Source organism: Triticum urartu, chromosome 3 (assembly GCF_003073215.2).
Source record: "Triticum urartu cultivar G1812 chromosome 3, Tu2.1, whole genome shotgun sequence".
In the NCBI taxonomy this organism is placed as follows: Eukaryota; Viridiplantae; Streptophyta; class Magnoliopsida; order Poales; family Poaceae; genus Triticum; species Triticum urartu.
In genome coordinates, this window is record NC_053024.1 from 690561276 (window position 1) to 690633364 (window position 72089).

Genomic DNA, 72089 nt, shown 5'->3' on the forward strand with positions numbered 1-72089 from the left:
TCCACGGGCGATTTGTATCGGGTGGCGTCTGCCGTCGCTGTCCTCCCTCCCGTCTGCTGGCGTGGTCACCACCGAGCTTCTTCACCAGCGTCTTGGGCATCATCCGGGGGAGGCGTCGCTCCATCTGCTGGCTTCGCAGCTGCCCTTTACCTTCGCCAAGTCTGCGCCTCACCACTGTCATGGCTGCCGAGTGGGCAAACACACTCGTTTATCTTTTTCTTCTTCTGTCAGTAGCACATATTTCCCTTTCCAGCTCTTGCATTTGGAAGTATGGACGTCGCCAGTTGCTAGTGTTTCTGGCTATCAATTCTACTTGATTATACTCGATGATTATACACGTTATGTCTGGACATTCCCACTAAAAAACAAGTCTGATGTTCCCCCAATTCTGCGTGATTTCTTGGCTTATGCTCGTACGCAGTTTCAGCTCCCCATTTTCTCTCTTCAGACTAACAATGGGAGGGAATTCGACAGTGTTTCAGTTCGCTCACTCCTCTCTGCGCACGGCTGTGTCCTCCGCCTCTCTTGCCCCTACACGAGCCAGCAGAACGGCAAGGCAGAGCGCGTGCTACGTACCCTGAATGACAGTATGCGCGCGCTCCTCTTCCACGCATCGATGCCGCCGCAGTTCTGGGCTGAAGCCCTGAACACCGCCACCTACCTACAGAACATGCGCCCATGTCATGCTACTGCCCCTCGCTCTCCTCATGAGCTCCTCCTAGGTGTCGCGCCTGACTACAGTCTGCTGCGTGTCTTTGGTTGCTTATGTTATCCTAACACTGCTGCCACCGCGCGCCACAAGCTTGCTGCTCGCTCCGTAGCCTGTGTATTTCTTGGGTATCCTTCAGATGACCGTGGCTATCGCTGCTTCAATCCTCAATCCCGCCGCGTCCTCACCTCGCGCCATGTCGTGTTCCACGAAGACGTCTTCCCCTTTGCTCATCGCACCACTCCCCCGCCTGAGCCGCCCCTGCCCTTGCCTGCTACTGCGCCTCTAATTCTGCAGGTGCCCGCGTCGAGCTCTGTTGCCGCGCCTCCCTCTGTTTTACAGCAGGGATCGTAGGCTGCCGTGCCCTCTTCATCGAACGGCTCCCGTTCCGTCGCGCCCTCCTCGGGTTCGAACGGGACCGTCGGATCTGGCGCGGACGACTCCCGCGCCCGCTCGCACAGCGGCTGTTCAAGCTCCACCGCCCCTTCCTCATCGGACGGCTATGGCTCCTCGGCGCCCACTCCTTCACCCGCTGCCCCGACCGCTCCGGCAGGGCCTGCTCCGCCGCGTCGGATGATCACGCGTGCACAGACGGGGATCGTCCATCCCAATCCACGCTACTACGACGCCGCCACTGCCTCCACTACTATTGTGCTCTCTTCGCTTCCCAGCTCTGTTCGCGTCGCCGTGCGCGACCCGAACTGGCTGGCCGCCATGCGTGAAGAGTACGGCACTCTCGTCCACAACCGCACCTTGGATCTGGTGCCTCGTCCTCCCGGCGCTAACTTGATCACTGGTAAATGGGTGTTCAAGCATAAGCTGCGTGCTGACGGGACGCTCGACCGCTATAAGGCCAGGTGGGTGGTGCGCGGTTTCCGTCAGCGTGCCGGCGTCGACTACGGCGAGACCTCGCCGGTCGTCAAGCCTGCAACCATCCGCACCGTCCTCACCATTGCTGCATCGTGCCGCTGGCCTGTCAACCAGCTCGACGTGAAGAATGCCTTTCTGCACGGCACGCTCGCGGAGGAGGTGTATTGCCATCAGCCCGCCGGCTTCGTCGACGGCGATCGTCCCAACCACGTCTGCCGCCTGGCCAAATCTCTCTATGGCTTGAAACAGGCCCCACGCGCCTGGTTCCTGCGCTTCGCCGGCTTCCTCAAGACGATCGGCTTCACCAGCACGCGCTCCGACTCGTCTCTGTTCGTCTACACGCACGGCGACGACATGGCCTTCCTCCTCCTGTGTGTCGACGATATCGTTCTCACCGCCTCCACGGCGGGGCTCCTCGCGCGCGTCATCGCCCGTCTCACCAGCGAGTTCGCCATGAAGGATCTCGGCCCACTCCATTTCTTCCTCGGCATCCGTGTCCAGCGCACCGCTGCCGGCTTCTTCCTCTGTCAGCGCCAGTACGCTGAGGACGTGCTCGATCGTGCTGGCATGGACACCTGCAAGCCGTCTCCGACGCCCATCGACACCAAGGGAAAGCTACCACATGCTGATGGGACGCGGGTCGACGATCACTCCGACTACCGCAGCATCGCCGGTGCGCTGCAGCACCTCACCATCACCTGCCCCGAGCTGGCCTACGCGGTGCAATAGATCTGCCTTCATATGCATGATCCTCGCGGCTGTCGCCAGAACCTGATCAAGCGCGTGCTCCGATATGTGCGTGGCACTCCGTCGCTCGGGCTGCACCTGCGTGCCTCGGCGCGCCTGGACTTGCGCGCTTTCACTGACGCCGACTGGGCCGGCTGCCCCGACACCCGTCGATCGACCTCCGGCTTCTGCGTCTACCTCGGGGACGCCCTCGTCTCCTGGTCGTCCAAACGCCAGTCCATCGTCTCGCGCTCCAGCCCCGAGGCGGAGTACCGTGGCGTCGCCAACGCCGTTGCCGAATGCGTCTGGCTACGCCAACTCCTCGGTGAACTCTGCGCTCCGGTGACCACGGTGACTCTGGTCTTCTGCGACAACGTTTCCTCAGTCTACCTCTCGGCGAATCCAGTGCATCACCGACGCACCAAGCATGTGGAGCTGGACATCCACTTCGTCCGCGAGCGCGTCGCGCTCGGCGAGTTCCGTGTCCTTCACATCCCCAGGAAGCAGCAGCTGGCTGATGTCATGACCAAAGGCCTGCCCAAGGACGTTTTCCTCCAGTTCAGGTCCAGTCTTTGCGTCGACACGGCCGACGACACAACTGCGGGGGGTGTTAGACCACATGTGTGTGTGTATGTAGTATGCCTGTGTATGTGTATGCGTAGAGTACATGTGATCGTGTGCGTGAGTTAGTGGCGCACGATGACCAGTAGTGGCGCACGATCTCTCCCTGGAGGTCTCTGTAAACTGTATATATGCCCCAGCCGATGAGCTAATCAAAGTGCGTTGAAACTCATAGCTAAACCCCCTCTTATCACTGTTGAATCAGACTGGACAGCAGTTGCTCCTGAGACAACCAGAGCTGGACAAACCTTGTGGCAGGTTCTCTATTCAGCGCTTGATGCATCGCACTACATATTATTATCGGGCTTAAAATTAGTAGAGAACCATGCAGCCGGCGCATGCAGTGATGTATGCGTGTGAATGTGCAGTAGTAGTATTCTTGCCCAAGACTACTAATGGAGAAGCGCTTGATCACATGGCCTCGTCTTCAGGTTCATGAGCTGTTAGTGGTGACTGGTAGTCTGGTACTAGCTAGGGTAGCAAAAACGGACGTGTTCTTCTCCTGCTTAGCAGATACTGAATTCTTGCAGACCATGTGCAAGCGCCGATGCCCTCTCATGGTAGTGTGCACTCATTCCCGGTACCTCACAATCCTAAGTACGCCTACAGACACCCTTTTCTTTTTGACGCAAGTAGCTATACCCATTCAAGTGTGACTAGTGGCGGAATCATCGAGGAACGTGTGTCTGCTCTGTTCTCCGAGCATACATATAGCCCGCTATGTTCTCCTGGCCATAAAGTCAGTGAAGGTAATGTAGGATGGCATAGCGTATTGTGCTTGTTTGGTTGGTCGTTCTGAATGGATCACGCGAAACTGCATTTATTTATACGAAGCAAGAATCAAGAGGCGCAAAATCTATGACCTTCGAGCATTTCAAATCTCATCGTTCTGGAGGCACATACCTTATAATCGTGGACATGTCTGCATTAAGGATCCGCGGTGTAGATATTACTCCCTCTCTTACGGTTTAAAGGGCTCAACTACAAAATATCCTCCCAGGACAGATGATGAGTGGCAGAATGAATTTTGTAGTTTGCAAAAGTAACCAAATTAAACCAACACATTAGTTTGCAGCATGCATGCGTGACCACTAAATAAACAGAAATAGTCACATGCATTGTTGAGTTTTTTTTATTCCTTGCATGCAGAGTTTTTATGTGCCTTATATAATCTAAACAAGTGATATCAAGATATAAAAATGCTACTAACAAACCAGAAAAACAAAAAAAAGATATGCCCTTTAAACCGAAAGAGAGGGATTTTTTTTGGAAATGGAGGCGTACCCCCGGCCTCTGCATCATAATGATGCATACAACCATCTTATTAAAAAAGTCTCGAAATGGCACAAAGTCATAAAAGTATTACAGCTCGCAAGCGGAGCGAAGCAAAGAAATGGAAAGTACATGCTCAAAATTACAACCGGTAAGGCAATGTAAAGGATAAGCTCCCTAGACTCCTATCATATTATGTGACCGCCATCTGAACCGATTGAATATAACATGTGCTACCATCTCTCACTGGTTGCACCCAGTAACCAATGGCTCCCTGGAGTCTATAGGAGTGAGTAAGGACCACGTACGAATCCATGTGGTACCTTTGAAGATGACCTGTAAGAAAGATAAAGTGTTTCGTCTGTCAAAAATGATATCATTTCTACAATTCCATATAGCTCAAAGAAGCGCACATATTCCAATCCGAATACGAGCCGCAGTAATATGCTCAATGTAACGCCCCGAGACCGATGTGCCAGGTGTCGTGCAGTTATTCACTGTTGTTGCCTTGTCATTGCTTGCGTGTCATACATTGCATATCATGTCATCATGTGCATTTCATTTGCATATGTGTTCATCTCATGCATCCGAGCATTTTCCCCGTTGTCCGTTTTGTATCCGGCGCTCCGTTCTCCTCCGGTGGTCATTTCTATCTTCTTCTTGTGTTTGGGTATTAAACATTTTCGGATTGGACCGAGACTTGCCAAGCGGCCTTGGTTTACTACCGTTAGACCTCCTGTCAAGTTTCGTACCATTTGGACTTCGTTTGATACTCCAACGGTTAACCGAGGGACCGAAAAGGCCTCGTGTGTGTTGCAGCCCAACACCCTTCCAAAGTTGCCCAAAACCCACCTAAACCTCCTCCATCATCTCGGTCGTTCGATCATGATCGCGTGGCCGAAAACCACACCTCATTTGGACTCTCCTAGCTCCCTCTACCTATAAATATGTGCATCTCCCCCGAAATCCCGGGTCTCTCTTTTCACCAAACCCTAAAAATTTCCCTCTCGCCCGCCGGACATGTCCGTCCCGGGGCCGGACAGGATCCCACCGCCGCGCCCAGCCACTCCCAGGCCGCCACCTGGCCTCAGCCGCCGCCTCCACCGCGCGGCCCGCGGGACCCGGATCGGGCCCGCGCGAGCCCGCGCCGCCGCCGCCGTTCGCCCGCAGCGCCCGACGTTCGCCCGCCTCTGCCTCCTCGCTGCGCCTCCGCGCCGGCTCACCGCCTCCAGCTGTTGGGTTTCGTAGTAATTTCAAAAAATTTCCTATGCACACGCAGGATCATGGTGATGCATAGCAACGAGAGGGGAGAGTGTTGTCTACGTACCCACGCAGACCGACTGCGGAAGCGTTGACGCAACGTAGAGGAAGTAGTCGTACGTCTTCCCGATCCGACCGATCCAAGCACCGTTACTCCGGCACCTCCGAGTTCTTAGCACACGTACAGCTCGATGACGATCCCCGGGCTCCGATCCAGCAAAGCTTCGGGGAGGAGTTCCGTCAGCACGACGGCGTGGTGACGATCTTGATGTTCTAATGTCGCAGGGCTTCGTCTAAGCACCGCTACAATATGACCGAGGTGGAATATGGTGGCAGGGGGCACCGCACACGGCTAAGGAACGATCACGTGGATCAACTTGTGTGTTCTAGGGTGCCCCCCTGCCCCCGTATATAAAGGATCCAAGGGGGGGTGCGGCCGGCCCTATGGAGGCGCGCAGGAGGAGTCCTACTCCTACCGGGAGTAGGACTCCCCTCCCGTTCCTTGTCCAACTATGAGAGGTGGAGGGAGAATAGGAAAGGGGGGGCGCCGCCCCTCCCTCCTTGTCCAATTCGGACTAGGGGGAGAGGGGGCGCGCGGCCTGCCCTGGCAGCCCCTTCCTCTTCTCCACATTAGGCCCATGAGGCCCATTAACCCCCCGGGGGGTTCTGGTAACCCCCCGGTGCTCCGGTTTTATCCGATACTACTCCGGAACCCTTCCGGTGTCCGAATATAGTCATCCAATATATCAATCTTTATGTCTCGACCATTTCGAGACTCCTCGTCATGTCCGTGATCACATCCGAGACTCCGAACTAACTTCGGTACATCAAAATGCATAAACTCATTATAATTGTCATCGTAACGTTAAGCGTGCGGACCCTACGGTTCGAGAACAATGCAGACATGACTGAGACAAATCTCCGGTCAATAACCAATAGCGGGACCTGGATGCCCATATTGGCTCCTACATATTCTACAAAGATCTTTATCGGTCAGACCGCATAACAACATACGTTGTTCCCTTTGTCATCGGTATGTTACTTGCCCGAGATTCGATCGTCGATATCCAATACCTAGTTCAATCTCGTTACCGGCAAGTCTCTTTACTTGTTCCGTAATACATCATCTCGCAACTAACTCATTGGTTGCAATTCTTGCAAGGCTTATGTGATGTGCGTTACCGAGAGGGCCCAGAGATACCTCTCCGACAATCGGAGTGACAAATCCTAATCTCGAAATACGCCAACCCAACATCTACCTTTGGAGACACCTGTAGAGCACCTTTATAATCACCCATTTACGTTGTGACGTTTGGTAGCACACAAAGTGTTCCTCCGGCAAATGGGAGTTGCATAATCTCATAGTCATAGGAACATGTATAAGTTATGAAGAAAGCAATAGCAACATACTAAACGATCGGGTGCTAAGCTAATGGAATGGGTCATGTCAATCAGATCATTCACCTAATGATGTGCTCTCATTAATCAAATAACAACTCTTTGTTCATGGTTAGGAAACATAACCATCTTTGATTAACGAGCTAGTCAAGTAGAGGCATACTAGTGACACTCTGTTTGTTTATGTATTCACACATGTATTATGTTTCCGGTTAATACAATTCTAGCATGAATAATAAACATTTATGATGATATAAGGAAATAAATGATAACTTTATTATTGCCTCTAGGGCATATTTCCTTCAGCTCTCCCACTTGCACTAGAGTCAATAATCTAGATTACACAGTAATGATTCTTACACCCATGGAGTCTTGGTGCTGATCATGTTTTGCTCGTGAGAGAGGCTTAGTCAACGGGTCTGCAACATTCAGATCCGTATGTATCTTGCAAATCTCTATGTCTCCCACCTGGACTAGATCCCGGATGGAATTGAAGCGTCTCTTGATGTGCTTTGGTTCTCTTGTGAAATCTGGATTCCTTTGCCAAGGCAATTGCACCAGTATTGTCACAAAAGATTTTCATTGGACCCGATGCACTAGGTATGACACCTAGATCGGATATGAACTCCTTCATCCAGACTCCTTCGTTTGCTGCTTCCGAAGCAGCTATGTACTCCGCTTCACATGTAGATCCCGCTACGACGCTTTGTTTAGAACTGCACCAACTGACAACTCCACCGTTTAATGTAAACACGTATCCGGTTTGCGATTTAGAATCGTCCGGATCAGTGTCAAAGCTTGCATCAACGTAACCGTTTACGATGAGCTCTTTGTCACCTCCATATACGAGAAACATATCCTTAGTCCTTTTCAGGTATTTCAGGATGTTCTTGACCGCTGTTCAGTGATCCACTCCTGGATTACTTCGGTACCTCCCTGCTAGACTTATAGCAAGGCACACGTCAGGTCTGGTACACAGCATTGCATACATGATAGAGCCTATGGCTGAAGCATAGGGAACATCTTTCATTTTCTCTCTATCTTCTGCAGTGGTCGGGCATTGAGTCTGACTCAACTTCACACCTTGTAACACAGGCAAGAACCCTTTCTTTGCTTGATCCATTTTGAACTTCTTCAAAATCTTGTCTAAGGTATGTGCTTTGTGAAAGTCCAATTAAGCGTCTTGATCTATCTCTATAGATCTTTATGCCTAATATGTAAGCAGCTTCACCGAGGTCTTTCATTGAAAAACTCTTATTCAAGTATCCCTTTATGCTATCCAGAAATTCTATATCATTTCCAATCAGTAATATGTCATCCACAAACAATATCAGAAATGCTACAGAGCTCCCACTCACTTTCTTGTAAATACAGGCTTCTTCGAAAGTCTGTATAAAACCAAATGCTTTGATCACACTATCAAAGCGTTTATTCCAACTCCGAGAGGCTTGCACCAGTCCATAAATGGATCGCTGGAGCTTGCACACTTTGTTAGCTCCCTTTGGATCGACAAAACCTTCCGGTTGCATCATATACAACTCTTCTTCCAGAAATCCATTCAGGAATGCAGTTTTGATATCCATCTGCCAAATTTCATAATCATAAAATGCAGCAATTGCTAACATGATTCGGACAGACTTAAGCATCGCTACGGGTGAGAAGGTCTCATCGTAGTCAACCCCTTGAACTTGTCGAAAACCTTTTGCGACAAGTCGAGCTTTGTAGACAGTAACATTACCATCAGCGTCAGTCTTCTTCTTGAAGATCCATTTATTCTCAATTGCTTGCCGATCATCGGGCAAGTCAACCAAAGTCCATACTTTGTTCTCATACATGGATCCCATCTCAGATTTCATGGCTTCAAGCCATTTTGCGGAATCTGGGCTCACCATCGCTTCTTCATAGTTCGTAGGTTCATCATGATCTAGCAGCATGATTTCCAGAACAGGATTACCGTACCACTCTGGCGCGGATCTCGCTCTGGTTGATCTACGAGGGTCAGTAGTATCTTGTCCTGAAGTTTCATGATCATCATCATTAGTTTCCTCACTAATTGGTGTAGATGTCGCAGAAACAGGTTTCTGTGATGTACTACTTTCCAATAAGGGAGCAGGTACAGTTACCTCGTCAAGTTCTACTTTCCTCCCACTCACTTCTTTTGAGAGAAACTCCTTCTCTAGAAAGGATCCATTCTTAGCAACGAATGTCTTGCCTTCGGATCTTTGATAGAAGGTGTACCCAACAGTCTCCTTTGGGTATCCTATGAAGACACATTTCTCCGATTTGGGTTCGAGCTTATCAGGTTGAAGCTTTTTCACATAAGCATCGCAACCCCAAACATTAAGAAACGACAACTTTGGTTTCTTGCCAAACCATAGTTCATAAGGCGTCGTCTCAACGGATTTTGATGGTGCCCTATTTAACGTGAATGCGGCCGTCTCTAGAGCGTATCCCCAAAACGATAGCGGTAAATCAGTAAGAGACATCATAGATCGTACCATATCTAGTAAAGTACGATTACGACGTTCGGACACACCATTACGCTGTGGTGTTCCGGGTGGCGTGAGTTGCGAAACTATTCCGCATTGTTTCAAATGTACACCAAACTCGTAACTCAAATATTCTCCTCCACGATCAGATCGTAGAAACTTTATTTTCTTGTTATGATGATTTTCAACTTCACTCTGAAATTCTTTGAACTTTTCAAATGTTTCAGACTTGTGTTTCATTAAGTAGATATACCCATATCTGCTTAAGTCATCTGTGAAGGTGAGAAAATAACGATATCCGCCACGAGCCTCAATATTCATCGGACCACATACATCTGTATGTATGATTTCCAACAAATCTGTTGCTCTCTCCATAGTACCGGAGAACGGTGTTTTAGTCATCTTGCCTATGAGGCACGGTTCGCAAGTACCAAGTGATTCATAATCAAGTGGTTCCAAAAGTCCATCAGTATGGAGTTTCTTCATGCGCTTTACACCGATATGACCTAAACGGCAATGCCACAAATAAGTTGCACTATCATTATCAACTCTGCATCTTTTGGCTTCAACATTATGAATATGTGTGTTACTACTATCGAGATTCATCAAAAAATAGACCACTCTTCAAAGGTGCATGACCATAAAAGATATTACTCATATAAATAGAACAACCATTATTCTCTGATTTAAATGAATAACCGTCTCGCATCAAACAAGATCCAGATATAATGTTCATGCTCAACGCTGGCACCAAATAACAATTATTTAGGTCTAATACTAATCCCGAAGGTAGATGTAGAGGTAGCGTGCCGACCGCGATCACATCGACTTTGGAACCATTTCCCACGCGCATCATCACCTCGTCCTTTGCCAGTGTTCGCTTAATCCGTAGTCCATGTTTCGATTTGCAAATATTAGCAACAGAACCAGTATCAAATACCCAGGTGCTACTACGAGCTCTAGTAAGGTACACATCAATAACATGTATATCATATATACCTTTGTTCACCTTTCCATCCTTCTTATCCGCCAAATACTTGGGGCAGTTTCGCTTCCAGTGACCAGTCTGCTTGCAGTAGAAGCACTCAGTTTCAGGCTTAGGTCCAGACTTGGGTTTCTTCTCCTGAGCAGCAACTTGCTTGCCGTTCTTCTTGAAGTTCCCCTTCTTCTTCCCTTTGCCCTTTTTCTTGAAACTAGTGGTCTTGTTGACCATCAACACTTGATGCTCTTTCTTGATTTCTACCTCCGCCGCTTTCAGCATTGCGAAGAGCTCAGGAATAGTCTTATTCATCCCTTGCATATTATAGTTCATCACGAAGCTCCTGTAGCTTGGTGGCAGTGATTGGAGAATTCTGTCAATGACGCAATCATCTGGAAGATTAACTCCCAATTGAATCAAGTGATTATTATACCCAGACATTTTGAGTATATGCTCACTGATAGAACTATTCTCCTCCATCTTGCAGCTATAGAACTTATTGGAGACTTCATATCTCTCAATCCGGGCATTTGCTTGAAATATTAACTTCAACTCCTGGAACATCTCATATGCTCCATGACGTTCAAAACGTCGTTGAAGTCCCGATTCTAAGCCGTAAAGCATGGCACACTGAACTATCGAGTAGTCATTAGCTTTGCTCTGCCAGACGTTCATAACATCTGGTGTTGCTCCAACAGCAGGCCTGGCACCCAGCGGTGCTTCCAAGACGTAATTCTGCTGTGCAGCAATGAGGATAATCCTCAAGTTACGGACCCAGTCCGTGTAATTGCTACCATCATCTTTCAACTTTGCTTTCTCAAGGAACGCATTAAAATTCAATGGAACAACAGCACGAGCCATCTATCTACAATCAAACATAAACAAGCAAGATACTATCAGGTACTAAGTTCATGATAAATTTAAGTTCAATTAATCAAATTTAAAGAACTCCCACTTAGATAGACATCCCTCTAATCCTCTAAGTGATCACGTGATCCAAATCAACTAAACCATAACCGATCATCATGTGAGATGGAGTAGTTTTCAATGGTGAACATCGTTATGTTGATCATATCTACTATATGATTCACGCTCGACCTTTCGGTCTCCGTGTTTCGAGGCCATATCTGCATATGCTAGGCTCGTCAAGTTTAACCTGAGTATTCTACGTGTGCAAAAACTGGCTTGCACCCGTTGTAGATGGACGTAGAGCTTATCACACCCGATCATCACGTGGTGTCTGGGCACGACGAACTTTGGCAACGGTGCATACTCAGGGAGAACACTTCTTGATAATTTAGTGAGAGATCATCTTATAATGCTACCGTCAATCAAAGCAAGATAAGATGCATAAAAAGATAAACATCACATGCAATCAATATAAGTGATATGATATGGCCATCATCATCTTGTGCTTGTGATCTCCATCTCCGAAGCATCGTCATGATCACCATCGTCACCTGCGTGACACCTTGATCTCCATCGTAGCATCGTTGTCGTCTCGCCAATCTTATGCTTCCACGACTATCGCTACTGCTTAGTGATAAAGTAAAGCATTACATTGCGATTGCATTGCATACAATAAAGCGACAACCATATGGCTCCTGCCAGTTGCCGATAACTCGGTTACAAAACATGATCATCTCATACAATAAAATTCAGCATCATGTCTTGACCATATCACATCACAACATGCCCTGCAAAAACAAGTTAGACGTCCTCTACTTTGTTGTTGCAAGTTTTACGTGGCTGCTACGGGCTTAAGCAAGAACCAATCTCACCTACGCATCAAAACCACAACGATAGTTTGTCAATTTGACTCCGTTTTAACCTTTGCAAGGACCAGGCGTAGCCACACTCGGTTCAACTAAAGTTAGAGAGACTGTCGCCCGCAAGCCACCTATGTGCAAAGCACGTCGGGAGAACCGGTCTCGCGTAAGCGTACGCGTAATGTCGGTCCGGGTCGTCTCGTCCAACAATACCGCCGAACCAAAGTATGACATGCTGGTAGGCAGTATGACTTATATCCCCCACAACTCACTTGTGTTCTACTCGTGCATATAACATCAACATATAAAACCTAGGCTCTCATACCACTGTTGGGTTTCGTAGTAATTTCAAAAAATTTCCTACGCACACGCAAGATCATGGTGATGCATAGCAACGAGAGGGGAGAGTGTTGTCTACGTACCCACGCAGACCGACTGCGGAAGCGTTGACGCAACGTAGAGGAAGTAGTCGTACGTCTTCCCGATCCGACCGATCCAAGCACCGTTACTCCGGCACCTCCGAGTTCTTAGCACACGTACAGCTCGATGATGATCCCCGGGCTCCGATCCAGCAAAGCTTCGGGGAGGAGTTCCGTCAGCACGACGGCGTGGTGACGATCTTGATGTTCTACCGTCGCAGGGCTTCGCCTAAGCACCGCTACAATATGACCGAGGTGGAATATGGTGGCAGGGGGCACCGCACACGGCTAAGGAACAATCACGGATCAACTTGTGTGTCTAGGGTGCCCCCTGCCCCCGTATATAAAGGATCCAAGGGGGCGCGCCCCAGGAGGTGCAGGAGTCCTACTCACCGGGAGTAGGACTCCCCTCTCTTGCCTTGTTGGAACAGAGGAGGAAAGGAAAGGGGGGCGCCGCCCCCCCTCCTTGTCCTAATTCGGACTAGGGAGGGGCGCGGCCTGCCCTGGCGCACCTCTCCTCTTCTCCACTAAGGCCCATAGGCCCATATACCCCCGGGGGTTCCGGTAACCTCCCGGTACTCCGGTAAAATCCCGATTTCACCCGGAACACTTCCGATATCCAAACATAGGCTTCCAATATATCAATCTTTATGTCTCGACCATTTCGAGACTCCTCGTCATGTCCGTGATCACATCCGGGACTCCGAACAACCTTCGGTACATCAAAATGCATAAACTCATAATAAACTGTCATCGTAACCTTAAGCGTGCGGACCCTACGGGTTCGAGAACAATGTAGACATGACCGAGACACTCTCCGGTCAATAACCAATAGCGGGACCTGGATGCCCATATTGGCTCCTACATATTCTACGAAGATCTTTATCGGTCAGACCGCATAACAACATACGTTGTTCCCTTTGTCATCGGTATGTTACTTGCCCGAGATTCGATCGTCGATATCCAATACCTAGTTCAATCTCGTTACCGGCAAGTCTCTTTACTTGTTCCGTAATACATCATCTCGCAACTAACTCATTGGTTGCAATTCTTGCAAGGCTTATGTGATGTGCGTTACCGAGAGGGCCCAGAGATACCTCTCCGACAATCGGAGTGACAAATCCTAATCTCGAAATACGCCAACCCAACATCTACCTTTGGAGACACCTGTAGAGCACCTTTATAATCACCCATTTACGTTGTGACGTTTGGTAGCACACAAAGTGTTCCTCCGGCAAATGGGAGTTGCATAATCTCATAGTCATAGGAACATGTATAAGTTATGAAGAAAGCAATAGCAACATACTAAACGATCGGGTGCTAAGCTAATGGAATGGGTCATGTCAATCAGATCATTCACCTAATGATGTGATCACATTAATCAAATAACAACTCTTTGTTCATGGTTAGGAAACATAACCATCTTTGATTAACGAGCTAGTCAAGTAGAGGCATACTAGTGACACTCTGTTTGTTTATGTATTCACACATGTATTATGTTTCCGGTTAATACAATTCTAGCATGAATAATAAACATTTATGATGATATAAGGAAATAAATGATAACTTTATTATTGCCTCTAGGGCATATTTCCTTCAGCAGCGCCGCCCCGTCGCCTTGAACTCCGGCGCCGCCACCGCCCGTCGCGCCGCCGGCGCTCGCGGTCACCTCGCCGCCCGACGCCACCACGCCCCCACGCCGCCATGTCTCGCCGTCCCCGAACCCCGGCGAGCTTCCCCGGCCACCACGACGTCCGGCCGCCGTCGCCATGAACTCCGGCGAGCTTCGGAGTGCGCGCTGCTACAGTACTCCGGCCAGATCCGCCGCCGCTTTAAGAACCGTGCAAACCCTAGATCTGTTCCGGAGGTATAATTTCTTCTAAGTCCTGGAATTCCCAGATCCATGTGCCCTTGTTCATCGCATCGTAACTTTGCATCCGTAGATCAGATTCATGCATATAGCATATCAAAATGTTCATCTCAGAGAGTACATCATTTCATTCCATTGCATCATTTTCATTTGAGTTCATCTTGATGCCCTAAATGCTTTTAGAAGAGGGCTACTTGAGTTAATTGTCAGATCTGCTACTCCATTTAGCCTTTTGTCATTTTTGCCATGATTATTGTGTGCATGATATGCCCTGATGCTCTACATATGTTTTGTTAAGGGTTTTGTCATCTTTCCAGAGGTGCAACCCATGTATTTTTGTGATGTGTGTGGTGAATAGCACGAGCTTGCGAAGTGGTGCACTTGGTAATTCTGTTTTCAGGGACGTAGCATTTCCACAAAGTCCTTGAGCTGTTTATCTCATGTTGCCATATGTTCATGTTGTTTCCTAGTGATCCGTGCCTCTTTTGAGGATGATTAGTAAGGATGTTGTATTAATCTTGTAGTGCTCTATCCATCCATGCCTTTGGTTGCAATTATGGAGCACCCTAGATTGAGTCAATCGAGCTCTACTTTTGCTACTTTGTGAATCTGGGCAGATTGTCAACTTGTTTGCAATTTTGCCGATGATGTTGTAGTTGATCCGTGCATGCTATGCTATTATTCTTGCCATGTCTAGCTTGCATTTTGCGTGTTCTAGATAGATGTATGCTTACCTTGTCATGACTTGCCCTGTGGTGAGTGCATCGAGCTCGTAAACATGCCTACTTGAGTTATGTTTCAGCATGTTCCAGTTTTCACTAAGTCTGAAAACTGATTATGTTTTTGCTATGTTCACATGCTTGTTAGTATATTTTCTAATCCCTTTTGGCTCAAGGTCACTAAGGGACTTTTGTTAAGTTATTTGAGTTGCTCCATGCCATGTTTTACTTTGCCATGTTAAGGTCCTGTAGCATGTAGTTTTGTTGCTCCGAAGAGTGCTATCTGATCTAAAATTCCAGACAAGTGTTAATTTCAATAAGTCTGAGATCTGTTTACCATATGCGTTTTTGCCATGCTTGTTTGAACCTGTTAATGGATGAATTGGCCGTAGCTCAGTGCTAGACTTTTGTTAAGCATCTTGAATGCATCCCTGCCATATATTTTCTTGTCATGTTTGAGTGTTGTAGCATGTTCATCTCATTGCATTTAGATGGCTACTTGCTGTAAATCGCAGACCGGTGCCATATTTGTATCGCTTGCCATTTCCAAACCGTAACTCCGATTCCGACGATCTTTATATCGTTTTCAAGCGATTTCATCTCATCTTTCCAGTGGCACACTTGGTTTTCCAAGTTGAGGCCAGGTTCATGCATTCCTTGTCAAATCATGCATATGCATCGCATACCGCATCCCGCATATCATACCATGTTCATGTGTTGGTTGGTTACTATGTTGTGTGCTTCTTTTCCGGTGTTTGCTTCTTCGGGTTGGTTCCGATAATGTCGCGTTGTGAGGACCCGTTTGTCTACGTTCGTTTGTCTTCTTCATGGACTCGTTCTTCTTCCTTGCGGGATTTCAGGCAAGATGATCATACCCTCGAAATCACTTCTATCTTTGCTTGCTTAGTTGCTCGCTCTTTTGCTATGCCTATGTTGCGATACCTACCATTTGCTTATCATGCATCCTATATCGTTGAACCAAGCCTCTAACCCACCTTGTCCTAGCAAACCGTTGTTTGGCTATGTTACCGCTTTGCTCAGTCCCTCTTATAGCGTTGTTAGTTGCAGGTGAAGATTGAAATTTGTTCCTTGTTGGAACATGGAGATGTTATTCCTTGTTGGAACATGTTTACTTGTTGGGATATCACTATATATCTTATTTAATTAATGCATCTATATACTTGGTAAAGGGTGGAAGGCTCGGCCTTATGCCTGGTGTTTTGTTCCACTCTTGCTGCCCTAGTTTCCGTCATATCGGTGTTATGTTCCCGGATTTTGCGTTCCTTACGCGGTTGGGCTATTATGGGAACCCCTTGACAGTTCGCCTTAAGTAAAGCTCTTCCAGCAATGCCCAACATTGGTTTTACCATTCGCCACCTAGCCTTTTCTTTCCCTTGGGTCGGCCAGCCCAAGGGTCATCATTATTCACCCCCCCCCCCCCGGGCCTGTGCTCCTCTGAGTGTTGGTCCACTTTGTCAACCGCCGGTGGCCACCAGGGGCAACTCTGGGCTGGCCTACCGGAAGTTTAGACAATCTGGTGTGCCCTGAGAAAGAGATATGTGCAGCTCCTATCGGGATTTGTCGGCACATTCGGGCGGTGTTGCTGGTTTAGTTTTACCCTGTCGAAATGTCTTGTTGTACCGGGATACCGAGTCTGATCGGAATGTCTCGGGAGGAGGTCTATTCCTTCGTTGACCGTGAGAGCTTGTGATGGGCTAAGTTGGGACACCCCTGTAGGGATTTGAACTTTCGAAAGCCGTGCCCGCGGTTATGGGCAGATGGGAATTTGTTAACATCCGGTTGTAGAAAACCTGAAGTCGACCTTAATTAAAATGAATCAACCGCGTGTGTAACCGTGATGGTCTCTTTTCGGCGGAGTCCGGGAAGTGAACACGGTGTTGGAGTTATGCTTGACGTAGGTTGTTCTAGGATCACTTCTTGATCATTAGTTGTTCGACCGTGCTTTTGCCTTCTCTTCTCGCTCTCATTTGCGTATGTTAGCCACCATAGATGCTAGTCGCTTGCTGCAGCTCCACCTCATACTTTTTACCTTACCCATAAGCTTAAATAGTCTTGATCGCGAGGGTGCGAGATTGCTGAGTCCCCGTGACTCACAGATACTTCCAAAACCAGCTTGCAGGTGCCGATGAGTCCGTGCAGATGACGCAACCAAGCTCAAGGAGGAGCTCGATGAAGATCTTGTCCTTTATGTTGTTCCGCTTCCAGTTGATCAGTAGTGGTGCCCAGTTGGGGTCGATCGTGGACCTTTGTCGCTAGTTGGGGTTCTTCTTTTATTTTGGTTCCGTAGTCAGACCTTGATTGTATTTGGATGATGTAATGCTTTATTCATGTAATTGTGTGAAGTGGCGATTGTAAGCCAACTATGTATCTTTTCCCTTATGTATTACATGGGTTGTGTGAAGATTACCTCACTTGCGACATTGCTTTCAATGCGGTTATGCCTCTAAGTCGTGCTTCGACACGTGGGAGATATAGCCGCATCGAGGGCGTTACACTCAACCTCAGCTAACCAAGTTCCAAAAAACGATTCAACGTTAACTGGGGGATTAATGTTAAAGGTTATATGGATCGTTCTCCAAAGCAATTTGGCTAGTGGGCACTCAAGGAATAGATGTTGTATTGTTTCATCATGATCACAAAAACAACAACGTGAACTACCTACCCATCGCCTCTTTATTAAGTTATCCTTTGTGGGGATTACTTGCTTGTGAACGAACCACATAAATATTTTAATACGTAAGGGCACCTTAACCTTCCAAATATGTGACGATCTTGAGATTGGGCCAGAACTAATCAGATCCATGTAGAAAGATTTCACCGTAAATATCCTATTTCTAGCTAACTTTCAGTGCTTCGAATCCGGTTGGTCGGATAATTGAACGTCTATCAATCTCCGAACCAAGTGCATCCAGATAGAAAGAGAGGGATTATAGCCTATCTAGACCACATGGCTCTTATTTTAATAATATGATATGATATAACATAACATAATATAATAGACATAAATCACACACCGGTGGAACTTCTCATGCATACCACTCATCAAAGGTACTCATTGATAAAGGACAGTCCACAGCGCCAAGACAACAAGCGTCAACACGATCGTGATCTAGAATCTATTCACACATGTCGCCCCATGATGATTACTCATCTTGACATAGACCAACGAGTCGATCAGAGAGTGACCACGCTAGGACGTCCATTAATGTTGCCCATAGGAGCTGGTAGCCTGGTACCGCATGTCGGCACTCACCTATAGGTCACGCTAGGTGTCGACTAGTGTATATGGATATTCACGACTCACGAACACAATGCACACGAGGAATACCAGCCCCATGGTGCCAAAGAACTTCTGGCAACATCAAGAGAAGGTCAAGGGTAGCGTCCCCGACCAGTGTTATCCGCAATGGGGTAGGACCTGGAGACAATGTTGTCGGAATCGATGCCTTGTCTTGCCACACTAGTGTGCCGATTCCCAATACCTCACAATCACAACACTACACATGTTCTTTTTGAGTGAAGTATGTGGCTACCTTTGTGAGATTAGTGCCAGGATCACTAAGAAACATGTCTGCTCTGACATATATAGCCCGCGATGATTTGTTGGCCATGAAATCAGGGAAGTTAAAGGAGGTCAGCATGGTGGCATGTGCTTGTTCGCTTGGTCATTATAAGGATCATGCGAGTCTCTGCAATTGAAGTGTGACTAGTGGTGGAATCACTGAGAAACGTGTCTCTATTCTCCGAGCATACATATAGTCTGCGATGTTCTGCTAACCATATGTTGTATGGCGCGGAGTGTTGGCCGACTAAAAGGCAAGTTCTACAGGACGGCGGTTCGACCCGCAATGTTGTATGGCGCGGAGTGTTGGCCGACTAAAAGGCGACATGTTCAATAGTTAGGTGCGGTGGAGATGCGTATGTTGAGATGGATGTGTGGCCACACGAGGAAGGATCGAGTCCGGAATGATGATATACGAGATAGAGTTGGGGTAGCACCAATTGAGGAGAAGCTTGTCCAACATCGTCTGAGACGGTTTGGGCATATTCAGCACAGGCCTCCAGAAGCTCCAGTGCATAGCGGACGGCTAAAGCGTGCGGAGAATGTCAAGAGAGGATGGGGTAGACCGAATTTGACATGGGAGAAGTATGTTAACAGAGACCTGAAGGATTGAAGTATCACCAAAGAGTTAGCTATGGACAGAGGTGCGTGGAAGCTTGGATCCATGTGCCAAAGCCATGAGTTGGTTGCGAGATGTTATGAGTTTCACCTCTAGCCTACCCCAATTTGTTTGGGACTAAAGACTTTGTTGTTGTTGTTGTTGTTGTTGTTGTTGTTAGTAGCGATGTCAAGGGCACCATGTTATTTGTGTTTTTAATTCCTAACGTTTGCTGACAGACTATAATCTGTGAGTACTTCTATCCACTGTCGCCTACTTGAATCCAGATAGACATAATCAGTGAATTTTCCCCGCACACACGGATGTCACTACGATTATCCACAGTAATCTGATAAAGAAGAATGTAAAACACCCACTCCCACGAATGATTAGGTAAACAAATTACTCCGCTTGGGTCCTCGTTCTAAATAGAAAGTCCAAATGTCGTCTCCCCAGAAAGCAGGGGGAAACAAAATCAAAAGCATGATAGGGACCATGCTACTTCCGTCACCCATGAGGCAATGACACGCAAAGATGCAGACACCGCGCGTTTGTGTTATCTCCAGCGAAACAGGTTGGACTAAAAACACGGAACAAATCTATCTCGGCGCCGGATTCCACGACCGCTTCCCCCTTCTCCCCTACCCCTCACCACCTCAAACCCGAAATATCCCCCAATTCCGACGCGACCGCGAAATCCTAGTCCCCCGGCAACCTTCGCTGGACCCGGAGACCCGGAGAGCCGCTCTGGCATCCCCGGAAGTATCAAACTGGGTATTTGACTGCCCCCTCATGGACGTCCTTGCTACCGCCGACTTCGCCGCAGCACCCGCAGGAGGCTTCTACTGGACCCCGCCGATGCATCCGCAGATGCACACTCTTGCGCAGGCCGTCTCCGCCATCCCGGCTCCCAATCCCTGGTATGTAATTGCAGGTTGGACTAAAAATCAAAGGGCTGGTCTCCAGTTTATACATTCCGTGTCCTGATTTGTTGCTCGTGTCTCTATGTTATCACCTATAGCATAAACCGGTGCGGCTAATAGCATAATTGTTACGTGTGATTGTAGATTAGTAAAACACTACAGACTATGTGGAATTTGCATCATGGACCAGAGATTGCATGTTATAGAACTACTTACATGAGCGAGCATCTTTGCTTGTGTATTAGGACTTAGGAGTGGTTTTGCTTGTCTCATTGGTGTTGGGTTAGAGGAGATGGTTTTGCACATGAATTTAGACGGGTCTTGTGGAAGGTGCATGGCGGGACGGAGTGTTCAGTATGTGCAAGGCTCGTTTGGTTCGGGTGCATATACTACATATGCAGTGCATAGAATGCATACACAGTTTCACTCTTATTCGAGGAAAGTACATTTTCCTCCAAAAATCCTCCTCGATTGGTGCATATCCTCCTAAACTCTAAAACCAGATTATTTACACCCTGAACTTTGCAAAACTGGTATATAAATGTCACCCTGAGCAGTTTTGGGGAGAATTGAAGGTAGTTTTGATCTGATTTTTTTTTCACTTCGTCAGAAAGTTCGCGGGCATTTTTGAATCTCTTGTCACTAGAATTTGCCTAGGGATGGAACAAGATCGAACCTTCTCATAGTTCCCGATGCGCTGGATGGAGGGATCGCCGTAGACGAGCACCCGCTCGGCCTGCTAGATGGCCTTGTGTAGGTCCCTCTAGTGTCCCCAGTTCAGCTGCCTAAGCAGACCTGCGCACAATGACAACAATGATTACAGACAATCAGAATACTGGTCGCAACGGGAGTACTGGTCGCGTACCATATTCGTCGATCGGTGCATCATGGTCGTAGCTTGTCGCGATGAACAGGCCATCGGCGGTCCGGTCCATGGTACTGAAAGACAGATTAAATGTTAGGTGTCATTACAATTTAAAACCGAAACATTGAGTGACAACATGTGGTAGCCAGCATCAGTTGCTCACCATGTAGTAGTTGACGAAGGACCCGCACTTCTGAATGAACCTTACCACCATGAACGCCATGTCCTCCACCAGCCCGGTGCGGCACCGCGCCACCAAATGCCGTGAACTTTACATCAATCGACATATTTGATTGTGTCAGCAATGTCGTGACATGCTTGCTTTGCAGATTGCAATTCAAGTGTTGTTTGTTGAGAAATTTCCACTCTTCGTGCAAACTTACCATCCAGGCCAGGCCTCGGTCCACATGGTAGGCTTGCTGTTGGAGTTGGGGACGAAGTAGTTGCAGTAGAAGCCATTGCAGGTATTTTTTTGCAGCCATCACGAATCTATTCATCATTACAAAGGGAACAACTAACAAATCTGTCAATTTTAATAGAAGAAAAGGAACGAATTAGCACAGAGAGTATATATTTTGTGGTGACAGTACCAGGCTCCAAAGTTGGCAGCTTGATTCGGTGATGTGATGTCCTAACAGAAGCATGTGCCCAGTGCAACAAAGCGGAGTGGTTAAATTAGCTGGCACCGCAATTTGCTCTTTGCCATTGCGCCATGGGCCATGGCATTGACAGAAATTGTGAGACGAGAACGAGAACGAGAGGGTGTTGTCATGCTTGCACACCACCACGGCATGCTGGCGTCAGTGATGACGACCATCTTGGTGGCCCAGTTGGCGTACGGCTTGGCGCCGCCGCCCATCGCCTACTCCATGTAGGCGTCTCCACCTGGGCGAGGAGCCGAGGATGATGGGGCCACCCTGCCACTCGAACATCTTCCATGGCTGCTGCGGCAGCAAAACCAATCAATCACACACGGCGGCGGCGCAACATGTTAATAAAATAATAGCGCCCATCAACCGCACACATGCTACGATCTGGCAACCCCTCGCCGGTGACGTAATCGAAACGGGAAAACCAGAGCAGAGTAGAGCAAGCGAAGAGCATCCTTGACGTAATCGCCACCTCCTTCTTCTCCCCGTCGCCCTTGGCCGCCTCCGCCGCCTTGGCCGCCGCCTAAGCAGGTAGATAGCTAGCCCCTATTCCTCTTGGTTTAATCTACATTCAGCTCTAATGGATTTGGCTGTCATTCATTCAAAAAATTCTAAGCACACACATCATGAAGCGAAGGCAAAAGGGGAAAATCAGACCTGCAATACAAGACGCATACACAGCCATACAACGATGCAGCATAACAACGTACAAGCGACGAGCAAGGGATTAGCATGGAATGAACTAATTCACAGAAATCGAACCCAATTACATCTTGCTGCAAATACATATGGATTGATAAGAACTTGATGGAAACAGGTGAGCGTACCTTCAGTTTTGAGTGCTCAAAACACAACTGTCACAAAGTTTCTGAATGCAGACAGAAATTAGGGATCGGCGGCCAGCCTGCCCTTCCCTTCGACCCACGCCGCAGCGGAGCTCGACCCATCGGCGCCTTCTCCGGCGTAGTCGTGGGAGGGGGTGGAGGAACTGCTGCTGCCCGCGGAGCTCGGAGGAGAAGGAATCGCGGCGAGCTCGTTGCCCTTCCGGGGGTCCACCACCGTGTCGGGGCTCAACCCATCGGTGCCGCCTCCGGCCTGCTCGAGGTGGAGGGGCGTCGCGTGGGGAGGTGGCGGCGCGAGGAGAATAATCGAAGGAGAGGAGAGAAGGCGGCGGCGTCGTCAAGCGAGAAGGGGTTCGTGCGGAGGGGACCTGGCTAGGGGCCAGTTCTTTTCGGCGATTCTCCCAGAATCGCCCCCCTCCCCAGCTTCTTCCAGAATCGTCACTCCATATTTTTTTTACAATCCTAGCTAGTTGGTCTAATTAGCTAGGATTATAAAAAAAATATAGTGGCGATTCTGGGAGGGAGAGGGGCGATTCTGGTAGAATCGCCCAAAAGAACTGGCCCTAGGTCTTGCCTGGCTGCTTTTGATCTCCTATTCCCGTCTTGGGTTTATTTATTTTTATGAGCAGTTTTAACATGGTCCCTTTTACCCCCTCTTTTCACATGAGAGGTAAGAGTATAAAATAGATCTTAGCCGTTGATCTCATCAATGAATGACTTGATTGACTCTTACCTTCTTACCTCACATGTAAAAAAAGAAGGTAAGAGGGACCATGTTAAAATTTGCCTTTTTTTATTGCTAGCACAGTAAACAGACACGTGTACCGCGCGGTTACTCGCCCATGATGCGCATGTTAATGTTTTGGATGTGTTTGATCGACTATGAGCCTGATGATTTCTTCTTTTTGTGTTGATGTATAAAATGTTATGATCGAAGTGACTGTTATGTGGTTTCATGAAATGTATGCTTGTTTCGACACCCTTTCAGGATGATGTTTCTACTGCTTTTGTCGATGCTAAAATTACCAAGCCATTTTGCTGTGCTTTTGAAGTATTTTTCATGTCTCTATTTTCTTGGGCTGAGTACTTGCTTTATTCTGTTCATTTAGTGATCTTCTCAGTGCTTGGTATTTATCTTTGTGCCTCATATCACTATGAAAGAATTCCTTATTTAACATTATCTTAAAATTAAATTCCCTATTTAACACTGCCAAAATATTTCTTCCCTATCTATCATTGACTCTAAATTTTATTCCCAATATAACACTTCCGTCAATTTTTTGAGCTAACGGTGTTAAATGGCGCTTGAAATGACAATACTACCCTTGGCACTAGTATATCACCAAAATCTCTTTTCCCCGGTGCCTCTGCTAGTTTTATAGAACGCTAAAAGAAATTATCGAAGGGCTGCACACATACGTGCAAAAGCTCGCTGCTTCATTAATCAGTGCACGCACGTCTAGCAGTACGTGACGCACGTACATGTGAAAGGCTAGCTTGCTGGATCGATCAACTCCGCTCTCTCGGCGGAACGAACGCAAACACGACATGCTGTCACTGGCTCCGGCAGGTGCGGCACAGTCTGCTAACTCCAACTTGCATACAAATTACAGAACACTTCTTGTCGCCATGCCCACGTACCACTAGAGCCTGGCCTATCAGCCTATCAGGTAAGCTTAGGTAAATTAGTTTTAGCACAACCTTTTGGCCACACCGACTCGTGTTATCCCAACTTTAAATATGACACAGAAATATAGGGGCAGATTGGCTAGATGTTTGAGGGCAAAATTGTCATTTCATACATAATTTAACACCGTTAGCTCAAATATTGTACATAAGTGTTATATTGGGAACAAAATTTAGAGTTGATGTCATAGAGGGAAGAAATATTTTTTCGGTGTTAAATAGGGCATCCAATTTTAAGACAGTGTTAAATAAGGAATTCTCTCTATCACTATTTCTTGAACCGAAGAATTTATTTTACCTTTGGATCCAGTGGTCTTCTGAATAGTCAATTATTAGTATGTTTCTTGTTTGTACCCCTTGTTGTGGCTGACATTGAGAAGATGCAGATTTTCCTCTGCTGAAGAGGTATAAAGAATGAGATTTTAGGTTAGGTTCCAATGTCATATTCTGGCCATTTGCCCAAGAGCTAATAATTCAGAGAAACGATGGAGATGGTTAGGTAGGCCTTATGGAAACTAAGCTAACCACTATAGCGAGATTTGGAATTGGTTGTAGTAGTAGTATTCTAGAAAAGACTGGTACCGCAACCTGGAAATCAGTGAACATCTTATTACATTTTTCTGTTGCACGGTTTGCAATTATTATCTCTTATTATTTCAATTCAGCTGTTAACCACTTTGGATGAAGGCTTTATGCAATGTTTGTAGCACAAGTGGTCTTAATAACTTCAGCTGTGCTTTGCGTACCAAACGTTTTGCTTGAGCCAACCGTAAATGTCCCCTAAAATTTTATGCCATCTGGAACAGTCCTGATGTGGAGGGCATGTGCGGGTCGCTGCAGGGCACGCACAGAGGCGTCTGCCCGCCTTCGATGAGGTCACCTTGCTGCACGGACGGAAACCTATGCTAGCTATCTCAATTATTCGGTTATTTTCTTTCCGATCTGATTGCCTAATCCAGAATAATATATCGAGCTTAATTATATGTGTACTTGTCAAGCTTTTTCTGTCTGCAACCTACTCTTTGAACACGTCTAAGTTGAATGTGAAAGTTGCCTGTCAGACTTGTCCTGCGCCAGTGCGCCTGATTAAGAGCAATGTTGTTCGCCAGTACCTGTTTGTCTGATTAGATGTGCATTCCTACTTTACCTCTTGTTTACAACTTTAATATATATCTTCAGGTAATAAAAATACGCTCAACCTTTTAGAAGCTTGTGTTTGTGAACAAAACTGTACGCTGGATGCAGGTGATTCTGCACCTTCGTTTTGCAATTTGTTCTTTGTTTGGATTTCGGTGTTACTGCAGAAAAATCAGCTAGATGGGTCTGGTAGATCCAGATGTGTACATGCTACTTTTGCTATGAAACAAAATGGTTTAGAACTCAATCTCTACAGCTCAAAATGTTCGTGTAATGCGGCAACAGTAAGCTTTCAGAGAACTGTAGTTGATTGTAACATGATCGATTCAGTTGCTTTTGGGTTTGCTTCTGCAGAGGACAGTAGTTGAAAGCAACAGTAAGCATGCAGAGAACAGAATTCTGCTTCTGCGATTGAACCTTTGAACATACACCGTGCCTCGTGTTCCCTGTGGGCTTTGCTACTTTTGCAAGTATATTTGCTTACTGGTGATCTATGGAACTGATTTATGCTGCAGCCAGACTTAGAAAAGGTATGAGTGTACTGTTTCATCAATTTTTGTAATGCTCCTGGGCGTCTATGCTTCACCCTTTGTAATCCTTCTGTAATTTGTTCCTTGTTGGATTTTTGGGTATTGCTACAGAAACACAATTTTGTTGCACAGTTGTTAAGAACTTAAGTTGTGCTTTTCAGATATAAGTTGCAGTCTTGCAGATACTTCGCATACAAATGCTCCGAACACGGCATGCTTTTGTTGTTTCTAGATGGGTCCAGTAGATTCACACGATTAGTTTTGCCGTGCAGGTGTTGTACTTCACATTTACTATAATGCATTGATTGGATCATACTATGAAACAAAGGTGGTTTTGAACTGAACTCAATCTTGAGAGCTCAAAACGTTTGTGTGATACTGCAACAGTAAGCATGCAGAGAACAGTAGTTGAAATGAAAGTAAGATAGACGAGTGGATGAGCTATTGAATGGCAGGTACATGCACAACTACACTTCTCACCCTAACTCTATAAATACTTCTTCACCCCCAACTGCTGCATCAAGTCTGGGTTGCTTCTGATTGAGTTGGGAAACTGTAGTTTACCATTCAGCAGCAGTTTATCTTCTTTTTATCTTATTACCGGTTCAGAAGTTTATCTTGGCGAGATGGACCCGCATGGGCCTAGAGGAGGACCGGGTTGGGGAGGCCTTGCAGGGTTGGGCCCAGGAGGGTGGGGTCCGGTTCAACCTGGCGGGCCTGGGTTTCCTGGTGGCCCTGGCCCTGGTTTCTGGGGGCCTGAGTTCGGTGGATTCTTCGGATCCTGGTAAGTTGAATTCTCAGCTTACTGATGGAGGTCATCAGTTCAATCAGTTAGATTGTCAACTGTTCTCCCTTCTAAAAAATCAGTCTATCTCTAAGAAATCAGTCTATTCGCTCGGTAGATGATTAGTGGTTCGGGGATCAAGTATAATATTTTCAGCACCAACTACTAGTAGTTTAATTTTGAACTCTGAATCTCTTTTGTTGTACACGGATACATCTGAAGCTCTGGATGAACGCTTCTTCTGCAGCTTCTACCTCATGTGCTGCTGCTGCCTGCTCCAAGATTGCTGCGGTCCTTTGTTCCGACACCCGGGCCCTGGCGCTCCGCTGCCTCCTTTCTGATAGCCTGTGGAGCTGCGGGTCATATCGACCACAAGAAACAACGCACTTGAGAACAATTTCTAGACTAAGTATCCACGGAAGAACACAATTGTGTGAAGATATTGCATCTTGGGAGTTCCCTTTGCTACTATGTAAAAGCATACTTATTGTCTTAGTAGTATAAATCCTGGAGATCATTATTTCAGTCCTAGTTTTCATATCCTCACGAGCTGCAATGTCTGAGTTGGATCAGCATCTGCATGAACATGTTGACTTCTTCTTTTTGTGTTGATTTATAAAAAGTTATGTTCAGAAGTGATTGTTATGTGGTTGCATTAAATATTTGCTTGTTACCGAAAAAGGCTTTCGCCCTGCTTTATATTATAAAGCAAATGGCCAAGCCAACATCCAACAAGGTTCAAGCACACACACACGCGCGCAGATAGATAAGTAGTGGAAGGGTTAATGCTGAGGGCACAGCTTAACAAGCTCTGAAAAACAAAAAGGCACACGCGCCGGGAGTGACATAGCATCTAGTCGGGCTCCGGGGGTGGCGAGGGGAGCGGGGGCGCCAAGCGGAAGGCCATCGATCGAAGGTCGGCGAGGAGGGTGCTGATGATGTCCCGGTCCTGAGGGCGGCTAAGCTACCGCCAGAGCTGCAAGTAACCACACATTTTAAAAATGGAGTCAGTAGCACGCCGAAGAGGCACCTTCTGTATGACAAGCTTATTGCGAACAGTCCACAGCGTCCAGGCGAGGACCCCCACGCACAGCCATCTAATATGCCTGTAGCGAGGGGGTGAAGCCTGAATTTCCGCAAGCAGGTCAGGGAAGTTGGTGTTGCACCACTGGCCCCCAATCGTTTCGCAGAAACAGGACCAGAGGAACTGTGCCGTGTAGCACGAGAAGAAGATGTGGTTGGCATCCTCTACCGTGCCGCACATGGGGCACATCCCATCTCCAGGTCCATGACGCTTAAGGACCTCAACTCCGGACGGGAGGCGGCCGCGGATCCATTGCCACAGGAAGATCCTGATCTTCAGGGGCAGGCGGATGTCCCAAATCAAACTGAGGGGCTCGCGGGCCGTCGATGGGGCGATAGCCACGTAGAGAGATTTGGTGGAGAAACAGCCGGAGGGTTCCAGTCGCCAAGAGATGATGTCCGGGGAGTCGGCAACGTCTATAGGAAGGAGTGCGATGTCCTGGAGGAGGGCATCCCAAGCTGCAACCTCAAGGGGGCCAAAGGGGCGGCGGAAAGCGAGGCGCCCTAAGTCAATAAGGACCGTCTCGACAGAGACCCGAGGGTCAACAACGATGTCGAAGAGAACTGGGAAGCGCGCGGCTAGGGGGGTGTCGCCAAGCCACCTATCAAGCCAGAACAGGGTCGAGGACCTAGTACCCACCGAAATGGATGTGCCAATGCGCAGAACAGGCAGCAGCTGGACGACGGCCTGCCAAAACTGGGAGCCGCCTGAGCGCTGACAAAATGCGAGAGGCTGCCCACGCAGGTACTTGTTCTGGATGATAGTAAGCCAGAGACCTCCATCTCCATTGGCAATGCGCCAGAGCCAACGAGTCAGGAGGGCAATGTTCATGCGCCGGGAGGACAAAATCTCAAGACCGCCTTGGTCCTTGGGTTTGCATACATCTGGCCAGCTGACCATGTGGAACTTCTGCTTACCCCCCTCCCCAGCCCAGAAGAATCTGGATTGGTATCTGGCGATCTCCTGGTGCAGGGTTTCATGTAGGCTATAAAAGCTCATGAGGAACCAAAGGAGGCTAGCAAGCGAAGAGTTGATAAGGATCACGTGAGCAGCCTTCGACAGCCAGCACCCTTTCCAGGGCTCAACGCGATGTTGCATACGGGTCACCGTGGGGCGAAGATCAGCCACGGTGAGGCGCGAGTCACTAATGGGGATCCCCAGATAAGTCGTGGGGAAAGAACCCAACCGACAGTTTAGTCGGTTAGCAATAGCCTGTGTTTCCTCCAAGGGGTACCCGAGGACCATCACTTCGCTCTTATCGAAGTTGATGGTTAGGCCCGACATTTGTTGGAAGCACAGGAGGAGGAACTTCAAGTTAGTGATATCTGGGGCGGATCCCTCGACCATTATAATGGTATCATCCGCATATTGAAGGAGGGAGACCCCTCCCCCTCCGACTAGGTGGGGGACTAAGCCGCGGATATGACCAGCAGCCTTGGCCTTATCCAAGATGGATGCCAGGGCATCGACCACCATGTTGAACAAGAACGGTGAGAAGGGGTCACCCTGACGGACCCCACAAAGGGTGGGGAAGTAGGGCCCAATGTCACCGTTGATGTTCACCGTGGTCCGGCCACGAGAGACAAGCTGCATGACGCGGGTCACCCAACGGTCGTCGAAGCCCTTGCGAAGCAACACTTCACGCAGGAATGGCCAGTGTACCGTGTCGTAGGCTTTGTGAAAGTCTAGCTTTAGGAAGACCGCACGAAGGCGTTTTAGACGGACCTCGTGGAGGACCTCGTGGAATACTAACACTCCATCGAGAATAAATCGACCTTGTATGAAGGCGGATTGGTTCGGATGGGTAATCGTGTCAGCGAGGAGGGTCACCCTATTGGCGTACCCTTTGGCCAAGATCCGGAAAATCACATTAATCACTGTGATTGGGCGGAACTGGCGGATGTCCGAGGCGCCCGGGACCTTGGGGATGAGGGTCACAATCCCGTAATTGAGGCGCCCAAGGTCCATGGAGCCCGAATAAAATTCTTCGAACAGAGCCATGACCTCCGTCTTGATGGTAGGCCAGAACGTTTTAAAGAACGTCACGGGCAGGCCATCAGGACCCGGGGCCGAGGAGGGGTTCATCCCCTTAATGGCTGCGAGGACCTCATCCTCGTCAAAAGGGGCAACTAATGCCACATTGGCCTCTGCCGAGACCAATTGCGCACCCGACCAAATGTCGGGGGCGAGACTAGCCCCACCCCGCGGGATGGGAGTAAATAGGGCTTTATAGAAGCCGTCTACGTGGGTACGGATGGCTGATGGGAGAGCGATCAGCGTGTCTCCATCCCAAAGGCAGTGGATGGAATTGCGACGACGCCGGCCATTCGCCACCACCTGAAAATAGGCGGTGTTGGCATCTCCCCGAAGTACCCACCTCTGGGTACCACGTAGGCGCCAGTAGGCCTCTTCATCTATGTAAATGGTGGAGAGTTGGTCTTCCAGATCGTATCGCAGCATCCACTCATCAGGGGAGATCCCAGTCGAGTCGGCGCGGGTGTCCAGGGCTTGGATAGCCATCAGGAGGGCCTTTTTGCGCTCTCTAAGGTCCCGGCCCAGGTTGGCCCCCCAACCCTTCATGAATTGGCGGGCTAGCTTGGCGCAGAAGTGCCACGAGTCGACAGCGGACATGGAGCGATGGGTAGCAGAGCGAGCAAAAATCCAGCGAGCGACAACAGCTTCCCGGAAGCCGGCCTGATTGAGCCAGAAAGGCTCGAACCGGAATCGCGGCAGGGTGGAGGGCCGCTCGTCGGCGGTGGAGAGGAGGAGGGGGACATGGTCAGACCCGATCCGGGTGACAGCCCGGAGCAATGCCAGTGGGCAGCGTAATTCCCATTCAGGGGAAACTAGGACACGATCCAGGACGGATTGTGTCGGGACCATCTGCCGGTTCGTCCAGGTGAACCTGGCACCCGTCCGATCAAGTTCGCGGAGCCCCAGCTCCGCGATCCAATCGTTGAATAATTGCATCCGGGGGAAGTTAATCCGATCATTATTCTTCTCATCCGGGGATCGGATGAGATTAAAGTCTCCGCCCACGAGAACTGGGAGGAGGGAGTTAGAGATCTTCAGCTGCAGCTCTGCTAGGAAGGCCGGGGAGCAGCGGTGGTCCGCCGGTCCGTACACAATAATGACCTCCCATTTGAAATTTAGGGCGCGCTCGAAGATCTCCATACTAACGAAGAATTTGCCCCGGTCCATGCCACCCACCTCAAAGGTGGCATCCTTTACCCCTAAGAGGAAGCCGCCAGAGTGGCCTGAGGTCCCACTAGAAGGGAGCCAGTGCCAAGCGAAGAGGTGGGAGCTAAGGCGTTCAAGCTCCTGAAGGGTGAACTCAGTGCTCAAGGTTTCCTGGATGGCAATGATGTCAATGCATTCATCACGAATGTACTCAATGAGTTGGCGACGGCAACCATCATGGCCGAAGCCGCGGATGTTCCAGAAAAGAGCCCGCATCTAAGCCCCCATCAGGGGGCTGCTTGACCCCAGGACACGGGAAGCGCTTTGAGCGCGGAGGGCAGCAGTGCGCGAAAGGGTGCGGCCATGGATTATCCCGTCGGCCACCGGAGGGGCCTGAACCGCGGGGGTGGTGGTCGACCTCTCGGGAGGCCGAAGCAGGCGAGCGCGGGTCTCAGCCAGCTTGCCATCTAGAATCTCCCGGGCCGTAATGGTCGCGATCTGTTCTAAGGGGGGACCGACCTCCCCCTGAAAACAATGGCCGAGTCATTGGCCACCTTGGCGACATGGCCAGGCGGAGCATCCTCAAGAGCGGAAAATGAGCAATAGGAAGAACTGGGGAGGTTGGGGTCCGCACCTGACTCGAGGTTCCAGACCGCCGCACGGAGCTCCGCGCGCTCGGCGATGGACGGCGCTGGAGAGTCGGCCGGCCGCGCCGCATCGAGGCGGGCACTGCGGCGGGAGAACGTCACCGGCGTCGAGGTGGAGCGCGACAGCCTGGCATACGCCACCGTCGAAGGGGGGTGCGCGGAGGTCGGCGAGGAGACGTCCACAGCCACCGAGGCGGACGGGGCGGTCGGCGAGGAGAGGCGGATGTCGGAGGGCACCGGCGGGGGGAGCAGGCCGGCGAGCTCCAGGGTGATCCCGACCGCAACCCCCGCGGGTGGAGGCGACGGGGCAAGTGCGATGGGAACCTCACACCCGCCTCCACCTGTGGAGACCGGGGAGGCCGAGCCGGCGGGGGACGGGGGGTCCGGCCCCGACGGCGAGGAGCGAAGGGCGGAGACGGCGCAGGAGGAGCGAGGCGACGATGGCGGGGCGACAAGGAGGCCCACACTAGAGATGTCACTGGCCGACTCCGACGGAGACTGAGAGGGTATGACCGGCGGGGTGGCCAAGCAGAGGGCCACCGCGAGGTCAGCGGCCGACACTCGAGTGCGCCCCGCCCCGGAACCGTCACGACCCGCTAGTGGGTTGGAGGGCTCCCGGGAGGGGGAGCGGGAGCGCTCTGAGCCGTCCTCGTCATCTCCTGGATCGTCGAGGCGGGAGTGGCGCGAGCGCCTGCAGTGGGAGTCGTCGGCATCAGCTGGGCCACCCCCCAGGTGACTATCATCAGAGAAGCGGGGGCGGCCGACGTGGTTCGGAGGCTCGGGGCAGATCTTGAGGTCGTAGTCGTCGTCGTTGAAGAAGACCCGGATTGTGACATGGAGCTTGGAGGAGTCCAGGCACTTCACCTTGACCCGAACCTCCTCCTCCTTGCGTAAGGAGAGCTCGTCGACCACCACCACCTTGCCTAGGATCTTGGACATACTACGGATGACTCGCTCAGACCAGGCCACATCTGGCAGGCCGGCGATGAGGAGCCAAGCAGTGTCCAGGACAGCAACAGCCTTGGGATCCCACCGCGGCTCAAATATGTTCACCACAATGTCGTTGAGTGCCAAGGTGATGTTGTTGCTGCGGGTACAGAATCCCATACTCATAGCGTCGGGGAAGATCACTGAGAAGGCGTTGGAAGCGGTGGGGGTCACCTGCCAATCCCACGTGCACCTGCACAAGTGGTTGAGCTCTGCCTCAAGCAGCTCCGGGGTGGCGACGGCCTCGCCCACGACTGTCACAATCGCCAGCAGCGAGGGGGAGGGAGGGGGATCTCTGGAACCTCGATGTGGAAGAAGGCCATGTCCTCGATGCCGTGGCCGTACATCATGATCTCCTCCGTCACCGGGCGATCCGGACAGAGAATCGCGGGGTGCCCGGCATCCTTGCATAGGTAGCACATCGGGGGGTTGGGACAAGCCACCTGGAAGTGGCCGGTCAAGCTGCAGTTGAAGCACGGCGGGCCGTCGAAAGAGGCGTTGGTGCCCGGAGGGGGAACCGCGGCGGCGGTGGAGGCGGCAGCCTGAGGGCGCGGAGGGCCCTTCTTCTTCTTCTTCGGACCCTGGCGCCCCCGATTGCCATTACCGCCGTTAGACGGCGGGAACGCAGCCTGGGAGTGGGGAGGCTGGTAGCGACGGGTGGCCGGGGCGCTGTTGGGGTTGGCAACGGGCAACGGGCGGGGCAGGGAGGGGGACCGGTCCCGGCGACGGGCAGGCGAGGGGGACCGCCGCTACGAGGACGGCCTTGACTCACCGGCCGGCGACCTACCAAGGTCCCGCGACGCCGCCCGAGGAGAGGAGCGGCGTGCCGGAGAGCGCGAACGGAGCGAGGGGCGGGGGGGAGGGCGGCGGGAGTCACGCGTCGGGGTGTGTCGAGCCGGCCGGGAGGAGAGCTGCTACCGCAGGTCGGCCTCACGCCGGTGGCCATCGAGGGAGGGGCGGGGCGGGTCACGGCGCTCGTCGGCCCGGCGCTTGGGGCGCCCCGCGTCGTCCCCCCTTTTCCGAGTCATGGACGGCGTGGGGAGAGAGGGGGCCGTGGGGAGGATGGCGGCGCCGGCGAGCAGGGATCGGGGCGGGGCGGCTGGAACTGGCGGTGCGGGTGGGGGTAGGAATCGGGGGACGAGGGAACCCTACTGGGGGCCATATCGACCGCCTGCTTAGGCCCAAGGCCGCCAGAGGGCGAACCTGGGCCGTGCGGGGCGGAACCGGCCCGTCGAGCCGGCCCACCCCAGCCGCAGAGGCCCGCATTGGGTCGTAGCCGTGTCCACCACCCTGGGAGGGGGCCAACAGCCAGGCCCATAGGCCGGCCCAAGAGCACAGCGACCCGGTATGAGCGCCCCGGAGTGGCCAAGCGGGGAGCTAGGGTTTCCCCGAGCGCCGCCACGGTGGCCGCCGGCGGGGGCGTACGGGGACGGCGAGGGGAAGGCGGGGCGGGGATGCGACCCGGAGGGAGGGGCCCGGAGGAACCGCGCGATGGGAAGAAGGGCCGGAAGGGAGCACGTCGGGAGAGGACCGGGGGCGAGCTCGGGCGGGCTCGCCGGAGCCAGACAGGCCGGAGCAGAGGAGGGCATGGCCGGAGTCGAGGGTTTCCAGGAGGCGCAAGCAGGGCCGCGATCCGCGCGTCCGGCAACACCCCAGCTGCCAGCGCGCCGCCGCCGGGAGGGCATCCCGGAACCCAAGGCCAGACCTTGCAATCCCCGCGCCGGAGAGGCGGCAGGAGGGAGAAGCCGGCGTCGGCCCGACCCACGGGCGGCCGAACTCCCACCCCTGGGAGTAGGGCCACCGGCGTGGTCGGGCAGCAGCCGCGGCGGTGCCTTAGGAGGGGCACGGTCCCAGCACACGACGGGGCGGCCAACAGCGACGTCGTCGGCCTCGGCGACGTCAGCCCACACAATCCGCGGAGAGCCAGAGGGGGGGAGGGGGGTCGGCGAAGGGACAGGGGCGGCGGACGCCGGCGAGGGGGCGGCGCTCGAGGGAGGGGACGGGGGGCGGGGCGGCGGCGGGGCAGCCGCATCGCCCGCGTCGCCAGGGGCGCCGCCCGGGCAGTCGCCAGACGCCAGCGCCTCCATGATATTTGCTTGTTTCGATACCCTTTCAGGATGAAGTGACTAACCGCTTCGTTTGATGCTAAAATGAGCTCGCTTTTGACGTATTTTTGGAGTATTTTACTGAGTGCGGCGAATCTGCACCCGGGCTCAGCTGCACCCGCGCTCATGGAAAAAATCAAAAAAAAATACTAGAAAAATTCAAAAAATTCCAAAAAAAATTGTGTGGTAGATAATTTGATGTAGGGTGATTCAGTGTGTTTTTGTGGGCACATTTTGACTGCTCGCGTCGCCCCCGCCCTGGGCGACTCGGGGGCTCTCCAACCCTAGGGCCGCAGCCGTCCTCTCCTTCTCCCCTCCTCGCGCCGCCGCCGGGTGACGCCGCCGGGTGAAACCCGCGTGGCAGACGGCGGCGGCGGGGGGACTCCCTCTCCCGACTCCCCTTCCTCCGCGGGCGGCGGATCTAGGCGGCAGGCGGCGGTGTCCTGCGGCGCTCGCGGTTTGGCGCGAGGTGGCAGGCCTCGGCGAGCGGTGGCGGGGCGCGGGGCACGCGGCGGCGAGCCTCGGCAGGCGGTGGCGGCTGCGCGCGGGGCTGATTCCGGGGCAGCGGCGCGGGCATGGATCCATCATGGATCTGATCCTGCGGGCGCGGTCTCGGCTTCCCCTGCTCGGCCGGCGGGTCTCAGTGGGTGGCCGGCAAGGATGACCCGTGCACAAGGGATGGAGGTCTTCGATCAGATCCGGATGAAAACCTGCTATTGGCTATTGCCAAGGCCGGCGATGGCGACGCTGTCTGCGTCGTTCCCTTCCTGAAGGCATCGTCGTGGAGAAGTTCAAGGCCACTCTCTGCTACCTCCGGGGGAAACCCTAGATCAGTAGATCGGATGACGGCGGCTCTCTGGTGTCGTTTCCCTCCTGGGGGCGTCATTCTTGGAGGTGCACACGGGCTCGAGGGACTAGAGGACGACGACTTTGGTGGAGCGGTGCTTCATCTTACACATTGATGGTGGTGGATCTCGGCGGCGTGGCGCTGTGGAGACTCGGCGTCTGATGCGCGGAGATGGACTCGTGCAGGAGGTGGAAGCTGTCTGGCGTCATGGTGGCGTTGATGGCAGATAGGCCTGGCAAGGTCGGTGCAGCAGTACAGCTCTGAAGATGGATTGGTGGCAGGCGGCTGCGGCGGCCTCATACCCGGCAGGGGTCCTGGTTGAGAAGCACGCCGGACTGGTGGGTGCCCATACCAGGCAGGCGTCCTGGGTGGGACCTCAAGTCTTTAGATGTTTAGGTTTGGCTGCGTGGTCTGTTTGGTATTAGGCCCAGACTTTCAGCGCCCCTACATCAACTGGATAGGGATAGCGACAGTTGTTGCTTGTTTTGCTGGCTTTAGACTTATTGTTGTATGACTCTGTACGGTCTTGTGTCAATAATTAATAAAATGGCCGTATGCATCGCCCAGATGCAGAGGCCAGGGGTCGTCCTCCTTTTCTAAAAAAAAAAGATAATTTGATGCATGAGGTTCGCTCCAAATTTCAACTCATTTGAACATTTGAGTAGCCCTGGGCAAAAAAGACAAAATCGAGGTCTGTAAAACAATTTACTGTTCAGGAACTGTTTTGACCTGATTTGTCTTTTTTGCCCAGAATTGCTCAGATGTCCAAATGAAATGAAAGTTGGAGCGGACCTCACGCATCAAATGATCTACCACACAAAAACATTTTGGAATTTTTTGAATTTGTCTAGTATTTTTTTTGAATTTTTTTCTGAGCGGGTGCAGCTGAGCCCGTGCTCAGATGCAGATTTTCGTATTTTACTCTGCTTTTCTGGTTGTGTGAAAATATATGCTAGTTTTCATACCATTTTGCTCTGCTTTTGAAGTATTTTTCAATCGATCCGCTTTATTCTATTTATCTGCTTGTCTTCTCAGTACTACTCCCTCCATTCCAAAATAGACGACTCAACTTTGTATTAACTTTGTACAAAGTTGAGTCATCTATTTTGGAACAGAGGGAGTACTTGTTATTTATCTAGGGGCCTTCCTAATAGTTCGTTCTTTTTAGTGTGTTTCCTGTTTGTACCTTTTGTTGTAGCTGGTTAAATTCAATGCTTCCATATTGCATCATAATGCATTTCTGGGAGCTGAATGCCTTGGGACCATTTTCTGCATGATGATAGGTTGGAGCAGTTTTATCTCTTGCAGGATTTCGACATGTTTTACTCTAACAAATGATTCCAAATCTTCTTGATTTCTTGCTTAAATAATGAGAATTTAGGTTAAGTTCCAATGGCATATTCTGCCCCTTTTCCCAGGCGCTAATAATTCAGAGAAATGATGGAGATGGTTAGGTAGGACTTGTGGAAACTAAGCTCACCACTATAGCTAGAATTAGAAATGATTGTAGTAGCATTCTTCTAGAAAAGACTGGTACCGCAACCTGAAAATCTATGAACAGCTTATTACATTTTTTTCTGTTGCACAGTTTGCAAATATCATCTCTTGTTATTTCAATTTAGCCGTTAACCATTTTGGATAAAGGCTTCATACGATGTTTGTAGCACAATTGCTCTTAATAAATTCAGCTGTGCTTTTTTGCATACCAAAGTTTTTGCTTCAGTCAACCATAAATGCCCCTGAAAAATTGATGCGTCCTGGAGCTGTGCTGATGTGGAGGGCGTGTGCGGATCGCTGTGGGGCACGCACAGAGGCGTCTGCCCGCTTTCGACAAGGTCAGCTTGCTGCACGGACGAAAACCTATGCTAGCTATCTCAATTATTCAGCTATTTTCTTGCTGGTCAGAGTATATCAAGCTTAACTATGGGCCTGTTCGGAACTCCTCCAACTTCACAAAACTCCCCAAATCCAGCTTCTGTTCTCAGCTTCTCACTACATGTCAAGCTTGGTCTGTCTGCAACCTACTCTTTGAACACCTCTAAGTTGCATGTGAAAGTTGCCTGGCTGACTTGTTCTGCGCCTGATTGGGAACGAAGCTGTTCAACCAGTAGTTGTTTGTCTGATTTACATTTACAACTCTGTTATATATCTTCGGTAAGGAAAGTATTTTCAACTTTTTAGAAGCTTCTGTTTGTAACAAACATAAGATAAATGGGCAAAACTGTACGTTGGTCCTGCAATTTGATTGTTGTTGGATTTCGGTGTTGCTTCAGAAAAATCAGCTAGATGGGTCTGCTAGATTCAGATGTCCACATGCTATTTTTGCTATGAAACAAAGTGGTTTAGAACTCAATCTCTAGTGCTCAAATTGTCCCCGTAATGCTGCATGCAGTAGTTAGCAGAAAACAGTAGTTGAAATGGAAGATAGACCAGTGGGTGAGCCATTGAACAGAAGGTACATGCACAACTACCAGTTCTCACTCTACCTCTATAAATTCTTCTTCACCACAAACTGCTGCACCAAGTCTCGTTTGTTCTTTCTGATTGAGTTGTGAAGCTCTAGTTTACCATTCAGCATCAGTTTAGCTTCTTTTTCAATTTAGTAGGAGCAATTCAGGGTAGGATGGATCCGCATGGGCCTGGAGGACCGGGCTGGGGTGGCCCTGCAGGATGGGGCCCTGGAGGGTGGGGTCCGGTTCCACCTGGTGGGCCTGGGTTTCCTGGTGGCCCTGGTTCTTGGGGGCCTGGGCTCGGTGGATTCTTCGGATCCTGGTAAGTTGAATTGTCAACTAACTGATGGAGATCATCAAGTCATTCAGTTACTTACATGTCAATTTTTGTTCCTTCTAAAAAATCAGACTATTAGTGTGGTTCAGGGATCAAGTGTAATTTTTTTAGCACCAAGCCACCAACTCAAGCTTCAATTCCAAGCCATGATGCATGTATACTATTAGTACGTTAATTTTGCACCTCTGAACCAATTTTGTTATATATATATATATATATATATATATATATATATATGAATAAACCTGCAACTCTGAACAAGTGTTTCTTCTGTAGCTTCTATCTCCTGTGCTGCTGCTGCCTGCTCCAAGATTGCTGCGGCCCTCTCTTCGGACGACCGGGCCCTGGCGGCCCACCACCCCCTTTCTGATAGCCTGCAGAACTGCTGGCTACAAGAAACAACATTCCTAGACTAAATATGCGTGGAAGAACCCACTTGTGTGAAAACATTGCATCTTGGAAGTTCCCCTTGCTGCTATGTAAACATTACTGAAAGACATATGGTCTTGGTAGTATCTCTATATATATATATATATATCCTGGTCCTGGAGACAACTGTTTCAGTCTTACAGAGTTTACCTGTTGCCACTGCTATTTCAGAATGCCACCACTGAAAATCATATGGTCATGTCTCTCTCCTGGAGATTATTGTTTCGGTCTTACCTTGTACCTTTGCTGATGCGTTTCACAGCCTAGCTCTCTCCACTTTATACTTTGTGGATGCATTTCACAGGCAGAGAAGTGCACCGAGGAGTACTAGTGTTCTCTCTTGGTAGGTGCCGAGACAGCATGATATCATCCTTAAGGTGGTCAAACGCACACAACGACCTGCTGTGATACAGGTCGATTATTTTGCCTTTTCCTTGCTCCTTGGCGACCATGATCTAACCGAATCGGTGTAGCTAAGACAAATAGATATCGTTGCGATTCTATATTGATCACGGTCTGATCTGTAGAGATTGATATGGTGTGATTCTGTAATCAATTATAATCTTGGCAATTAAGTATCGCCCATGTATAAATACAAGGCAAGCTTACAACAAAAATAATGCAGTTTGCTTGGTAATTCCTGAACTTTTGCGCGTTGACATGCATCACACACACACACACACTAGATGTCATGGTAGTCTCTGTCATAGGGTGCCAAGCTTCGAGTCCTCATCCAACGCGTCGAGGCATCGAGCTCTCTACTGTTCCAAGCTCTTGCGGTTAGGTAATCTGTCCAAAAGCGTTGGTGAGTCATTCCTTAGGTCAAATGAATTCCTTTGTTCACCTTCTCTTGGGTGGAGTGTGTTTGATGCATGTCAATGTGCAAAAGTTCATAAATTGCCTTCTCGTGATTCCTGGAGCCGTAGTCGTCGATGTTGAATATTTGCATAGGTCTGAAGCACCTGACACCAAATCTAGCCAGATGACGAGAAACCCTAACCTCAGCACCCATGGAGACGTCATGAATCTACTCCGGAGCTCTGTTGACGAAGTCCAGACAGACGGACTCAGGGATGATCAGAGCTCGGAAGACAAACTTGAAGAATAAGCGTCGTCATCCGCCCAAGCATCGTACCTGTGAGAGCTAAAAGCCCTAACCTAAGCTACTAATTGGAGGCACTGGATTCCCATCCCCGCCATCAGCCACCGAAGCGGCAGATAGAGGAAAGACGAATCCATGGGCTCACTAGTGAAGCCTTGAGGGGAGTGTTTGCCCTAGCTGTCTAGGGTTAGGGTCCCATAATTACTTTATATTTTTTTCGATAAAGGGCGACTTTATTATCTCAAAATGTAGTATCAAGCGGATACAAAGCATTATGAGTAACACCTGGGCTCTGCATAACTAAGATGCACACAGCCAAATTCAGAAGTCTAACAAAATTCATGAAATAAAAATCGACAAACCGGCAACAGTAGAGTCTTTTAGACCGACACTATGCCTATGTCGAAGAAGGTGGTGGCTCGATCCGTAGGTTATGCTGCCACCCATGTTGGGAAAAAACATCCGTAGCCACCTGCTCCAATCGCGTACACACTGCCATGAACAGCGGTTGGTACTCCGGCCGTTGTAGTATAGACCACGTACGTAGCGAGTGCGTACACCGGAAAATAACCTGTAGAGGAGAAGCATTTTTGTCATTAAAAACCAAATCATTTCTACATAGCCAAAGCGGACCAAATTAAGGCATACGCTCCCACCCTTATTAGCGTTTTGAACCTATTTGTAATACCGTCCAACCAATGACCAAAAATATTGGCAACACTTGTGGGGCGGATACAAATTTGACGCTATTTGGATGACTGACCACGTAGAACGTGCAAACTTGCATTGGAAAAAGAGGTGTTTGATTGTCTCGTCATGAGTACAAAAAGAACACTTCTTACTCCCTGCCAGTTTGCGCCGTGCGAGGTTGTCTTTGGTTAACACAACTCCCCTACGGATATACCACATGAAGATTTTCACTTTTAGTGGAATCTTTAGGACTTCCAAATTTTCTTATTATTACTCGTTGGTACCTCAGAATGCGTGAGTGCACGGTACATAGAGTCCACTGTGAAAGACCCTGATGTAGTAAGGTTCCAGCGAAACACATCCCGACCTTGTGTCAGGTTAATCGAATCCAGCCGGGATAAAAGATTATGCCATGACACAAGCCGGGGGCCAATCAAATCCCGCCTGAACGAAATATTCGGCGGGGAAGAACCGAGCACGTGCGCAATAGTATTATTCTTATCGCGAGCGATGTTATATAAGGCTGGATATTGTTCTCTGAGACTGGCATTGCCTAGCCAGATGTCTTCCCAGAAACGAATCTCCGACCCGTCCTTTATCGCGAAAGACCCAAAGCAAAAGAGATGTTTCTTTGCCGCCATTAGGCCAGCCCAAAAGTGCGAGTCGCCAGGTTTCCAATATGCCTGGGATACCGCCTTTTGGCCTAGATACTTGTTGCGCAACATGGTTTGCCAAACACCATCCTCAGTAAGAAGTTTAAATAACCATTTACTGAGAAGGGCCTCATTCTTGACCTGCAGGTCATGAATTCCAAGGCCACCTTGGTCTTTAGGCCTACAAACCACGCTCCATTTGGCTAGCCTGTATTTTTTCTTTTCACCATCTCCTTGCCAAAAGAATCTGGATCTAAAGTAGTCCAGTCTTTGCAGGACCCCTTTTGGGAGTTGGAAGAAAGAAAGTATATAGAGAACCATATTTGTGAGGACGGAGTTGATCAAAACCAGCCGACCACCAACTGAAAGTAGTTTTCCTTTCCAACTGCTCAACCGTTTCTCTAGACGCTCCTCCACATGCTTCCACTCCGCAATGGTGAGACGCCGATAATGTACCGGTATTCCCAGATATTTAATCGGGAATTGGCCAAGTGCGCAACCAAACAGGTCAGCATAATCGGCCGCCGCCTCAACGGCTTCTCCAAAGCAGAACAATTCACTTTTATGAAAGTTAATTTTGAGGCCCGACATTTTCTCAAACGCTGAAAGCAATAGCTTCAGATTTCGAGCTTTGTCTAGGTCATGTTCCATAAAAAGAATCGTGTCATCGGCATATTGCAAAATAGAGAGGCCACCATCCATAAGGTGTGGCTCTGCTCCCGCAATCTGTCCATCCTGCTTGGCGCGCTCAATCAGAATAGCCAACATGTCAGCAACAATGTTAAATAACATTGGGGACATGGGGTCACCCTGTCGTAGTCCTTTTTTTGTCTGAAAGTAATGACCTACATCATCATTGACTTTGATGGCCACACTACCTCCAGTTACAAAATTTTGGATCCACTTGCACCATTTATCGGAGAAACCTTTCATCCTTAGGGCCTGTTGGAGAAAAGACCACTTGACCTTGTCATAGGCTTTTTCAAAGTCAATTTTGAATACCACTCCACTCATGTTTTTTCGGTGCATCTCGTGGACGGTCTCATGAAGGATAACTACACCATCTAGTATATTCCTTCCTTGCATGAAGGCCATTTGAGATGGCCGGACAACATGGTCAGCTATTGAGTTTAACCTATTCGTAGCTACTTTGGTGAAAATCTTGAAGCTGACATTAAGGAGGCATATGGGTCTGAACTGTTGGATCCGTTCGGCCTCCTTTATTTTCGGCAACAAAACAATCTCACCAAAATTTAGCCTAAATAGGTCAAGTTGATCGGCATGAAGACACTTAAACAACTCCAGAAGGTCAACCTTGATGATATCCCAGAAATGCTGATAAAATTCTGCGGGAAAACCATCAGGGCCTGGAGCTTTGTTGTGTTCCATTTGGAACACCGCCGCTCTCACCTCCTCTTCCGAGAAAGGTGCCGTGAGGATATTGTTCTCTTCCACCGTGACTTGTGAAATATCATCTATTCGGGCCTCGTCAAGGGTGACATTCCCTTCATCTGGCGCCCCAAAAAGAGATTTGTAGTAGCTGGTGATATACTTTTTGAGCTCCTCCTGACCTTCGATCCGCCCCTCATCCTGTTGGAGACTATGAATACATTTCTTCCTATGTCGACCATTGGCGACCAATTGGAAGTATTTTGTATTACTATCTCCCATTAGGATGAAGTCAGCTTTGGACCTCTGGTAGTATTTGATCTCCTCTTCGTGCAATAGATGGGCAACCTTCTCATTAGATTGATTTTTCAATTCAATCTCTTGTTGAGATAAGGTACGTGTCACTGCAATTTTGTCGAGGTCATCAATAATGGTACAGAGGCGCTGCTTTTCTTTTTTGTACAATCCAATGGTGTGTTTAGCCCATCCAGAGAGGTGTTGCCTCATGGCCTTTATTTTATAATTCCATCTCTCAATCGGTGTACGACCAACGGCGGGCCTGTCCCAAACACTCTTTATTAAGTCTACAAAACCATCCCGATGCAACCATGCCAATTCAAATTTGAAAGGGCGACGGGCAGAATGACTCGTAGAATTAGAATCAAGAATGATTGGTGCATGATCAGATAATGCCTCGATACGCTCTAGGGCTCGCATGGTTACCATAGGAAATTTAAGCTCCCATTCGGTATCCATAAGTACCCTATCGAGCTTCTCATACGTCGGCACAGAACGGTTATTAGCCCAAGTGAACTGCCGCCCCGACATACAGGCCTCCCGAAGATCCAAACTGTCAATCACAGCATTGAAAAGGAAAGGCCAATGAGTGTCGAAGCGGTCATTATTTTTTTCTTCCTGGTACGTAAGGATATTAAAATCCCCTCCAATAAGCATTGGGTACGGGTTATCCTTAGCCAGGTTCACTAGTTCACGGAGGAAAGCAGATTTATGCTCATCTTGGGCAGCCCCATAGACTGCGACCAGGCTCCATGTAAAATTATCATCCCTATTTCGTAGGTGAAATTTGATATGAAAATCACCGGTCGAAAAAGCCAACAAATCCATGGTCGTGGTCAATATTCCAAGAAGGATTCCTCCGGACCTTCCACGAGCTGGTAGACTATGCCATGTGTAGTCGAAACCACCTGATAGGTGATCGAGGACGTGTGGGCGAAAGTCACATTTACCAGCCTCAGAAATCTGAGTTTCTTGGGTGATTATAGCCGATTTACATGGATTAATTATGTCCCAAAACATAAATCTAATGTAGAGCAAGCCTTCTACACTTTCTAGAAGCACATGTTTAGCGCATGCGTAACACCGAGATTAAGGCCGCTTAGTACGATTGGGGAGGATAATATTATCGACCATCTAGGCATTTCCTTTTTTCTTGCGAGAATAAACTCAGATCCATTAAACCATCTCCATGGCGCGTTATCACTGCTGCTCATCTAGAGCCAATCTGACTTTGTTCTTCATGGACGGGAAGTCTTGAAGACTAAGGTCCAATCGGACCAAGACAAAAGAAGAGGAGTGGACACCGGAGCAAGTCTCGCAGACCCAAGCAGCCACCAAGCATCAACCGTGCCCCCACAGAGGCCCCATGAATCTGCTGGCCACGAGGAGTGCTCGATGAACACCCTCACGAATCCCTAGACCAGACCGCACTCGGCGTCGCCGTTGCCGAGATAGAGCTGGGATGAAGAGACACTTATTCCAGCCGACGAAGCCGCCACCATCGTCGAAGCCTCGCTAGGGGAGACCTACACCTACCTACGATACGCAAATGAGATGAAGTCGCAGGGTTCCCCGGTCCTCCGAGGACTCCACTTAGGCAGTAGCTCCGGCACGACGACCTCTACAAGGATGCGCTGCACGACGGAAGGAGCCAGTGTGTCCTTCCACTACGCGAGGAAGTGGAACATACGCTCAGAGTCCATGGCCTTTCATTCCAATGCCTGGACCGCCAGAACCACGGTGTCGTCGACCAGCTCCGTGTGCACTGACATGGCCGACCCGTCATCCAGTGTGTTCTTTAGCAGGACGAACACGTCCAGCCATATGGTGGGGTCCCATAGAGGCTGCCACCTTTGGAGCACCGGGGCAACTAGAGGCGTCACGAGCATGCACGCTATGTGCGTTAGGAAGTACGTATGTCCGGTACACCTCGGGGAACTTCTCCTTGAGCCTTGTGAACTCCCATATCGGTCAGGTCGCTCGTTGTCAGCTCCCCTGGCACACTTTTCTCATGCACCAGCATCACAGCCTTGGTGACCACCCCCATTGTGTGCTCCATATGCTTGTCGTCTTGCAGCTCTTGTGTCACCTACTCCTATGTCTATGTAGCAAGGATTTGCTGGCAGAATTCCTGACCATGCTTCCGCAATCCATTATTTTTGCCCTTCTACCAGACGTCGTAAACCACTTGAGAGCTTTCGTCTGCGCCCTCGTCATCTCCCCACTTGGTCGGCCAGGTTTCCGGTTCTTTATCAACAAGTACATTGTTGTATTGTCCTTCACCTCAGCGCTGTCCATTCCGAAACCAGCTCTCCATGGTTGTTCCAACACCTTGATTGGAGAGGTGTTGCCTTCGATGTTCTGCTCGAGGCCAGAGCCTGATCCCACCTCGTAGTTTATCCGCTTCATCATCTTCACCACTGTTGTGTTGATGGACACCAGGCTCTTACCAGGCTGGAGCTTCGATGTCGGTGCCGGATTGTAATGCTGCCTAGGGTAGGGTTGATGATGGTGTTGAGACTAGGGCTGGACACGAGCCGAGCCGAGCCGAGCTTGGCTTTGGCTCGCTCCAGAGCGACTCGGCTCGGCTCGGCTCGGCCAACGAGCCTACTTTAGACGGCTCGGCTCGTTTTTGCTATGGCTCGGCTCAGACCGAGCCGGCTCGTGAGCCAGCTGGTGCCACAACAGCTGGGAGATAACAGAACCCGTTTTCGAAGACCAGTTTCCATCTTCTACAGCATTTAAACCCATAATTTGGAAAAGAAGCACTTTATATAGCTAAAAACGCAACATCTAGCAGTCTATGGTTTAAAAAATGGTCATAGTGATGAAAAAAATAAGCTTTCTTCTATGAAAAGTGTAGAGATGGAACAAATATGACCGAGAGAATTGGGCATCATTGCTTTTGAATTTTGGATAGCTCCTCCTTTGAACTTTATACAGCAAAAATATTGAACGTTGACAGCCAAACAATGCAATTTTGCATAGCCTAACACTTAGCGCTTTGACATCAAAATGAGAATCTTCCTCCTCGTCAAACAGAGTACCTTGCTCATCCTCGTCCTCCTCATTCTCTTCCTCCTCTTCATAATCCTTTTCTGCTTGCTTATCATGCTCCATTGCCTAGCACACAAAAACAGCACACACATGAACTTGGACACGCATATATTTGACTTTTTGATAGCAAAAACAGCATATACATGAGCTTGTACAAACATATATTTAACTTTTGGATACCAAAAACAGCATATAAATGATCTTGTACAAACTTATATTTGACTTTTGAATTCCAAAAACAACACATACATGAGCTTGCACACACATATATTTGACCTTTGGATAGTAAAAACAGCAAACACAGGAGTTCGACACACATATTTGGCACAACCATACCGGTGAAGATGTAGGATTCCGTTTCTACTACAGAACGTGTTCGACAAATATCTCAAGTGTTAGTTCACACTGGACAGACTGACTGAACCTCTTTGATGCTTAGATTTCAAGTGTCCTCTGAAATTTGACACTTGACACTTGACGCTTGACAGACTGACGCTTATGTAGCCAGGAACTGTAGTCACTTATAAACAGAATGAAAACAACAGAGCCACACAGGACCATCTTTAATTTCAGTAAAATTAAAAACCTTCGATTTCCATAGATTAAGGGGCTTCCACTTCCAAATTAAACAGAAAATCCATTTCCAAATTAAACTGAAAATAGAGACGAGGACTCACGGAGGAGGGGCCGCGGATATGGTCGTCGGCACGGCGCCGCAGCGCCTCCTCATAGCGGAAGTTTTCGAGGACATGGTCGGCTTGGTAGGCGGTGATCTTGAGATCCGCCATCCAGCGGCGGACGGTGGGGTTGGTGCGGCTCTTGGAGTCGGCAGGGTCAGCGAGACGTCAAGACGGCAGAGATTTTTTTACCCTTAATAACAACTCGGCGAGCGGGACATTGCCGTAATCCTTGGCCCGCTTCCTCGGCAGTGACACAGCCCTTGCCCTTCCCCTTCTGCTTCCTGGGACAAGCGGCTTAGTCTTCATAATGGACACCAAGCTCCTCTCCTTCTCCTTCTCCTCCTCCTCTCGTTCCCCCTTTTCCTTGTCCATTCTTGCGACAGTGGGGCTGTGCATACATCAGCGAAGAACAAATGGTCAATCATCAACAAAAAATTACATAGATAATAATCACTAATCAGTACACACAATCAAGCACAAACAAATTCATCCATCCATCAATCAAATTCGTGCAGCATAGCAAAAATCCTAGTTAGCTGCACTCTCCAGCCAACAAACACAAGCATCCATCCATCAAACTCGTCTAGCATCCATCCATCGCGTTTCCTAGCTAGCCGCGCCCTCCAGCCGAAACCACAAGCATCCATCCATCAAATTCGTGTGTGTGTGTGCGCCGGTGCAGGGAGCTAGGACCAAGGATGGGAAGGAGAGATGAGATCGCTTACCTGCTCCTGTCGTTCGGTGAGAAACCAGGGAGACGCGTCCGTCTGTGTCCGCTGTGGTGAGGAAAGGCGGCGTCGGCCGTCGCCATAGATGCCAAGCCCGATGAGTCCAGCTTGCGGCGCGGCGAGGAGAGGGGTGGCGGCGCCGGGCAGAGAAAGGGAGAAGGATGAGGAAACCGCGGCGCGTGCGTCCTCTCTCTGCTGTGACCTAACGCGAATTTGGGCTGGGCCTCAACGAGTCGCCGAGCTGGACCGGGCGAAACTCGGCTCGGCTCGTTCGAGAATCGGGCCTATTTTTCATAGCTCGGCTCGCCTAATTATCCTACCGGGCCGAGCTGTAACGGGCGAGCTGGAACGAGTTTCGAGCCGAGCCTAAAAGCTCGCTCGGTTGTCCAGGCCTACTTGAGACCACAGACCTGCAGAGCTAGCGGCGACGAACTGGACGCGTCCGAGGAGGAGATCGGGCACCGGCTCTGCAGGTCTGTCGTCCAGTTCATCGGATGCATCCGAGGAGGAGATCGGGCAGCGGCTCTGTAGGATACTGCAGCTCCCCGGACATGTCCAATTCATCGCCGCCGGCTCTGCAGGTCCGTCGTCTCAACCCATCATTAACCCTACCCTAGGCATCATTACAATTGGGCACCGACATTGAAGCTCCCGTCTGCTAACAGCCTAGTGTCCAACAACATAACGGCGGTGAAGATGATGAAGAGGATGAACTACGAGGTGTGATCCGGCTTTGGCCTCGGCAAGCACGACCATGGTATCACCTCTTCAATCAAGGTGTTGGAATGGCCACGGAGCACTAGTTTCGGCACGGTCGGTGCCGAGGTAGAAGGACGATACAATAACTGACTTTCCAATCAAGAACCAGACACCTAGCCGACCATGTGGGGAGATGACGAGGGCACAGACGAAAGATCTCAAGTGGTTTATGACGACTGGGAGAAGGGCGACGTTGACGGATCGCGGAAGGAAGGTCGGGAGTTCTACCAGCAAATCCTTGCCACACAAGAGCAGGTGATGCCGGAGATGCAAGACAGCGAGCATGTGGAGGACGCAGTGATCACCATGGCCAGTTGTCAAGTGATATTCACCGTATGTTCATTCATCTCACAAGAGTACATTATATACAGGAGGATTACAACGGGCACGAGCGCCACTCGGGGCGACGTGCGTAACAGACGCTAGCTATGCGTGCGTCGTGGAGAGATGGGTGGAGCCGCCGTGAGAACCGGTCAGGTGGGTGCTGACTTAGCCGTTTTCCAACAGCCCCCCGCAGCTGAAACGGGGTCCTCGACGACGTTGAGGCTGGTCCTGAACTCCTGGAAGACGATGGTCGGCAACCCCTTCGTGAACACATCGGTGAACTACGATGTAGAGGGTACATGAAGCACACGTACGTCGCCAAAGGCCAAGCGGTCGCGGACGAAATGGAGATCGATTTCGACATGCTTCGCCCGTTGATGTAGAACCGGGTTGGTGGAGAGGTACGTGGCAGAGATGTTGTTGCAGTAGACGACCGTGGCACGGGTAGGCGGGCGCCTGATCTCCTGAAGAAGTTGCCGGGGCCAGCACGATTCAGCGACCGCGTTGGCGACGGCGCGGTACTCCGCCTCCGTGCTGGACCTAGACACCGTGGCTTGCCGTTTGGATGACCAGGAGACAAGGTTATCGCCGAGGTACATGCAGTAGCCGGACGTCGAACGCCGAGTGTCAGGGCACCCGCCCCAATCGGCGTCGGTGTATGCCACGAGCTGGGAAGATGCCGACGGACATAGATGGAGCCCGAGGTGCACTGTCCCGCGGAGATAGCGAAGAATGCGCTTGAGCAGGGCGACATGGAGCGTGCGCGGCGAGTGCATGACCAAGCACACTTGCTGGACGGCGTAGGCGATATCGTAGCATGTGAGCGTGAGCTACTGGAGCGCTCCGGCAAGGCTTGGAAGAGAGAAGGGTCCGGCGCGGGGTCACCGGAGGTGGCAGAGAGCTTGGCTTTGGTGTCTGCAGGTGTGGCGATGGGCTTGTAATTGAGCATGGAAGCACGATCGAGAATCTCGAGGGTGTATTGCTGCTGAGACAGGAAAAGGCCCTGAGCACTACGCTGCACATTGATGCCGAGGAAGTGGTGGAGGGCGCCGAGGTTGGTCATGGAAAACTCGGTGGTGAGCGCGGATGTGATGGAGGCGAGGAGTGGGGCGGTGCTAGCAGTGAGTATGATGTCGTCGACATATAAGAGGAGGTAGGCAACCGCCGGACCACGTCGGAGAATGAACAACGACGTATCACAGTGCCAAGCAACGAAGCCCATGGTGGAGAGGAAGGATGTGAAGCGGTGAAACCAGGCGCGCGGCGCCTGTTTGAGGCCGTAGATCGCCTTGTGGAGCTTGCACACGGCCGTGAGGTATGTGTTGTCGACGAAGCCGGCCGGTTGCTGGCTGTACACCACCTCATCAAGCGTCCCATGGAGGAACGCGTTCTTGATGTCGAGCTGGTTGATGGCCCAGTTGCTGCTGACGGCGATGCTCAAGATGACGCGGATGGTGGCCGGCTTGACCACCAGACTGAAGGTCTCGCCGTAGTCCACCCCTGGTTGCTGGGTGAAGCCACGGAAGACCCAATGAGCCTTGTACCGAGTGAGGGAGCCGTCCGGATGCAGTTTGTGACGAAAGATCCACTTCCCGAACACCAAGTTGACACCTGCGGGACAAGAAACCAAAGACCATGTTTTGTTGTGCACCAAAGCATTATATTCCTCAAGCATGGCATTTTGTAGTTGGCAGGTATAGGGGATATGGTGGGAGACGAGGTGGACACGGCCATGAGCTTGCGCGGTTGCAGAAAGCCGGATTTGGCTCGGGTGCGCATAGTATGCAGGTTTTTGGGCGGTGCAACGGGGACAGCGCGCGGGGGAAGGGAGGCAGGGCGGGCGATGTGGGTGAGGCGGGTTCTGCATGCGGGCTAGAGCTCTCATTGGTCAAGGTGGAGCCGATGGCGGGGGAACCGCGGGTAGTGGGCGTGGGGTAGGGTGAATCTGCACGGGATTGGTGAATCGGATCCGCCGGGGGTGTGGGAGGGAGCGTGGTTGGCGGGCACGAGGCCCGCGGCAACGTGGGTGGGGGACAGGCGGGGCCACGATGGGGGATGCTGCAGGTGCGGGAAGTCCGGGAGCAGGATGGGTGGGCGATCCGAGGTGGATCGGGCTCGGTAGGTGGCGAGGAGGCGAATTTTCTGCGGCTGTGGCGCGGTTTTCTCGTGCGCCGTTGTGGCCAGGTGGGGAGGAAGCATACGGGAACATGGCTTGACGCGTCAGGTCGCGAGGTCCAGGTGTTGGGGAACGTAGCAGAAATTCAAAATTTTCTACGCATCACCAAGATCAATCTATGGAGTAATCTAGCAACGAGGGAAGGAGAGTGCATCTACATACCCTTGTAGATCGCTAAGCGGAAGCGTTCAAGTGAACGGGGTTGATGGAGTCGTACTCGTCGTGATCCAAATCACCGATGATCCTAGTGCCGAATGGACGGCACCTCCGTGTTCAACACACGTACAGCCCGGTGACGTCTCCTACGCCTTGATCCAGCAAGGGGAGAAGGAGAGGTTGGGGAAGACTCCATCCAGCAGCAGCACGACGGCGTGGTGGTGGTGAAGGAGCGCGGGACTCCAGCAGGGTTTCGCCAAGCACTACGAGAGACGAGGAGGAAGAGGGGTAGGGCTGCGCCAACAGGGAGATTGAATCGTGTGTTGGGCTGCCCCTTTGCCTCCACTATATATAGGGGGAGAGGGAGGGCTGCGCCCCCACCTAGGGTTCCCACCCCAAGGGGTGCGGCAGCCCTAGATCCCATCTAGGGTGGCGGCCACAAGGGAAAGAGGGGGAGGCGCACCTAGGGTGGGCCTTAGGGCCCATCTGCCCTAGGGTTTGCCCCTTTTCCCTATTGGAGGCGCCTTGGGCCTTGGTGGGAGGCGCCCCAGCCCACATAGGGGCTGGTCCCTTCCCACTATTCGCCCATGTAGGCCTCCGGGGCTGGTGGCCCCACCTGGTGGACCTCGGACCCCTCCGGTGGTCCCGGTACACTACCGGTGATGCCCGGAACACTTCCGATGGCCAAAACCGTACTTTCTATATATCAATCTTTACCTCCGGACCATTCCGGAACTCCTCGTGACGTCCGGGATCTCATCCGGGACTCCGAACAACATTCGATAACCGCGTACATACTTTCCCTCTAACCCTAGCGTCATCGAACCTTAAGTGTGTAGACCCTACGGGTTCGGGAGTCATGCAGACATGGCCGAGACAACTCTCCGGTCAATAACCAACAGCGGGATCTGGATACCCATGCTGGCTCCCACATGCTCCACGATGATCTCATCGGATGAACCATGATGTCAAGGACTTAATCAATCCCGTATACAATTCCCTTTGTCTAGCAGTATGATACTTGCCCGAGATTCGATCGTCGGTATCCCGATACCTTGTTCAATCTCGTTAACGGCAAGTCTCTTTTTCTTGTTCCGTAACACATCATCCCGTGATCAACTCCTTGATCACATTGTGCACATTATGATGATGTCCTACCGAGTGGGCCCAGAGATACCTCTCCGTTTACACGGAGTGACAAATCCCAGTCTCGATTCGTGCCAACCCAACAGACACTTTCGGAGATACCTGTAGTGTACCTTTATAGCCACCCAGTTACATTGTGACGTTTGGCACACCCAAAGCACTCCTACGGTATCCGGGAGTTGCACAATCTCATGGTCTAAGGAAATGATACTTGACATTAGAAAAGCTTTAGCATACGAACTACATGATCTTGTGCTAGGCTTAGGATTGGGTCTTGTCCATCACATCATTCTCCTAATGATGTGATCCCGTTATCAACGACATCCAATGTCCATGGTCAGGAAACTGTAACCATTTATTGATCAACGAGCTAGTCAACTAGAGGCTTACTAGGGACATGGTGTTGTCTATGTATCCACACATGTATTTGAGTTTCCTATCAATACAATTCTAGCATGGATAATAAACGATTATCATGAACAAGGAAATATAATAATAACCAATTTATTATTGCCTCTAGGGCATATTTCCAACAGTCTCCCACTTGCACTAGAGTCAATAATCCAGTTCACATCGATATGTGATTAACACTCAAGGTCACATCCCCATGTGACTAACACCCAAAGAGTTCTGGGTTTGATCATGTTATGCTTGTGAGAGAGGTTTCAGTCAACGGGTCTGCAGCATTCAGATCCGTATGTACTTCGCAAATTTCTATGTCATCTTGTAGATGCAACTACTATGCTACATTTGGTGCCATTTCAAATAACTGTTCTACTTGGAGCTATTCTAAATTGTTGCTCCATTATACGTATCCGGTATCTCTACTCAGAGCTATCCGGATAGGTGTTAAGCTTGCATCGACGTAACTCTTTACGTCGAACTCTTTATCACCTCCATAACCGAGAAACATATCCTTATTCCTCTAAGGATAATTTAGACCGCTATCTGGTGATCTACTCCTAGATCACCTTTGTACCCTCTTGCCAAATATGTGGCAAGGCACACATCAGGTGTGGTACTCAGCATGGCATACCGTATGGAGCCTATGACAAAAGCATAGGGGACGACCTTCGTCCTTCCTCTTTCTTCTGCCGTGGTCGAGCTTTAAGTCTTAACTTCATACCTTACAACTCAGGCAAGAACTCCTTCTTTGACTGATCCATCTTGAACACCTTCAAGATCATGTCAAGGTATGTGCTCATTTGAAAGTACCATTAAGCGTTTTGATCTATCCTTATAGATCTTGATGCTCAATGTTCAAGTAGCTTAATCCAGGCTTTCCATTGAAAAACACTTTCCAAATAACCCTATATGCTTTCCAGAAATTCTACATCATTTCTGATCAACAATATGTCAACAACATATACTCATCAGAAATTCTATAGTGCTCCCACTCACTTCTTTGGAAATACAAGTTTCTCATAAACTTTGTATACACCCAAAAACTTTGATCATCTCATCAAATCATACATTCCAACTCCGAGATGCTTACTCCGGTCCTTAGAAGGATTGCTGGAGCTTTGCATACTTGTTAGCATCTTTCAGGATTGACAAAACCTTCCGGTTGTATCACATACAACCTTTCCTCAAGAAAATCGTCGAGGAAACAATGTTTTGACATCCTATCTGCAAGATTTCATAAATAATGCAGTAATCGCTAATATAATTCCAACAGACTCTTAGCATCGCTACGAGTGAGAAAGTCTCATCATAGTCAACTCCTTGAACTTGTCGGAAAACATCTTAACGACAAGTCGAGCTTTCTTAATGGTGATACTTACCATCATTGTCCGTCTTCCTTTTAAAATCCATATGTACCTAACAGCCTTACGACCATCAAGTAGTTCTTCCAAAGTCTACACTTTGTTTTCATATATGGATCCTCTCTCGGATTATATGGCCTCGAGCCATTTTGGAATCCAGGCCCACCATCGCTTCTCCATAGCTCGTAGGTTCATTGTTGTCTAGCAACATGACTTCCAAGACAGGATTACATACCATTCTGAAGTAGTACGCATCCTTGTCATCCCACGAGGTTTGTAGTGACTTTATCTGAAGTTTCATGATCACTATCATAAGCTTCCACTTCAATTGGTGTAGGTGCCGCAGGAACAACTCCCTGTGCCCTGCCACACACTAGTTGAAGAGACGGTTCAATAACCTCATCAAGTCTCCACCATCCTCCCACTCAATTCTTTCGAGAGAAACTTTTCCTCAGGAAAGGACCCGATTCTAGAAACAATCCCTTATTGCTTTCGGATCTGAGACAGGAGGTACACCCAACTGTTTTGGGTGTCCTATGAAGATGCATTTATCCGCTTTGGGTTCGAGCTTGTCAGCCTGAAACTTTTCACATAAGCGTCGCAGCCCCAAACCTTTTAACAAATGACAGCTTAGGTTTCTCTAAACCATAGTTCATACGGTGTCATCTCATCGGAATTACGTGGTGCCCTATTTAAAGTGAATGTGGTTGTCTCTAATGCCTAACCCATAAACTATCGTGGTAATTCGATAAGAGACATCATGGTATGCATCATATCCAATAGGGTGCAGTTATGATGTTCGGACACACCATCACACTATGGTGTTACAGGCTGTATTAGTTGTGAAACAATTTCCACAATGTCTTAATTCTGTGCCAAACTCGTAATTCAGATATTCATCTCTATGATCATATCATCGATATTTTATCCTCTTGTCACGACGATCTTTCAACTTCACCCTGAAATTACTTGAACCTTTCAATAATTCAGACTCGTGATTCATCAAGTAAATATACTCAACATCTACTCAAATCATCTGTGAAGTAAGAACATAACGATATCCACTACACGCCTCAGCACTCATTGGACTGCACACATCAAAATGTATTACTTCCAACAAGTTGCTTTCTAGTTCCATTTTACTGAAAACGAGGCTTCCAGTCATCTTGCCCATGTGGTATGATTTGCATGTCTCAAGTGATTCAAAATCAAGTGAGTCCAAACGGTCCATTTGCATGGAGTTTCTTCATGCATATACACCAATAGACATGGTTCGCATGTCTCAAACTTTTCAAAAACGAGTGAGCCCAAAGATCCATCAACATGGACCTTCTTCATGCGTTTTATACCGATATGACTTACGTGGCAGTGCCACAAGTAGGTGGTACTATCATTACTATCTTATATCTTTTGGCATGAACATGTGTATCACTACGATCGAGATTCAATAAACCATTCATTTTAGGTGCAAGACCATTGAAGGTATTATTCAAATAAACAGAGTAACCATTATTCTCCTTAAATGAATAACCGTATTGTGATAGACATAATCCAATCATGTCTATGCTCAACGCAAACACCAATCTCGATGGTAGAGGGAGCGTGCGATGCTTGATCACATCAAGCTTGGGAAAAACTTCCAACACATATCGCCAGCTCACCTTTAGCTAGTCTCCGTTTACTCCGCAACCTTTTATTTCGAGTTTACTAACACTTAGCAACCGAACCGGTATCTAATACCATGGTGCTACTAGGAGTACTAGTAAAGTACACATTAACACAATGTATATCCAATATACTTCTATCGACCTTGCCAGCCTTCTCATCTACCAAGTATCTAGGGTAATTCTGCTCCAGTGGTTGTTCCCCTTATTACAGAAGCACTTAGTCTCGGGTTTGGGTTCAACCTTGGGTTTCTTCACTAGAGCAGCAGCTGATTTGTCGTTTCATGAAGTATCCCTTCTTGCCCTTGCCCTTCTTGAAACTAGTGGTTTCACCAACCATCAACAATTGATGCTCCTTCTTGATTTCTACTTTTGTGGTGTCAAACATCGCGAATATCTCAAGGATCATCATATATGTCCCTGATATATTATAGTTCATCATGAAGCTCTAGCAGCTTGGTGGTAATGAGTTCGGAGAAACATCACTATCTCATCTGGAAGATCAACTCCCACTCGATTCAAATGATTGTTGTACTTAGACAATCTGAGCACAAGCTCAACAATTGAGCTTTTCTCCCTTAGTTTGCAGGCTAAGAAAATCGTCGGAGGTCTTATACCTCTTGAGGTGGGCACGAGCCTGAAATCCCAATTTCAGCCCTCGAAACATCTCATATGTTTCGCGAAGTTTCAAAAACGTCTTCGGTGCCTCAACTCTAAACCGTTTAACTGAACTATCACGTAGTTATCAAAATGTGTATGTCAGATGTTCGCAACATCCACAGACGATGTTCGAGGTTCAGCACACTGAGCGGTGCATTAAGGACACAAGCCTTCTATGAAGCAATGAGGACAATCCTCAGTTTACGGACCTAGTCCGCATAATTGCTACTATCAACTTTCAACTAAATTTTCTCCAGGAACATATCTAAACAGTAGAACTGAAGCGCGAGCCACGACATAATTTGCGAAGACCTTTTGACTATGTTCAGGATAATTAAGTTCATCTTATGAACTCCCACTTAGATAGAAATCCCTCTAGTCATCTAAGTGATTACATGATCCGAGTCAACTAGGCCGTGTTTGATCATCACATGAGACGGACTAGTCAACATCGGTGAACATCTTTATGTTGATCGTATCTTCTATACGACTCATGTTCGACCTTTCGGTCTTCTGTGTTCCGAGGCCATGTCTGTACATGCTAGGCTCGTCAAGTCAACCTAAGTGTTTGCATGTGTAAATCTGTCTTACACCCGTTGTATGTGAACGTTGGAATCTATCACACCCGATCATCACGTGGTGCTTCGAAACAACGAACTGTCGCAACGGTGCACAGTTAGGGGGAACACTTTCTTGAAATTATTATGAGGGATCATCTTATTTACTACCGTCGTTCTAAGTAAACAAGATGCAAAAACATGATAAACATCACATGCAATCAAATAATAGTGACATGATATGGCCAATATCATATAGCTCCTTTGATCTCCATCTTGGGGCTCCATGATCATCTTGTCATCGGCATGACACCATGATCTCCATCATCATGATCTCCATCATCGTGTCTCCATGAAGTTGCTCGCCAACTATTACTTCTACTACTATGGCTAACACGTTTAGCAATAAAGTAAAGTAATTTACATGGCGTTTCTCAATGACACGCAGGTCATACAAAAAATAAAGACAACTCCTATGGCTCCTGCCGGTTTTCATACTCATCGACATGTAAGTCGTGATTCCTATTACAAGAACATGATCCCATACATCACATATATATCATTCATCACATCCTTTGGCCATATCACATCACAAAACACTTGCTGCAAAAACAAGTTAGACGTCCTCTAATTGTTGTTGCAAGTTTTTTACGTGGCTGCTATAGGTTTCTAGCAAGAACGTTTCTTACCTACGCCAAAACCACAACGTGAATTGCCAATTTCTATTTACCCTTCATAAGGACCCTGTTCATCTAATCTGATACGATTAAAGTGGGAGAGACAGACACCCGCCAGCCACCTTATGCAACTAGTGCATGCCAGTCGGTGGAACCGGTCTCATGTAAGCGTGCGTGTAAGGTTGGTCCGGGCCGCTTCATCCCACGATGCCGCCGAATCAAGATAAGACTAGTAACGGCAAGATAATTGACAATATCGACGCCCACAACTACTTTGTGTTCTACTCGTGCATAGTAACTACGCATAGACCTAGCTCATGATGCCACTGTTGGGGAACGTAGCAGAAATTCAAAATTTTCTACGCATCACCAAGATCAATCTATGGAGTAATCTAGCAACGAGGGAAGGAGAGTGCATCTACATACCCTTGTAGATCGCTAAGCGGAAGCGTTCAAGTGAACGGGGTTGATGGAGTCGTACTCGTCGTGATCCAAATCACCGATGATCCTAGTGCCGAACGGACGGCACCTCCGTGTTCAACACACGTACAGCCCGGTGACGTCTCCTATGCCTTGATCCAGCAAGGGGAGAAGGAGAGGTTGGGGAAGACTCCATCCAGCAGTAGCACGACGGCGTGGTGGTGGTGGAGGAGCGCGGGACTCCAGCAGGGCTTCGCCAAGCACTACGAGAGACGAGGAGGAAGAGGGGTAGGGCTGCGCCAACAGGGAGATTGAATCGTGTGTTGGGCTGCCCCTTTGCCTCCACTATATATAGGGGGAGAGGGAGGGCTGCGCCCCCACCTAGGATTCCCACCCCAAGGGGTGCGGCAGCCCTAGATCCCATCTAGGGTGGCGGCCACAAGGGGAAGAGGGGGAGGCGCACCTAGGGTGGGCCTTAGGGCCCATCTGCCCTAGGGTTTGCCCCCTTCCCCTAGTGGAGGCGCTCCAGCCCACATAGGGGCTGGTCCCTTCCCACTATTCGCCCATGTAGGCCTCCGGGGCTGGTGGCCCCACCTGGTGGACCCCCGGACCCCTCCGGTGGTCCCGGTACACTACCGGTGATGTCCGGAACATTTCCGGTGGCCAAAACCGTACTTCCTATATATCAATCTTTACCTCCGGACCATTCCGGAACTCCTCGTGACGTCCCGGATCTCATCCGGGACTCCGAACAACATTCGGTAACCACGTACATACTTTCCCTATAACCCTAGCGTCATCGAACCTTAAGTGTGTAGACCCTACGGGTTCGGGAGTCATGCAGACATGGCCGAGACAACTCTCCGGTCAATAACCAACAGCGGGATCTGGATACCCATGCTGGATCCCACATGATCCACGATGATCTCATCGGATGAACCACGATGTCAAGGACTTAATCAATCCCGTATACAATTTCCTTTGTCTAGCCGTATGATACTTGCCCGAGATTCGATCGTCGGTATCCCGATACCTTGTTCAATCTCGTTACCGGCAAGTCTCTTTTTCTCGTTCCGTAACACATCATCCCGTGATCAACTCCTTGATCACATTGTGCACATTATGATGATGTCCTACCGAGTGGGCCCAGAGATACCTCTCCGTTTACACGGAGTGACAAATCCCAATCTCGATTCGTGCCAACCCAACAGACACTTTTGGAGATACCTGTAGTGTACCTTTATAGCCACCCAGTTACGTTGTGACGTTTGGCACACCCAAAGCACTCCTACGGTATCCGGGAGTTGCACAATCTCATGGTCTAAGGAAATGATACTTGACATTAGAAAAGCTTTAGCATACGAACTACATGATCTTGTGCTAGGCTTAGGATTGGGTCTTGTCCATCACATCATTCTCCTAATGATGTGATCCCGTTATCAACGACATCCAATGTCCATGATCAGGAAACCGTAATCATCTATTGATCAACGAGCTAGTCAACTAGAGGCTTACTAGGGACATGGTGTTGTCTATGTATCCACACATGTATCTGAGTTTTCTATCAATACAATTCTAGCATGGATAATAAACGATTATCATGAACAAGGAAATATAATAATAACCAATTTATTATTGCCTCTAGGGCATATTTCCAACACCAGGCAGCGGTACCCCTTGTGCTCGAGGGGCATGCCAAGGAGAACACACCGAAGCGAGCGTGTGCCAGTTTGTGGGGCATGGTGGCGTAAGTGTTGGGGTAGCAGAGGCATCCAAGGTGCGGAGGGGGGAGTAGTCAGGATTGGTGCCGTGAAGAATGTAGTATGGAGTGTTGTGATTAATGGCACGGGAGGGACGTATGTTGAGAAGATGGGTGGTGGTGTGTAGGGCCTTGACCCAGAAGGTAGGTGGCATGCTGGCTTGGAGAAGAAGAGTGCGGAGGATATCGTTGGTAGAGCGAATCACGCTTCGGCCTTGCCGTTCTGAGGAGAAGTGTGGGGGCAGGAGAGACGAAGAGCGGCGCCGCAGTCAGAGAGGAAGGAGCGGAGGCGTACGTTGAGGAACTCCCCACCATTATTGCATTGCAAACACTGGATGAGAACACGGAACTGCGTAAGAACATAAGTGTAGAAACGCTCAAGATACGAGGCAGCATCAGATTTGTGACGCAGAGGGAAACTTCATGAGAAATGAGTAAAATCATCCATTATAATTAGGCAGTACTTGAAACCAGAAAAGCTCACAACTGGTGCGGTCCATAGATCGCAATGAACTAGTTGAAAAGGAAAAGAAGTAAATGACATGGACTCTGGGAAAGGTAATCTAGCCTGGACCTAGTTGACACGCTTCACACGAACCACACGGGTGAAGTGGTTTATTACATGAAGGAAGGAAATCATGGCGCATGCGAGAGAGGGCAGCAGCACTGGGGTGTCCAAGTCTCTGATGCCATAAGTCGACGACGGTCGCGGAGAGGAGAGCGGAGTGTTTGTTGGCGCTGCCGGAGAACGAGTAGAGCTGCCCGTAGCTACTGCAGGTCAGGAGAGGGGTCCGAGTGGCTAGATCCTTCACAGCAAAAGCAAAAGGGTAAAATTCGATGGAAACAGAATTATCAATGCAAAAATGACGGACAAAAATAAGATTTGTGGCTACACGAGGTGAGTACAGGATATTGTTGAGGTAGAAGGGGCGGGAGGTGAGTTTTGTCGAGCCGGTGGCATGAACAGGTAGATGGGACCCATCACCAACAATGATACTAGAGGGGGAATGCTTGGATGGAGAACAAAACAAGCCGAGGTTACCTGCGTTGCCGGTGACATGGGACGAGGCGCCGGAGTCAAGGTACCACTCGCCGTGGCCACCGCCTTGCTGCTGGATGGCCATGTTGTTCATGGCGGCGAGAAGGCCTGCCTGGTCCCATGACGGCGGTGGTGGCGGGTTGGTGGAGGACGACGGGGCACCGGAGTAGGCGACGGGGTAGGCGTGCACGGGGTTGCCGGGGCGAGGCCCGAGCACGCCCGCGGCGTTGGGTGGAAGCCACGGTGCATGCCCCTGGGGTGGGAAAGGTGCACCCCATGGGGCGAAGTACCCCATCCAGGGGGTGTGGCCCCCCGGAGCCAGGTGAGGCTGGCCGCGGCCACCCGTGTGCCCGCCATGGCGACCTTGTCCACGGCCACGGCCGCGCCCCTGACCGCGCCCACCGGCTGGAGACCCGCCGCGCTGGGGAGTGCCCGCGTCCGCTGGCGCCTTGCCGCAGTCGGCGCGATCACCGGACCCGGCATCGGAGGACGAGCCGCCGCCGCTGAGGCCGATGGTGAGCGCGGTGGAGCCGTCGGAGCGATCACTGGCGTCCTGCTGGATCTCCTCGAGCAGAAGGCGCGAACGAGCCTGGTTGAAGGAGGGGAATGGATTCTGCATGGGCATGACCGTGGCGATCACCTAGTATCGGCGGGAGAGTCCTCGCAGCAGCTGCAGCGTCAGTGTCCGATCGGTGACGGGCTCCTCGACGTCCGCCATGGCATCGGCCGGCACCTTCAGGCGAGCACAGTACTCGGCCATGCGCAGGTCGCCTTGGGTGAGGGCACGGAACTCGGCGGAGAGGTGGACAGCCTGAGCGGGCTGGTTGGCGAGGAAGAACTCCCGAAGTTTGTCCCAGGCAAGGAAGGCGGTGTTGGCCTCGCCGCGGATGACCTCGTAGAGGGCGTCGGTGATGGTGGAGTAGAGCAGCAGAAGGAGGGTGAGATCGGTGTGACGCCAGGCCGGAGACTGTTGGGCGGGGTCGGACTAGTGGGTGATGTGGTGCTAGACGGCGTACATGGTGAGGACGCAGCGCCAGAGTTCATGCCACTTGGAGTAGCTGCCGGACTGGACGTCGAGTTTGAAGGTGATGAGACTCCCGATGTTGTGGAGAGAGTGGATGGAGGGGATGACGGTGGAAGGAGGAGCCGTAGGGTCGGGAAGAACTGGGGGAGGGAGCAGGGTCATGGCAGAAGAGACCGCTGCAGGCGGAGCCGTGGCGACGGGAATGATCAGCTCGGGCGAGGTGAGCACCGGAGTCGGGGGAGGAGGGATGGGCGGAGTGAGAGCGGGGGAGGAGGGAGGAATGGTGCTCGTGAGGTTGCAGGAGGAGGAGGAGGAGAAGTCGCCGGTGTTCATGGTTGGGAAAGAGGCTCTGATTACCAAGTTGTCAAGTGATATTCACTGTATGTTCATTCATCTCACAAGAGTACATTATATACAGGAGGAGGATTACAACGGGGGCGACGTGCGTAACAGACGCTAGCTATGAGATGGTGGAGAGACGTACTGCCTCATGAACACGGCCGGCGTGCATGTTCGTGGTGCCGCTAGTTGCCCCGGTGCTCCAAAGGTGGCAGCATCTGTGGGACCTCCACCGACCACCATCTGGCTGGACATGCTCGCCCCGCTAAAGAACAACACTGGATGAACCAGGGTCGGCCACATCACCGTACGCATAGCTGGTCGGCGACACCGTGGTTCCGCCGGTCCAGGCATTCTGAGGGGATGCGCTACTTCCTCGCACAGTGCAAGGAGACACACGCTGCCTCCTCCTATCGTGCATCGATCGTATCCTTATAATAAGAGGTCGTCATGCCGGCCGGAGCTGACCGCGAGACCAAGCTTAGACACAGACCCAGGCCTACTGTGTTACACGTCGATTATTTTGCCTAACCCTTGGCAACCATGATCTAACAGAATCAGTGTATTTAAGCCAAACCTTTTTTTTTGCCGGTAATATAATCCCAACCTTGCCGCTGATCCTTCCCCACTCTCCTCAATTCCTCTCTAATCCGTTCGTTCCAATCATCCCTCCTTCCTAATCCGTTTGATATTAGGTTGATATTTTAGTTTACAACAAAAAAGGCATCCAATGGAACCAGCTAGAGGCAGAATGATGTTTTAAACTAAAATGCATATGCTATTCCGTGTAAGTCTACTGCTCCCCCCATCTCATAATATATGACGTTTGTAGGTTGTTCATGTGTAGGCTAATGATATTTACTGTTAACAGATAGCCTAATTATTGTTTAGATATTGTTGATATCTCTAACAGATCTCGGCCTGATCTTGCTATTCTTCTTGTGCAAGACATGAGCTGTTTGTAAGGCTATTTATAGCAACTATTCTAATCAATGAAATCAGTTGCCCCAAACCGAGATTCCTCTTGCCGTTCATAGTTTAGACTCCTTCATGGTATCAGATACCTAGATTGCATCGCATCCTCTCCAGCTTCCGCCGCCACCTCCCCTCCCGCCGCCATGAGCTCGATCGGCTACACCTCCGCCTCCTTGGACTCCGACGACGATGTCTTCGAACAGTTCGGCATCCCCGTCGCAACTCAAACCCTTCCCACCCCGCAGCTGCAGGCTCTCCACGGCCTCGCCGTCCACACCGCGCCGGCCGCTCCTCCGGCTGCCCCTCCGCCACAATGGGATCAGTCGGCCCTCATCGCCGCGCTGAACCAGATGGCCCTTCAAGCACAAGCAGGACAAGGCAGCGAGTGGGTCCTCGACAGCGGTGCTTCCTCTCACATGGGCTCCGGTTCTGGTATACCACTCTCCCCTCGCCCTCCCAATTTTCCTTCTCATATCATTGTCGGTGATGGCTCCTTTCTTCCTATCACCGGTACTGGTTCCGTTCACTTTCGAACACCCATTCGCCCTCTCTCCCTTCTGAACATTCTTATTTCTCCTAAACTCATCAAAAATCTAGTGTCTGTCCGTGCTTTTACACGCGATAATTTTGTTTCCATTGAATTTGACCCTTTTGGTTTCTCTATCAAGGATTTGGCAACGGGACGGGTTATTCACCGATGTAACTCCACCGGCGACCTCTACCCCTTCGTGCAGATGCCCCAATGCTTCCTCGCCACCGTCTCTGCAACTTTGTGGCATCAGCGGCTTGGACACCCCGGCGTTGAAGCTTTGGCCAATGCATCCAAATATTTCAAATTCAGTTGTAACAAAAGTTTCCCCACGCACTGCGATGCATGTCGTTTGGGCAAACACACTAGACTCCTTTTTGCTTCCTCTACCACCAAAACATCTGCTGCTTTTGAGCTTTGTCATTGCGATTTATGGACTAGTCCTGTTTTAAGCATCTCAGGTTTTCAATATTATCTTGTTATATTGGATGACTTTACCCACTTCACTTGGACGTTTTCTGAAGGAAATATGCCCTAGATGCAATAATAAAGTTATTATTTATTTCCTTATATCATGATAAAGGTTTATTATTCATGCTAGAATTGTATTAACCGGAAACATAATACATGTGTGAATACATAGACAAACAGAGTGTCACTAGTATGCCTCTACTAGACTAGCTCGTTAATCAAAGATGGTTATGTTTCCTAACCATGAACAAAGAGTTGTTATTTGATTAACGAGGTCACATCATTAGTTGAATGATCTGATTGACATGACCCATTCCATTAGCTTAGCACCCGATCGTTTAGTATGTTGCTATTGCTTTCTTCATGACTTATACATGTTCCTATAACTATGAGATTATGCAACTCCCGTTTACCGGAGGAACACTTTGGGTACTACCAAACGTCACAACGTAACTGGGTGATTATAAAGGAGTACTACAGGTGTCTCCAAAGGTACATGTTGGGTTGGCGTATTTCGAGATTAGGTTTTGTCACTCCGATTGTCGAGAGGTATCTCTGGGCCCTCTCAGGTAATACACATCACTTAAGCCTTGCAAGCATTGTAACTAAATGAGTTAGTTGCGGGATGATGTATTACAGAACGAGTAAAGAGACTTGCCGGTAACGAGATTGAACTAGGTATTGGAATACCGACGATCGAATCTCGGGCAAGTAACATACCGATGACAAAGGGAACAACGTATGTTGTTATGCGGTCTGACCGATAAAGATCTTCGTAGAATATGTAGGAGCCAATATGGGCATCCAGGTCCCGCTATTGGTTATTGACCGGAGACGTGTCTCGGTCATGTCTACATTGTTCTCGAACCCGTAGGGTCCGCACGCTTAAGGTTACGATGACAGTTATATTATGAGTTTATGCATTTTGATGTACCGAAGGTTGTTCGGAGTCCCGGATGTGATCACGGACATGACGAGGAGTCTCGAAATGGTCGAGACATAAAGATTGATATATTGGAAGCCTATATTTGGACATCGGAAGTGTTCCGGATGAAATCGGGATTTTACCGGAGTACCGGGAGGTTACCGGAACCCCCCGGGAGCCATATGGGCCTTAATGGGCTTTAGTGGAAAGGAGAAAGGGGCAGCACAAGGTGGCCGCGCGCCTCCCCCCCTTCCCTAGTCCTATTAGGACTAGGAGAGGTGGTCAGCCCCCTCTTTCTCTTTCCCCCTCAGGGAATCCTAGTCCAACTAGGATTGGGGGGGAGTCCTACTCCCGGGAGGAGTAGGACTCCTCCTGCGCCCTCCTCCTGGCCGGCGGCCCCCTCCCCCTTGGCTCCTTTATATACTGAGGCAGAGGCACCCCAGAAACACACAAGTTGATCCACGTGATCTATTCCTTAGCCGTGTGCGGTGCCCCCAGCCACCATAGTCCTCGATAATACTGTAGCGGAGTTTAGGCGAAGCCCTGCTGCTGTAGTACATCAAGATCGTCACCACGCCGTCGTGCTGACGGAACTCTTCCCCGACACTTTGCTGGATCGGAGTCCGGGGATCGTCATCGAGCTGAACGTGTGCTCGAACTCGGAGGTGCCGTAGTTTCGGTGCTTGATCTGTTGGATCGTGAAGACGTACGACTACTTCCTCTACGTTGTGTCAACGCTTCCGCAGTCGGTCTGCGTGGGTACGTAGACAGCACTCTCCCCTCTCGTTGCTATGCATCACATGATCTTGCGTGTGCGTAGGAAATTTTTTGAATTACTACGAAACCCAACAGTTTCCTATTCGTAATAAGTCTGAAGTTCATGCTCTTCTTGTGGCGTTCTATGCATATGTTCGCACGCAGTTCTCATCCTCCATTAAAGCTTTTCAGACCGATAATGGACGAGAATTCGACAACACTGCAAACCGTGCTCTTTTTACCGCCCATGGAACTCTTCTTCGCCTCACCTGCCCATACACCTCCCAACAAAATGGCAAGGCCGAACGTATCCTTCGTACACTCAATGATGGTGTCCGCACTCTCCTTATACATGCATCCATGCCATACCCATGGTGGGCTGAGACTCTCGCCACCTCCACATACCTTCTCAATCGCCGCCCATGCAAAGCCAACATCATTACCACTCCCTACGAGCTTCTTCACGGTCGTGCCCCCGATTTTAAGTCTCTTCGCGTGTTTGGCTGCCTGTGCTATCCCAATCTTGCTGCCACCGCACCTCACAAACACGCACCCCGTTCTACTCCTTGCATTTTTCTCGGCTATTCGGACGGGCGCAAAGGGTATCGCTGCTATGATCCACTGACTCGGCGCATTATTTTCTCACGGCATGTTACCTTTGTGGAAAAACTGTTTCCTTTCAGCTCCCTGGACTTCAGCATCGCCCCGGCATCTCCATCACGCGCCAACCACGACGCTACTCCGGCTTACGACGATCATGTGGCGCCCCCTGCATGCCACAGTAACGGGCCATGCAGCCCGTTCCCACGCGGATCGTCCTCAGGCCACTCTTCTTCACCATCCACGGCCCGCGGCTCGGCCTCCTCAGCTCGCGGCTCCGCTCCTCTGACACCCGACGCCGGCTCAGCCCGCGGCTCGGCCCGCGGCTCAGATTCTTCAGCTCGCGGCTCGGCTTCGGCACGTGGTTCTGCGTGCCTGACGCTGGACATCTGTGCTACGCCCGACGCTGCGCCTTCCAGCTCGGCGCCTGCTTCGTCGCCTCCCCGCCACCGCATGGTCACTCGTGCTCGGCATGGCGTCTTCAAGCCGAACCCTCGCTACGGCCTTGTCGCCACCACGACGGTGTCGCCCCTCCCATCCTCCGTCCGGGAGGCTCTCCGCGACCCCAACTGGCGCCAGGCGATGCAGGAGGAATTCGACGCCCTCTCGTCGAACACCACCTGGACGTTGGTCCCTCGGCCTCCCCACACCAACGTCGTCACCGGCAAATGGGTCTTCCGGCACAAGACCCGCGAGGACGGCTCCCTCGAGCGGTACAAGGCACGCTGGGTCATTCATGGTTTTGCCCAACGTCCTGGTGTCGACTATGGCGAAACTTTTTCGCCGGTGGTCAAACCGGCAACGATTCGCACTGTGCTCACTTTCGCGTCCTCCCATAACTGGCTTGTGCACCAGTTGGACGTGAAGAATGCCTTCCTCAACGGCATCCTCGACGAACAGGTCTACTGCTACCAGCCGGCCGATTTTGTCGATGCTCATCGCAAGGATCACGTCTGCAAGCTCGTCAAGTCTCTCTATGGCTTGAAGCAAGCACCGCGCGCGTGGTTTCAGCGCTTCGCCACTTTCGCCGTCACCATTGGCTTCACCGCCTCTCGTTCTGACGCTTCGCTCTTCATACTACGGCGGGGCACTAACGTGGCATATCTCCTGCTATATGTTGACGACATCGTCTTGACGGCTTCTTCCCCGACACTGCTCCACGATCTCATTGCCAAACTCATGGTCGAGTTCGCAATGAAGGACTTGGGGCCCTTGCACTTCTTCCTCGGGATCCGTGTGCGTCGTACATCTCGTGGCTTCTTCCTCAGCCAGGAGCAGTACGCCGAGGAGATCCTCCAGTGCGCCGACATGTTGCAGTGTAAGACCGCCACCACGCCTGTCGACACCCTTCCCAAGGTTGCCGCCGATGCTGGTGACCCGGTTGCCGATCCCTCCGAGTATCGAAGCCTTGCCGGTGCCCTTCAGTACTTGACCATGACGCGTCCTGATCTTGCATATGTCGTGCAGCAAGTCTGCTTACACATGCACGATCCGCATGACGGTCATCTCGCCATCATCAAACGTATTCTCCGATACGTCCGCGGCACTACGAGCTCCGGTCTCCTGCTCCCCAGCTCCTCTCCACTCGACATCGTCGCTTACTCGGATGCAGACTGGGCAGGCTGCCCGACCACATGGCGCTCTACCTCCGGCTACTGTGTTTATCTTGGCGGTGCTCTCGTGAGCTGGTCTTCCAAGCGCCAACCCACTGTCTCGCGCTCGAGCACCGAGGCTGAGTATCGTGCTGTTGCCAATGCCGTTGCTGATTGTGTATGGCTGAGGCAACTCCTCGATGAGCTCGGTTCACCTCCCTCCAAAGCCACGGTGGTCTTTTGTGATAATATCTCAGCGGTGTACATGTCTACCAATCCAGTTCATCATCGACGAACGAAGCACATTGAGTTAGACATTCATTTTGTGCGCGAGAAGGTGGCTCTCGGCGAACTTCAGGTCGTTCATGTGCCTACTACTCAGCAGCTGGCTGATATCATGACCAAAGGACTCCCTACGGCGTCGTTTCAGTCATTCCGGTCCAGTCTATGCGTTTTGCCTAGCGCCAACGTATCGACTGCGGCGGGGTGTTAACAGATAGCCTAATTATTGTTTAGATATTGTTGATATCTCTAACAGATCTCGGCCTGATCTTGCTATTCTTCTTGTGCAAGACATGAGCTGTTTGTAAGGCTATTTATAGCAACTATTCCAATCAATGAAATCAGTTGCCCCAAACCGAGATTCCTCTTGCCGTTCGTAGTTTAGGCTCCTTCATTTACAACTTACAAGTAACTAATGTGTGTTTTTTGAATGTAATTCGGTCTAAATCAACCTACGAAATATAACACCCCGCATCCATGTCCGCGGACTAGTTCCTCCCTATCCGCGGACGGATGCATGGGGGGAAATTTGCGAGTTGCAGTTGGAGATGCCCCTATATCAGTACTGCGAGAATCGAGTAAGTTCTTTCCTTCAAAGGCAAAATAAAGAGAGAATACAAGAAGCCAATCAAGGATATTGTTCTTTCAGAAGCTTGTACTTTTTTTAAAGTTTGATGAAAGCTCTGGTATATGTCCATGTGTGTTTTCCCGACTGAGATGTGTGGTCTAGGCATACAATTCACATCTAGTGTGTGGTTCTTAGAGTTACAATTTGCCATAGTGCGCACTTCATGCACAAACAAGTGTTGAAGATTATAGTAAAAAGGTTTGGTTGAGCTTAATGATTTATATTCGACTGAGGAGCTACAGTGGGTCCAGATGTCTAATGAGAGGTGGCTTTTACAAGGTGATAATAATACTGCATATTTTCAGTGAGTTTCTAATGGTAGGAGGAAAAAACTCTTCATTGTTTAGATGATAATGGTACTCTCATTGAGGGGACCGGTGATTTGCTTAAACATGCAACTGCATATATAAGAGCATCTCCAACAGGCGCGCTAAACAGGCGCCGCGCCGTAAATAGACCCACTTTAGCGTGCGCGCAACCCGGCGAATGGCTCCAGCGCGCGCGGTATAAGCAGTTGGGCGCGCGGCAGGAAGCGGTACCCCGCGTGTGTATTTGCAGCGCCCGCTTCCGCGCGCGGCACACTCGCTCGCTCTTGTCTTCTCCCGCACCAAAGCCCGGCGACCCGCACCCATGGACACACGCGCCGGCACCCCGCTCACCCCGTCCTATAGCCGCGAGCACGCCGGCGCCAGCACGAGCAGCTGCCCCCTCCTCCTCAAAGCTCCCCAATGCGGCGCCGCCAAAGAAGGGCAAGACATCGGCGAAGAAAAACAAGGCGGCGGACGGCTCCGGCACCTCCAAGGCGAGGAGGAAGAAGCTTGCGGGGCGTGCGACGGGCGCGGCGGTGCCGAAGCGCCGGCGAGCTCACTCGTTGAGCCGGCGGCCGGCGCGCACAACATGTTCGACGAAATGCCTCCAAGGTAAAAAAATTCTAACTTTTCATTTTTTTTGTTATTTTTTGAATGCATTCACATATAGATAGCTTATTTGCATTGTGCAAAAATGTAGTCTCAATGATGATGCATACATGTCCACGATGGGTGTTGGCTCCAACAATTCGCATTGGTCTCAAACCAATGACATGCATTTCGAAAACCATGAGTTCGAGGTGGACGAGGAGGGTGAGGCATTGTCGACGCACCGAAAGGCAGAGCGGGCAATTACAGCAACGCCGATGACATCTTACTATGCAATACTTGGTTGTAAGTGTCGAGGGATCCATCCGTTGGAGGTGATCAAAGTAGAGATGCTTATTGGCTTCGGATGAAGGAACACTTTGATGTTCGCAACGTGAGTGGAATTGACCGCTCCGGCCGATCACTTAGGTCCCGGTGGTCGACAATCAACTCGGATTGTCAAAGGTGGGCGGCCTGTCAAAAGGCGGTTGACAAGTTGAACCCAAGTGGCACAAATGAGGACGATAGAGTAAGTGGCATTTCATACATGTTCATCATACATGTTCATCTACTTGTTGTTGGTGCTAACTTGCTTTGTTTTCATGTAGTACAACATTGCGCAAAACTTGTTCAAAGAAGAGGAGAGGAAAACCAAGAAGGGGAAGATCAAGAAAGGAAGGGTATTTGCTTTGCCTCATTGCTATGAAGTGTTGAAGGATGATGAGAAATGGAAGAAGCGTGAAGATTTGGATGATTTGCATTTGAGCAACAAACGAAAGCGAACAATTAAGTTGGATGATGATGATGAGGATGAGGATGATGCATCAAGTGATGACGGCAAGAGAAGCCCCACACCCAACTCGGTTTCATACTCGAAGCCAAAGCGACCGGATGGGTGCAAGAAAGACAAAACCGAAAAGAAGAAGAGGAAAGGAGATGATGAGCTCAAAAATGCTATGGAACCAATTGTGAAGGCAAGAAAAGAAGCCAACGAGGTGAGGAAAATGGCAAGGAACCAAGATGCCGCGGCCGAGGAGAGGAGGTTGGCGGCCGAGGAGAGGAGGGTAGTGGCCGAGGAGAGAAAGGTGGCTTTGAAGGAGAGGAAGGTGAGCAATGAGGAGCGTACTAAATTGTTGGAATGGGAGAAGCACTTGTTCTTCTTGGACACATCTAACCTCAATGTGGCGCAAATGGAGTATGTCAATCTAGCCCGTGAAGAAGTCTTGATCCAAAAAAGATCCATGGTTCGTGCAATGGGTGGCGGTGGCCTCGGCGCCATGGGTGGCGGTGGCATCGACGCCATGGGTGGCGTTGGCCTCGGCGCCATGGGTGGCGGTGGCTTCGGCGCCATGGGTGGCATGGGTGGCTTGGGTGGCTTTGGAGCTCCCCCCGACGCTATGGCCACCATGGGAGGCATGGGTTTTGCTTCTCTCATGGGAGGCATGGGTGCACCTCCGGCTACCATGGGCGGAATGTCTTTCGATGTGCCTCCTCGCACACATTCCCATGAAGATGCCGTTGAAGATCTTGCCAACACCGTCGGAGCTTCACGTGATGCGGTGCGCGATGAAGAGAGGGAGGAAGATTCATCTTCGGAGGCGGAAGAATCGTCTTCCAAAGATGAGGACGAAGACGAGGACGAGGAATGATGTGTCTTTTATTTGTGTATTGAACTTGATTTGCATTTTGAACTTGGTTGGATGAACTCGTGGGCATGATTTTAAACTTGTGGGCATGAACTTTTTTTCATCAACTTGTTTGTGTGAAATTTTGTGTTGAAAATGTTCATCATTTTGTGTTGAAAATGCCATATGCAATGCACTGGCGAGTCGCGCGCGCTGCATTTTTGCGCGCTGCTGGAGCGGTGCGCGCGCTGCATTTCAGCGCGGCTGTTGGAGCGGGCGCTGCGCGCCGCGCCAAACCAGGCGATGCGCGCGCGGCAAATCTGTTTTTTGCGCGCCGCGTGTCCGGCGCCTGTTGGAGATGCTCTAAGGACCTATTTTGCCCTGCACCTGGTGATATGTTTGCATTGTCTCCTGGTCTTTGGGGTGAGCATGAAAAATGAATGACTTAGACAACTTTATCCTTATTAGACCATTCACTGTTGAAGAGGTCAAGTATGTTACGTACATGTAGGTAGCATGTTAGTCGAAACTACTTAGATGGACCAAAAGTACATGCATTGAGAGTTTTTCATAGAAAACTAGGCATGAAAACGTCAAATCAGAAAAAAAATATTATAAAATATTAATGTAACTTATTAGTTTCCATTATATTTAAATCGTTTTGAATTCTTTACGCCATGCAATCAGCTAAAACCAAGAAATCAAATGTTGGCCCAGCCACCAACAAATCTTCGTTGTGGATCCCTTTCAATTGGAAAATTAAATTGTAAGTTTTGTAGCATCTTCATTCATTTGAACTGTTTATGTACATGCCTTCTACTATTCTCTAAAAAAGATGCATTTTTATTAAAATACTAGGTATGTGCCCCGTGCGTTGCCACGGGGGCCAAATGTTTAACATAATAAGAGGACCATACAGGACCCTGATGCAAAACACAGACAAAATAAGATTATGTTTTGGTTATAAAGCATAGATTTTCCGC

The 72089-nt window shown here is 50.0% G+C and overlaps 2 long non-coding RNA genes across 2 annotated transcripts; both read right to left on the reverse strand.

The window, feature by feature from the left end:
- Positions 1 to 21034: 21034 nt before the first annotated feature.
- Positions 21035 to 21740, reverse strand: LOC125549188. Its single transcript, XR_007301277.1, has 4 exons — positions 21661 to 21740; positions 21454 to 21559; positions 21234 to 21339; positions 21035 to 21144 (listed from the first exon to the last, which is right to left on the reverse strand). It is a non-coding gene; the product is annotated as an uncharacterized LOC125549188 (long non-coding RNA).
- A 24024-nt stretch (positions 21741 to 45764) lies between these two features.
- LOC125549189 lies at positions 45765 to 47570 on the reverse strand. Its single transcript, XR_007301278.1, has 3 exons — positions 47359 to 47570; positions 46631 to 47021; positions 45765 to 46019 (listed from the first exon to the last, which is right to left on the reverse strand). It is a non-coding gene; the product is annotated as an uncharacterized LOC125549189 (long non-coding RNA).
- Between the last annotated feature and the right edge of the window lie 24519 nt (positions 47571 to 72089).